The sequence below is a fragment of the Zalophus californianus genome, chromosome 12 (assembly GCF_009762305.2).
Source record: "Zalophus californianus isolate mZalCal1 chromosome 12, mZalCal1.pri.v2, whole genome shotgun sequence".
NCBI lineage: Eukaryota > Metazoa > Chordata > Mammalia > Carnivora > Otariidae > Zalophus > Zalophus californianus.
This window is the reverse complement of record NC_045606.1, coordinates 73,230,394-73,302,482: the sequence shown is the minus strand read 5'-3', so window position 1 is coordinate 73,302,482 and position 72,089 is coordinate 73,230,394. Positions and strand designations below refer to the sequence as shown.

At 39.3% G+C, this 72,089-nt stretch overlaps 1 protein-coding gene across 2 annotated transcripts; it reads right to left on the bottom strand.

Moving 5' to 3' along the window:
- Window positions 1-27,634: 27,634 nt before the first annotated feature.
- Window positions 27,635-64,228, bottom strand: CAV1 (caveolin 1). Of its 2 annotated transcripts, none has more exons than XM_027574529.2 (3): window positions 63,610-64,228; window positions 62,027-62,191; window positions 27,635-29,847 (listed from the first exon to the last, which is right to left on the bottom strand). In XM_027574529.2, exons 1-3 carry the CDS (start codon window positions 63,637-63,639, stop codon window positions 29,506-29,508), a joined length of 537 nt encoding a protein of 178 aa, XP_027430330.2. In that variant the 5' UTR covers window positions 63,640-64,228; the 3' UTR covers window positions 27,635-29,505. The 2 variants fall into 2 exon arrangements, with proteins under 2 accessions (XP_027430330.2, XP_027430329.1); XM_027574528.2 differs by lacking the exon at window positions 63,610-64,228 and adding an exon at window positions 62,897-63,063.
- Between the last annotated feature and the right edge of the window lie 7,861 nt (window positions 64,229-72,089).

Sequence of the window (72,089 nt, the reverse complement as noted above, 5' to 3'; positions counted from 1 at the left end):
AGGCTGTCAGGTACCAGGCATCTTGTGGGACATGCTTGAGGCAACCCTGATGTTTCTAAGGAGCCCATAAACCAGAGAATAGGAGCATGAACCACATGATCTGCCACAAAATTTACCAAACCAAACCGACTTTATCACTGATTGTGGAATCCTTTTCTTCTCACATGCTAAAGTGAGGTCATATGCACAAATTTTGGGGTGAATATTTTCTTTCGAATTTCTCTTATGCTCTGAACTCTGATTTCTTTAATCTCACACTTCTCATTTTCCCCAGAATTGTGGTGGGTTCACTTTCCTTCCGAGGTCTTCTAATTCTATCACTTCTTTCCTCCACATTGTCCCCTGGTTTCCCCTGTATCAAGTTCTCATCTTCAGAGGGAGGAGCAGAGTCATGGCTGGCTAGATTGTAGGCCTTATCTCTGCCCACACTCCTTCCTGTTCCCTTCTCTTGCCAAACTTCCCTCTTTACTCTGCCCTTCACTCCTCGAGCTGGCTTTGGACTCAGAGCCTTTTCTGCCACATGCCCCTCATGTTAGAACCCACCTCCTAATCTGCACTGCCATGAACTCTCCCCTTCCTCTGCTGAGATCCTTCCCTTAGGTCCCCAGTCTTCAACCTGCTATACTGTCTTCTGTCAGATGGGATTAACTCTCTGTTTCTTGCCTTACATTTGTGTCTTTTTCTTAAATTATCTGAAGCAGACTTTTACATTTGCACTGGAGCTACGTTACCTTTTAGGTATTAAGCACATATCATAAGATGAAATATAATGCCATTTTAAGTCTCTTTATAGTTAAGCATTGAATATTCTGGTTTCTTCTCAAATGCAGAGAATAACAATTAAAAATGTACTTGAATAATTAACAAAAAGCATTTTAGACTTATGAAAGGTAAGTATTATTCTCTTCTTAGAACAAAGATCAGAAGTAGGGACTGACTGACTATATTGCTCCAATCTGTAGGGACAACCAAATCAAGCAAAGCTATTTTATCATGCTATAGAATTCTGTAATGAATTTGGGAAGATAGATAATTTTTGATCAAATGCATAAAAATTCTGTTCATCAGGTTTAACTTTTCAAATTTGATGATCTGACACCTAGTGTTAATTTTGAGTACTGCTAAATATTTCACAAGTATATTCAGTTTCTTTATGTACCTTTTAAGATTTATTCATGTTACCATACAGTTGCAGGGTAGATAAAGTTTACTCTTTGGTATTCAAATTGTAAAATAAGGACTTGAAGTCATGAAGCTGGGTTCTAGTCTTGGAGCTGACTAGCTCCTGTGACCTTGTGCAAGTAATTTTCCTCTTTGAGTCTGTCTGAGTGCCCTTATTGGTACAATGAGAGTGATAGAGTATCTTATTTATCTCTAGCTTCTTTCTAACTCTAGCACCTTATGAGATATCTTTTTAAAGCAATGGATATGAATGCCAACTCTTTTTTTGAAGCTTAGAATATGTTCACTCAGTAAACTAGCAAATAAAACAGTTGTTAATTGGAGGAGTATAGTTATTCTTTTGCTAAAAAAAATCTTATAACAAAGAACTAAAATAGGATTTTAATGATTTATAGTACCACTATGTAGGGGAGCTTCTGTGATGATGGAAATGTTCTATATCTACACGGTCCAATACTGTGGCACTTGAAATGTAGCTAGTAAGACTAAGGAACTAAATTTTATTTATTTATTTATTTATTTGTTTTTTTGTTTGTTTATTTATTTTTAAAAGATTTTATTTATTTATTAGAGAAAGAGAGAGAGAGAGCACAAGCAGGGCAGGGGGAGAGGGAGAAACAGAGTTCCCACTGAGCAGGGAGCCCACTGCAGGGCTCGATCCCAGGACCCCAGGACCCCAAGATCATGATCTGAGCCAAAGGCAGAAGCTTAACTGACAAAGCCACCCAGGCTCCTCTAAGGACATAAATTTTAATTTTATTTGACGTAATATTGATTTAAATTTAAATAGCCACATGTGACCTGTGACTACCATCTTGAACAATACAGATTTATGGAGTATGGAAACATGGGGATTTCTTGGTGAATTTGGGGTTGTGCTCACCAATATACTTAGATTGCTTTCTATGCTGATTGGCTCTATATTACTCTTACTATTCCACATTCACGAGAATTTACCACACAAGTGCTTTAGGATTTATTTCATAATTGTGTTTTCTCTCTTGGTTTCATCTATGTAGCTCTGGTTTAATTGAGTTTAGGTAAAACAAAGATTTTTTTCTGGTTTATGAAGCATTAAAACATACAAGAACATGGAGAAACACTTTGTAATGCTTAGTGAGGGTAAGTTTCAAAGCCTAACCCTACAGTTATTTTTCTAGCTAATTACCTGCGTTTGAAATTCAGGTTAAAAAAAAAAAAGCTAGCAGTATCTTGAGATATCAAAATATATTATTTTCTATTATTCTATTTATTATTTTCTACTTATTATATCTCTAAAATTAGATAAATACTTAGACAGTTTTAAAAATTTTTATTTAACTTAAATTTTACCTTTTGAAAAAATCTAGACTTTCTTAAAATCTACCCTGCAAACACTCAAGGATTTTGAATAGAAACTTTATCCCATTTTTACTCATTGCAAATTATTTATCATTAGGTTATACTTTCATTCGTGCTCTTGCAGTTAAAATTGAACCTACTCTTCTAACCATTTCATTAGCATATACAGTTGACCCTTGAGCAACATGGGTTTGAACTATGTGCGTCCACTTATACGCGGATTGTTTTTGATAAATATAGTACAGTACTGTAAATGTATTTTCCTTTCCTTATGATTTTCTTAATAACATTTTCTTTTCTCTAACTTACTTTATTATAAGAATACAGTATTTATTACATACGAAAAATATTTGTGAATTGACTATGTTGTTGGTACGGTTTCCTGTCAACAGCAGGCTATTAGTAGTTAAGTTTTGGGGGAATTAAAAATTATATGTGGATTCTCAACTGTGCAGGGAGTTGGTGCCCCCTAAGTGCCTGTGTCATGCAAGGTTCAACTGTCATAGGTCTTGATTTCTGTTATTAGCATCAGAGAAGACAAACTTTAACCCCTATTGCCAGATAAACAACTCCTCCAACAACAGTATACACAAACGCGTACACATAGACATAAATTACACATACATATTCACACACACACAGACATACATCTTTTCAGATTTATAGTGACTGGGAGCAATTTATTATAGTGTTGTTGAAAGAGCCTTGCTAACAAGGTGCATATGTGTGGGAAGTGTGGACTAAAATTAATAGAAAAATGACATGTGACTTATAAGGATTGGTTGTAATATCTATAATGATTTTTGTCTTTTCCACACCTAAGCTTTCCCTGCCCCAAATTTTTGCCTTATAATAAACTTACTATGAAAAAATTCTTACAATTCCCATATATATGTCAAATATTCCAAACTAGTTATTTGTACATTTTAAAATGCAAAACCCATGTATTTTTTTTTGCCATCCAGTCAAAGGATAGCATTTATCTACCCAAAGTAACAACAGGTCAAAGCTCAACTAAGTATATTTTTTACAATATTATACCAAAATAATTGATGTTTTTCAATAATGACCACAAGGCACTACAAAACCCCGAACTGCCTTCTGAAATGAAGATTGAACTTTATGAGGTCAGCATTGTGAATGTGATCTAGTTCAATTCCTTAAAAATTGGTCTACTTTAAACGTACATAATTGTACATGCACTCGTGTATTTTCAGAATGTGTGATTAGACAGAATGTCCTATGCTGCAATAATTTTAGAAAAAAGGGAATTTCCACATACGTACTTTTACTCTACCACATGAAGCATAGTATGAGTTACCTCTGCTCTGTGGCCATTTCAGGGAACCATAATTTGAAAATCATTTTATTATCATGAATGCAGTGATTCTGTGTTCACCAGAGGGGCAAACAAACATTACAATGTAGGTAGAAATGAAAATTCCTTGGTAATCAATATTTCCACACAGAATATTGCTGTGACTGCATATTCTACTTACTTATTCCATGTAGCAATCCAGATACTTACCTTGCTTATAAGAATTAACATTTGTAAGGTACTTTTCTTCTCCAGATCCTGCTTCATTTATTTAAATGCATTTGGTTCTAGAGCAGCTTAACTAATCTTAAATATCATAAGTGTCCAATAGATGGCAGTCTGTGCACTTGGATTCACAGACCATTGTCTGAAACTCCAAGACCAGGGTTTTTTTTTTTTTTAAACCTGCATTTTGGAAGCTGAAGTTTCACACATGAGGTTGAAAGTCAGTTTCAAGCTATATCTTCATTTTTAGCTTTAAAGGCTATAAATAGAGCATATATTTGCTGTTTGTTTCATTTTGCTTGAAAAAAATTTGGCATAATAAAACAAATTATTCATTAATTTATATCTATAAGCACTGGAATAATGAAGTCAATAAACTAATTTTCAGTAAGTTCTCTTAATTTTTTAAAGAGGAACGGACTCAGGGATGTGATTCTTGGCCAAGATGCTGCCCTATAAATGTGACTGGCAACATATCCCGTGATGCCTTGTTCTTATACAAAGTTTCCTCTATCTGTTGAAAGATGCAAATTATGGGTAATTGTAGAAATTTTTATTAATGTTAAATACTGCAAAGTGGCTGTTATACAGGCTGCCAGTCTGATTTTTCAAAGGGGAAATTTTGGGAGGGATAAAAAAGAGATAGAAAATGATAATGGAAAGTTCTCCCCTAAGGGACAGGAGTTTCCAAGGGGACCTTTGCCCCAGTGGTTGCTCTTGTCTACCTCAAAAGACTTGGGTAGGATAAAGAACTTATCCCACTCCACTGGAGAGCAGAGAGGAAAAATAATTGTTTCCAGGAGTCAGTGCATTCAGAGCAGTCATTGTGAGTTTGTCAGGAATAGGCAAGTGTGAGGCTGCTGGAGGTGGGGAGGTGGCTGGGGCTGGTGGTGAGGCTGTCAAGGTCAGAGGAAGGTCAAGGAGAGACCTTTCCTGGTCAGAGGATCAGGAGTGTGCCAGGTAAGGTCACTGACTGTTTGAAGCCAAGGGACGTGTGGCCTAATGTGGAAGGAGGAGCATATAGTAAGAAAATCAGGCAAGGCGAGAGGAGATGAACTAAGCATAAGCCTTTACATGTGCCATTTGCTTGATTCTGAAGCAAATTTCAGAATTTGCTTTTCACCAGGCCGTCATTTTCTCATTCTTCACATCTTAGCCTCATATAGATATTTCTTCAGTAAATGAGTGGAAGTAAATATTCTAAGCCTAAGAGATGGAAGGTACTAAAGAGGCGGCAACTACCGCCGTGCTAGTAGTGGCAGGTGGCTGGGGAGACCCCTTCTGGGGGAAGGGTAGCAAGTTCTTGCCACCCTGAGAAAAGCCATGGAATCTCTGTGTCCACTGTAAGGAGATATGAAGGTCAAGATGAGAGCTTAAGAAGAGCTTAAGACAGTTCTACTTCTGGGTATTTATCCAAAAGAATCGAAAGCAGGTTGTAAAGAGAGATTTGTACACTTATGTTCATAGCAGCATTATTCATAATAGCCAAAAAGTAGAAGTAATCCAAATGTGCATTGATGCATGAACAGATAAACAACATGTGTTATACACAAACAATAGACTATTAGCCTTAGAAAGGAAGGAAATTCTGACACATGCTGCAACATGGATGAACCTTGAGGACATTGTGTAAGTGAAATGTGCCAGGTGCAAAAAGACACTGTATGATTCCACTTCCAGAATTCATGTCTTATAAAAGTTATCCTGACTTTCGGGAAAAAAAAGGACCCTCCTCATTTCTCATCCAAGGCCACGATTTTTGCCTGGGGAAAGGGATAGAACCAGGAGATAGATTTTGAGATTTCACTTGGTATCATAAGAGTTTACCATTTCTATGGGACAAATGTATTCAGTTATACATGCCTGAATGAGTTATTTATAAGCCTGCATACCATTAAAAGGTAGGTGCTTCTTTTTGTTATTTTTCTTCCTCCCCCGTCCTTTTGTTATTTTTCTAGAGAACCTCAACCAGGTACTATGAAATCAGAAATGTTCACAGTTTGGGTGGATATCCATTAATATTGGTGCTTAGACATGAACCAATTGAATCTACCGGGCCCCTAGCCTCATAAACACTACTCACACAGCTCTGGGTGTTCGTAAGTTCTGAACACCAAATCTTGTATAATGGTCCCAGAACATGGTTAATATATAATCACAAAAGCCAGGTCTTCCAAAAGCCCAACCTCAGATGAGTTGGCTAAGAGACCGATTCCTATTGGTGGATGCAAGTGTTTCCAGAAACTTCATTTTCCCTTCAGGTTCAGACCTAAAAGAATATGCAGTCATTTTCAGATTTCCCATAACTTTCTGTCTCCTACAAAGTTAGAATTTGAGTTGATAATCCCACAGGGCTGACAGAAACATAGGGATAGATTCACCCTCCCTTGCTTGGTCTTCCTTGGTCCAGAGAGGGTTTTTGAAACAGCCTGCTGTGGTGGGGGTGGGGGGACATCTCTGGCCATAGGACAGGGTGAAGCCGTGGGTCGTGGTTGAGGGCCTGATCTCATTAACACTGGCTCTGACTACTAAGTCAAGGATCAGTATACTATGGCCACAGGACAAATTCAGCCTGGCTCCTATTTTTGTCTGGTGAAATGGAGTTTTATGGAACACAGCCAAAGTGTGGAATGGCAAAGTTGACAAGTTGTGTCAAAGATCATATGTCTTGCAAAGCTTAAAAATACTTACTACCTGGTCCAGAAAAATTTTGCAGTAAGTTATTCACAGATTTAGAGGATAATTGGTTGAAAATATTCACTTTGTCTCTAACCTCTTTTAGGGGTCAAGACCAAACCAAAACAGGCCACCACTTGGCTTAAATATGGTACTTCTGCAGTTTGGAGTCAGCCCTGCAAGGCTGGTCTATAGTTGGTGCTGACAGTTTTTCATTTTGCAAACACTCATTATAAAAAGAGGCTTGTGTTTTTCAGAACTCATTGGAAATTATAAACTAGTATTTGGTGCAATTTGGATTTGTGCTCTAACAACAACAACAAAAAAGCTTTTTGGAGGCTGCTTGGAAAAGTTTTCCAGGACCATCATTTTTTATTCAGCCTACAAGAATGCTTGACTGTTTCTTTTATTATTATTATTATTTTTTGGAACTGTCTTGTCCCCTTGGGTCTTATTGTTCTCATATTTTTTATACTCATGAGTCAGAACCCTGCTACAATGAGAAAAATTTCTGGTCTCACAGGCCTTTGCTAGCGTGAGAGATGGCAATGAGGTGCAAAGATGTCACTGAACGAACTAAATATAGGCTCAGCAAGACACTCTCAGGCCAAGCCATTTCGCTGTAGACGGAGGCCTGCTACATGTCATAAGCGTCCTCCCCCTTTCTCTGCCCTGTGTCTTTTGCACCTCTCTGAGGAATCTTTCTCCTCAGGGTAGGGCTGATGAAACGTTCCTAAATTCCCTGAGGATACCCGAAACTTCAGGGACCTGCATGAACTCTTTCCTGGAGGAAGCAAGCTGGTTATGGTGACCAGGCATAGGGTCGGGAGCCTTAGGATACCCTGTTGGAACATGTTTTCTTCCCGGTTCTTAAGCTAATTTGCTAAGCATTTGAGGGGCAGCGCTTAGCTAAGTGTGGATTTCAATTTGCTTCTTTGTACAAATGAATTGGACAGTGTGGTTTACAGATTAAACAATGGGAATGTGCGTTTTTAACGAAATGAAAATAGTAATGGGATAGAGAGTCACTTGGGAGAGGGAGTGAACAGTACTATATTTACACCAAAAAGGAATTGTCCAGCTGATTTTAAACTTCCTCACTTGTCTGAGGCTGGCTGGCTTAAATCTTCTTAATGGTCTATGTCAGAAGGTAGGATCCTGATTTCATGACCCGTCTTGTGATTGATTCCCCACGTTCCTGGGCACAGAACCTAAACCCCATCCTGCAGGAGGAGAGATACCCCAGCAGAGGGAGAACATGAGTCCTTGCTTGGCCTCTGACTCAGTGAGTGACCATGGAAAATTCTGATTACAAAACATGGAAAAGCAAAGTTTTCCCTTGAGAAACATCTCCTTGACAGTGTCTGCTCACCATCCACACACCCTGTATGTCTAACTCTGCCTCCTTGAGGAGCAAAGAAAGCTGGGACCTCCACAACTGAGGGAAAGGGGAACAGGCTGCAGACAGCTGCGGTAACCACCTTGGCTGTGAGCCTAGCCTTTGTCATGGGTGTCTGTTTGTTAATCTGGGTACAGCTGCTGTAACAGATAAACCCTGAAATCTCAGAAGTTCAGCTTTTACTCATGTAAGAACCCATTAGTGCTGGAAAGAGGAGTGGGGTGGGGGATGGCATTTTCCTCTACGTAGCCTTTGGAGGACCTAAGAGAAGAGATGTTCTGCCATTTCAACACATGGTTTTCATAGATGCCCTTGATCTAGACATCCAGCCAACAGATGGAGGGACACGTGGGAGGTTTTTATGGCTCAGGCCTAGAAACAGAGCACATAATTTCTGCCCCAAATCCAGTGCCAGATCCGGGTCACATGGCCATGCAAAAAGGTCTGGGAAATGTAGTTTAGCTTTCTGCCCAGGAAAAAAGGTAAAACAGTTTTGTGCACAACTAACCAGTGTCTGTCACAGAGGTCAAATTCTCCTTCCCAGCACGGCTGGTATTGATGCTAGGGTCTTGAAGTCAGATGATAACTTGTACTTGAATCTAAGAGAATCTGCTTAGTATGAAGAGGCCAGTGGCAGAGATATGGAGAATTTGGTTTAGTCCCCTTGGGGATGGGAAGAGAAGGCTTGGAAGAAGCAAGCAGGATTGCAGGGTGAAAGATCATAGCCAAATGACCTGGGCCTAAACAGGCTTCAATTCTGGGAGAAGTCAGAATGATCTCCAGGAAACCCTAGATGGAAACTTAGTCATGATTCCTTGGCCAATGCAACAATATAGGAGAAGTTGTAGCTCTGGGTGGGTGCTCAGGGTCTGAGACAAATGTACTGAGCATGATATGGAAAGTAAAATTCTAGGCCATGCCACCTGGTCGAGAGGGGTCTCTAGAGCTCCGCCAGACTCAAAAGAATGAACCCTGGAGGTGAGTAAGGTAAAGGTCTTGTGTTTCTTCAGTTGGTTGGGGTTGAGGAATGTAGTTACACACACGCTTTCTCTCTTTCTTTTTTAAAAAATTTTTTATTGTTATGTTAATCACCATACATTACATCATTAGTTTTTGATGTAGTGTTCCATGATTCATTGTTTGTGTGTAACACCCAGTGCTCCATGCAGAACGTGCCCTCTTTAATACCCATCACCAGGCTAACCCATCCTCCCACCCCCCACCCCTCTAGAACCCTCAGTTTGTTTTTCAGAGTCCATCGTCTCTCATGGTTCGTCTCCCCCTCCGATTTCCCCCCCTTCACTCTTCCCCTCCTGCTATCTTCTTTTTTTTTTAACATATATTGCATTATTTGTTTCAGATTTACAGATCTGTGATTCAGTCTTGCACAATTCACAGTGCTCACCATAGCACACACCCTCCCCAATGTCTATCACCTAGCCACCCCAGCCCTCCCACCCACCCCCACTCCAGCAACCCTCAGTTTGTTTCCTGAGATTAAGAATTCCTCATATTATAGCAGCAATGTCCACAATAGCCAAACTGGGGAAAGACCCAAGATGTCCATCTACAGATGAATGGATAAAGATGTGGTATATATATACAATGGAATATTATGCAGCCATCAAAAGGAATGAGATCTTGCCATTTGCAACAATGTGGATGGAACTGGAGGGTGTTGTGCTGAGCGAAATAAGTCAATCAGAGAAAGACATGTATCATATGATCTCTCTCTTTGAATCTAGTGGAAATTGTGGTTGAGGCTCCAAGATCTATTTCACTATGGCTCTAAACTCATCTTGGTTATTTCATTCATTTTCCTGGCCAGGTAGCTTGGCAGAGCCAAGAACCTGCATGGGAATCTGCAGTTGTATAATTGATGAGAAAGTATGAAATTACCAGTCCCTTTGATAGCCCTCTGGACCCACTCTGCACCTATGAGTAATACCTCTCTCAGTTGGGGCATTTCCCAACACAGGAGGATATGGAGATGCCTTGGATCTGTCCATTTTAGCTCAGTGAATCCGAGTGACTATGGAATTTTAGCGAATCCCTCTCCCACTCATGGTGCCAGGGGCCCAGGGAGAACTGTTACAAGTAGGGTGCCAGTCCTAAGGCAAAATGTAGGAGGGAGGGGCTAAGAGTCTGAGGACTGTAGTTGCCTACCACCCTCCCATCAGGTGGCTGGAGACACAGGCCAGAAGAGTGGACTGCTTCAGAAACCATGGAGGAGTTCATGGCCCAGAATTTCAGACTGCATACTAATTTTTGGAGGGATGGATTTGCAGCAGGCAAAGTTGCAGTATGTCGCTAATGGTTGAGAGCCATGGAAGCTAGCATGAGTGGCTTAAAATCTGCTAGAACTAGGGCTTTCCTTTTAGGTCTCTGCATGCTTTGTTTTCATCACAAAAGTGGTAGAAATTTTAGGACAACCAAAAAGGTTTTACTTACACTTCATTTGCTAACAGACACTAGAGCCAAAACAATACTTGACGTTACTTAGGCTGCTTTCCACCCTCAGTAACACCAGGGTGGTCAGCTCAGGACTGGCTTTGCCCCCAAGTGGGTGTAGTAGACAAGATGGAGAGGATGCTATAGCCTTTCAGGTGAGTCTCTGTAGGATCAGGCCCCCTGAGCAGATGTTGTTAGCAGCACTCTACCCATAATCCTTGGACCTTTCAGGATCTGCATCTCAGGGTCCAAGGGCTTTTTTGGAGGGCAGGGAAGGGAAACTTCTTTGCCTCACTATGCCTAGGAGTAGGGCAGGCTAGAAGTACCAGGGAATTGACACCAGCCACCTCCACCCTGAGCCCTGGCAGCAGGTTTCAGTCCACTTGGGAATTGGATATAAATGCCTTCTCTCTTGGCCCTTGGGTGGGATAATTGTGAGGCATGTGTTGTGCATTGTTTCTCTGAGTTTTCTGTGCACAAAGCTAACCACAGTAGCTAGCTCTTATAGCTGCCTTTCCTTCCCTATATCACTTTCCTAGCTCCCAACTGGTCTTTCCTGTTCTTTTCAAATAAATTATTTGCATGTGAATCTTTGTCTCCGGGTCTGCTTTTGGGAGAATGCAGAAACTCTACGTTTCCAGAAAATAGCCTGGGCTGCATGGAGGGGTTATTCTGATACTTCAGTTTCCCCAGGCAGATACTTTGGGATTATGATGGAATTTAGTCCCAAACCTCCCCCTTAGGTAATCTTGATTGACACATGGTGATTCCCATTAGAATTTTCTTCTACTTTTTTGAGATCTAGAGAAAATTTATCTCTGCATAAATTACAGTAGTCGCCTAAACTTTTTTTGGTATTATCCTCAGTAAGAAATGTGCTCTGTATTGCAACTCACTGCACATATTCTCATAAAAGTAAAACAAGTCATATTTACATAAGTAAAACAAGTCTTACTAAATCTGTCCTGTTACCTTTGCTGTGATCTACTTTAATATTTCTGCCCTATTCTATCCTCACCCATCCCATCCCATCCCATTTTATTCTATTCTCATTAAAAAATGAAAGTTATTACCCACTAAATCAATTTTATAATTTTGTAATAGGTCAGTACTCACAGTTTGAGAAACACTAGCTGAGGGAGACATACATTTCAAAACAGAGACCAACAAAACAGTATTCTTAAAGGAAGAAAGTTCAAGAAGGGGATTTACACAGTATTATTCATTGTCCTTTATGGCAGCTATGTAGTCACCTTTGTTATTAGAACCCACAATTTATTAACATCCTCTATTCCTAGAAGAAAGAAAAAATTAATAAATTGTAGGCACTAGGCTGTTTGGCACAAGGTGGGAATTTTTTCAGATAACCCCAGTTCAGTGAGTTCCATGTTTCAAATGGAACAAATAGATATTTGGGAGGAAGTATCAATTGGATATTGGGAGGAAATTGGGACGCTCCTGAAGGTTTGGAACAGCACTACTGGGTTTGCACTTACTTTTAAGAATAGCTCTAGTATGTTGACTGGCTGGAATAACAAGCAGCTGGGCACACACAAGCTGTGTGCTCACTATGATCTTATACATGTGTGGTTATCTCTAACTAGCTCCATAGGGTTACCAGAGGCTTATTTGTATGGGGACTTAGAAGAAAGACAATGAGGAGAAACACTGAACTCCAGGGTTGAGTCCTCTGACTGAGAGAAGGAAGAGTTCAAACCTCTCAGCCATTCATGGGGACAACTCTGAAGGGAGAACAATACTGTTATATTCTCTGTAAATTATAATTCTTTAGCACGGACAGAAGTGTGTGTGTGTGTGTGTGTGTGTGTGTGGGTGTGGGTGTGGGTGTGTGGTGTGTGTATTTTTACCTTAGCAATGGATAGTTAACTTTTGAAATACCAGGCTGAGAAATTCATCCTCTGTGAATGCTCAGCTAGCACTTGAAGGAATATAACCAGTGATACTATTTAAACTTAATCTCCAATGAGCACAAGAAAGTTTGCTAGCTAGCATAGGGGATGCTAGAATATTTTTTCACTAGTGAAATGAGTGGTGATCAAGTTATGTGGATTAGCTGGAAATATTGTACAGGCACCACTGTCCTTGCATGAACAATAGGGAATAAGATTCTAGAGAGAGCCCCACTGTCTATACCCTTCACAGAGGTCTTCTTGGACCAGGGCTTTATCCAGGCTTTGCTTAACATCTCAACAGAGGATCCTGTGGCCTGACTTCTGACTACAAGTTCAGATGAGTTCTTCACCAGAGCATTGATACATGCTTGAGTGACCCTTTTATATCTGGTGTTGCTTAGGACTTCATTGTACTTATTGTCGTAGTTTATCTAGTTGTTTTGGGGCCTGCTTGTAATGAGTATTTGAACAGTGGCTTCTTTGGTTTGAAATGTGCTTTCAATAAAACACTTGGTAATGAGATTGTGGGGGGGAAGAATTATAATTCTCACTTGTTTATAGTTACTGGAAGTGACTGATATCTGCCAGAATAATCTTAAACTCATGAGCAACCAAATTAGTTTAAGTCAGTTCCCTGGATACACTCATTTGATCTAAGAAGCTTGTTTGAGGGTTAGAGAAAAACACTGGTTTTTGAACACAGCCTGGTAAGTGTCACTGGATTTGTCTCCAGCTCAGCCTTCATAGTTCTATGGATATAGGGCTGTGACAAAGGATGAATCCAAAAGCCACCTCACTATGATCCCTATAAAAAATGTGGAATAGAAGGCAGCCCTGCTTCTTTGAGGCATAGTCATAAAGTGGGTAGCAGTATGATTTTTCTTCAAAACACAGGATGTGAGTAATATTACATTTCTTTCCTTCCTCTAAATAAATTTTAATGTGCTCCAGTCCCCCATTTGGCCTGACTGGTGGAAAGGCCAAGCTCTGCCATGATGGAATGCTTCTTGGTATCATGTGAATGCCCAAAAGGTCTCTTGTATTTGGTCTCCAAAGATCATAGTTGATGTAGTAGTGTTCAGAGAAATACTATTCCTCAAGGATGGGGGCTCTCCTGGGGCACTGGGGTCATTGCCAAGGCTAGGAGACCAGTACCCAGGATACAGCCTCCTTAGGAACCCTAAGTAGCCATTCCCTTCTGAGGTCTTCTCACATTTTGGGCCACTGCATGGAGTCAGGGTGGAGGTTTCTAGCGCTTGTGGAGCCCACACATCTCTGTGCTGTCTCTCCAGTCTTGAAGGACACTCCCCAAATCACCTTTTGGTCTAACTCCTTCCATTCCTTTTATTTCTGAGAGGATCCCATGTAGTTACTTTTCAAGGGACCTTTAGAAACACAGTGTGAAATCTCCTTCTTGGAAGAATGGCTGGGAAACAGTATGCCAGTATAGGGTTTTTCCTACAAACACAGATCCTACAATGTAACCCTATTGTGCTCACTGCCACATCCAATAATGTTGAGAGATGGGTGAGAGGTGTAACTGCAGAATTGTCACTCGAAGCAGCCCAGCAAGCAGGATGTAACCTTATAAGATATGAAACAGCAGAGAAAAAATAGAAACAAAAGTGGAAGAAAGCAATTTTTTACTTTTTTGGGGGGGGCACATGTATATCTCTACTGTGCAAGGAAATGTATATTTAATTACTTGCTAATAACACAAGCATCATAACTATGACAGTAATTATTTAAAAGTATTACTTAATTCAAGATGAATAACATGTTTTAATAATAATCTACATTTGCTTAGCATTATATATTTTCATGTGTGTGATCTCATTTGCTGTTGACTACATCCTGGGAGGGAGACACAACAGATAGGAATTCCCCCTTTTGCGGCTAAGAAAAGTCAAGTGGTTTCCATGGTACTTGAGTCCAAAGTCAGTCAGCCCGGTAGATAGTTGAGTGGGACTAGAACATAGGTAGATTGCTTTTCTACTTAAGCACTCTGCCCTAAGCTATAAGACTGGGAGTAAAAATATGGTTTATAGATGACTTATTCATGGCTGAGTAATATTCCATTGTATTTGTATATACATCTTCTTTATCCATTCATCTAAAAATGGACCCTTGGGTTGCTTCCATATTTTGGCTATTATAAAAAATGCTACAATAAAAATAGAGGTGCATGTATCTTTTTGAATTAGTGTTTTCATATTCTTTGGGTAAATACCCAGTAGTGGAATTATTGATCATATGGTAATTATATTTTTATTTTTTTGAGGAAACTCCATCCTGTTTTCCACAGTGACTGCAACAGTTTGCATTCCTACCAACAGTGCATGAGAATTCCTTTTTCTCTACATCCTTGCCAAGGATTGTTGTTTCTTGTGTTTTTTATTTTCGCCATTCTGACAGGTATGAAGTGATATCTCACGTGGTTTTGATTTGCGTTTCTCTGGTGATGAGTGATGTCAAGCATCTATTCATGTGTCTCTTGGCCATCTGTATGTCTTCTTTGGAGAAATGTCTATTCATGTCTAATGCCCATTTTTAAATTGGATTATTTGTTTTTTTGGGGTTGAGTTGTATAAGTTCTTTATATATTTTGGATATTAACCCTTTATCAGATATATCATTTGCAAATATCTTCTCCCATTCAGTAGGTTGCCTTTTTGTTTTGTTGTTTCCTTTGCTGTTAAGCTTTTAATTTTGATGTAATACTAATAGTTATTTTTGCTTTTGTTTCCCTTGCCTCAGGAGTTATATCTAGAAAAAATTTTGCTATGGCTGATGTCAGAGAAATTACTGCCTGTGCTCTCTTCTAGGATTTTTTTTTTTTTATGGTTTCAGGTCCCACATTTAGGTCTTTAATCCATTTTGAGTTTATTTTTGTGTATGGTGTAAGAAAGTGGTCCAGTTTTTTTTTTTTTTTTGCATGTAACTGTCCAATTTTTCCAACATCATTTGTTGAAGAGACTGTCTTTTCCCATTGCATATTCTTGCCTCCTTTGTCAAAGATTAATTGACCATGTAATTTGGGTTTATTTCTTGGCTCTCTCTTCTACTCTACCGATTTACATGTTTGTTTTTGTGCTAGTACTATACAGTTTGATTACTACAGCTTTGTAGTATATCTTGAAATCAGGGATTGTGATACCTCCAGTTTTGTTCTTTTTCAAGATTGATTTGGCTATTTGAGGTCTTTTGTGGTTCCAAACAAATTTAGGATTATTTGTTCTAGTTCTTTAAAAAATGCTGTTGGTATTTTGATAGGGATTGCATTAAATCTGTAGATTGCTTTGGGAAGTATTGTGTGAATCAGTGACTATGAAGAACATGTTTTGAATTAACCACAAAAGGCTTTCCTCACAATATCCAGTGAATGGTTAAATTCTCTCTTCCTTTACACCACATATTTAACTCCAACTGAGCCAAGAAAATGAGTAGGTATTGAATGCTCCTGTAATTCTGAAGATGAGAGCTTTTGGAGGAATGTAGGTTTATGGAAGGTTTAGGTAGGTGTGTTTCATTCAGAAATATTTAAATAGTAGCTACTATGTGCTACTAGACTCCAGTGCTGCTCTGTCCGGTACAGTAGCCATGAACCACAAGTGGTGCTTTAAATTGAAATTAAATGTAATTAAAAATTTTTGATCCTGGTCACACTAGCCACATTTCAAAGTAGCCACATATGGCTGGTGGCTACTATTGGACAGTGCAGATACAGTTTCTTAAAGGAATAACATTCCTTTAAGAGCTTTCCATTCATTATAATAGAAATAGAGCATTTCTGTAATCACAGAAATCTCTATTGGACAACACTGCTTCATAGTTACAAAGATATAAAGGGATCAGACTTGGCCCCTCTATTTTAAGAACTTATAATTATTATATGCCTATAGCAGAACTTAGAATATATCACAGCAAATTCTACAACAGAGTTATCAGTTCAGTTTAGCAGATATTTATTGTGCCAGTCACTATGCTAAACTCTGTGGACACAGTGGTGGCTAAAAATTGATCTCTGCCCCATAGTATTTTACAGTTCAATGAAAGATATGAATAAAATGCCTCAAGTCCTTGAGGACCAGAACAGCTTTCTCTTCCTGGGAAAGTTATGAGAGGAAAACACAGTTGTGCCCATTTCTTCTGTCTTCTCTTATCCATGTACATAAATAACACAGAAAATACTCTAGTAACTGTATTATATAATAAGCAAATATTATAAATTTGCATTGACATTCCAAAGCACTGAACTCCCTTTGCTCTATTTTACAAATGAGCCTGGACCATACGGTAGGAACCATGACAGCTCCCAAATTTGCTTGGCAACATTATTCATAATACAGGCAGTTAGACCTCATGCCAATGATAGTTCTCCTTGCCCTTTCCTACTTAAAGCAGAGAGAGCCTCCCTCCTGTCCTCTCCCTACCACCATGGGTCAGGTGCAATAGATATTTGTATTTAATAATAGTCTCACAGTTCTAAGTGGTCAACAGTGATCTTTTATCGAAACTTCTGGCAACAGCTGTTTTGTGTCTCTTCTCCCTTTATTATGTCTCATTTAAATTGCATAAATAATGAAATAGTTATGTCATTTACAGTAAGATAACTCCTCATTTAATTTGTGGGCAGTAGTTGAATATTAATTGTATTTTCCAAGACTCATATGAAAGAGGCACTATTCATTGGCTGAATTCTGGAGGGGGGTGAAGGGGAGTTCTTCATTGCCATCTAGGACTGGTGCCAAGGATTTAACCCTCAGGTTTTTTTCTCACTGGCATTAATGTTACTTTATAGAGAGGAAGTTGCCAAGGGAGTGGAAGCACGTTGCTGTGAAGACAGAAGTCTATTTCAAGCTGCTTTATTTCCTTATTTTAGTGACCTTGGGTAATTACTTCTTTTATTTTTTTAAGATTTTATTTATTTATTTGACAGAGAGAGACACAGCGAGAGAGGGAACACAAGCAGGGAGAGTGGGAGAGGGAGAAGCAGGCTTCCCGTGGAGCAGAGAGCCCGATGCGGGGCTCGATCCCAGGACCCTGGGATCATGACCTGAGCCGAAGGCAGACGCTTAACGACTGAGCCACCCAGGCACCCTGTAATTACTTCTTTTTATCTGTGCCTGTGTTTCTGCCTCTACAATTGATAGTGATACAGCTTCTGTTGTACTTGCTGTTTGTTTTGAAATCTTTGCAATCTTAATTGCTAAAGAGAGACCTGGCAGCCTGAACTTTCAGAAAATCTGGATTTATTTCTTGCTCCACCAGTCACTCACTAAGTGACCCTAGGTAAGTCATTTATCCTTGGTGTTTTATTCTTTTCATATATAAAATGTGGTTATGGTACACTTCTCTTCCTATTTCATGGGAATACAGGAGGACAGAGATGTGAAAGAGTTTGGAAGATTAGAGTTTTATGGAGATTGAGATTGTAATGGACATGTTTGCTAGTTTGCCAGTCACATCCCTATTGCTAATTGGCTTCTCCTTCCTTCCACAATTCCTTGAATGGGCATCCTTTGAAACCAAGCTACCCGTGACTGGACCAGAGTAGACATCAAGTGTAGGAGGAGCCAGTGTATTATCTAGTCTGAGCCAATCAGTTGCCCCTCTTGAGTGTTAATATGGAGACGCAGAAATGGAAGTCAGATGATGATGGATCCTTGAAGTAAATGGTCAGGTAGATTTTGGGCATTTTGACTCAGTCCCTATTGATGAGCACAAGAAGAGATATGGTCTATGAAGACAGGCAAAAGAATGGCTTGAATGTGTTAGGAAAAGCAGGTAAGTGACCCTGAGGCACTAGAAAGAATGAAATTGGGTGATGGAATGAGGGGCTGTCTGAAACTTTCTAATTTCCATCAGATCTGGCTCTGTTTTAGGCATTTTCACAGTTTTATTTGCACCACAATCTGATGAAGTAGGAATCAATATGGCTTCCAGCTCAAGAGAGCTTAGTCAGTTATAAGACTTATCCATGCTCACAGCTGGTTCTGAGGTTGGTTGAGGATTTGATTATAGGTTCCTGCTTCTAAGTTCAAAGTTTTTTCTGGGCTGGACCGGCAGGAATGGCTTATTATTTGCATTCATTATTGTTTAAGGTTGAAACAAGGAGATCTAAAGAAATTGTTCTAGTCCAGTGTAGATACTGAAGACTGATATTTTATTTATAAATTGCCTGGACAATATTTGACATCACCTTGGATATGTGTCCTGATGGCAAAAACCTCACTGTTAAATTTATTTCCTCCTCCGGAATATAGATGACACTACTGCTTTTTTCCTAGTCATCCCACTCAAATCATTACTCATTTCTGTTAGAACCAGAGTGTGAGAGTTTGCAAGGCGATCATATATTTTAATTGGTATGTACTCATGGTTTTGATAGATATTTTGTGACTTTGGTCATCTCCTCAGTTGAGCTTGCATCTTCAAAAAACATTATTAGAACATATTTAGTGATAATCACAAAAGCAAGCATCAACATTTCATTTAAGATCTAAGTTTGTATAAAAGAATATATTATTTCATCAACAAGTCATTCAATGGTTTTCAAATTTTCTTAGTGATGGGATTATTTAATTAAACAAAATATCATGCTGAAAACTGATATGAAAAGAAATGACAATGGAGCTTGTCTGTCTGAAGGCAGTGGTGGATGTTATTCCTCTCATCTCTACCCCTAACCTTTGTCATCCTAGGGAACCTAGTCAATACTTCTAGATTCTATAGAGCACAGTTTCAAAGCCATCATATTAAACCATTAAATTTATTGTCAATAGTTTTTATTTTACAAAAAGCTATTTTCTTAGTAGAAAAACGGCAAAATATTAATTCCATCTTGGAGTTGCCTTCATTGATGCTTTTACTGAGCTTCCTTGAAGACAAAGGCCTTCATCTCACCCATCTTTGTCTTATATTTCTATTCCCTGCTTCACCAAATAGTTGCTCCATAAATGCCTATTGAAGGAACAAAGTGAACTATTATGTGAACAGAACCTTGGACTAGGGAACACATTATCTGCCTGACTTTTAACCATTTAGTGTTCTTTTCTTTCTTTCCCCTTAATAACACACAATGCTATTGTAATACTGCCAAATGGTACTACACTTTAGGAATTTCTCCCAAGAATAGAGTGAATTTCTCTATAAAGAAGAGTTTTGGAACTAATATCATGGGTGTTAAACTTGCTGGGTAACCTTGAGTAAATTATTTAACTCCCATGAGCTTCTATTTTCTGATCTCAAAGACAGAGCAATGGTATCCTCTTGACCTATGGTAGTAGTAAATAGTAGATAGTAGCACATAAGCCATATGGCTATTGTAGGAGTACTATTTGTGAAATGCTTAGCACATTGCTTGGCATATGTTATATGTTCAATATATGGAAGCTATTTTTATTTTGAGGGCAATATAAGAAACAATGAAGCAAAGAACAAAATCACTGGGAAAACGTAAAGTCAGCGTCAAGCCAAATTACATCTATCAATGTGAGTGTTGTGCTGTACATTTCACAGTACTTACTTGTGTTAGAGAGTTGACAGAACTTTCTGTTCAGAGTTGGCAGGTAACTAAATCTCACCTTTTCTAGGAGATTATGCAATGTGATGAAGGGTTTAAGAAATACCTTCTCAAAAAGGACTTTGACTAATGCCTGGAATAGTTATTATTTCAATAATAGTTGGCATCATATTAATAAAAATGAAGAAGAGTAGGTTTTGCTCCAAAACGGGTTTGCCCATTCATAGAGTGGCTCAGGCGGGCAGCTGTTGTCTTTTTTATTGCCTTCTTCCTGTTGCAAGCACCCCATACTTTATGCTAGTTTTCATATGTTTTTCAGTTCTATTAAAGTACTAGTTAGGTATACAGTAAATGATTCAACATTCTGTAGCATTAGATCCCTCATTCCACTTAATCTTATTTGCTTCCCCATGTCTCACTCTCCCCACTGCCCTCTCATCACACACACACAAAAAAAATCCCTTTTCCTCACTTGTAGCTTTCTAGCTCTGTGGAATTTTGTGTGACTCATCACACAGTGGAATTGATGAAGTCAACAACTGCTGGAAAGTCAACTTTTTCCTTAGTAACTGTATCAACATGTGTTTGCTATTATTCAATTAAGAAAAATACATATATCAAATACCCATGGTAGTTTTTGCTAAAATTTTCATTGGTGAAATTCATATTTTGACATATCAAAATGTATAAATGGGTACAGTAGAGAAAGTTTTGAGTGAACAAAATCATGGAGAAATAAAGTAAAGTGGAAGAGAAGAACAAGTGACACATATGTTGTTGATAATGCTGTAATTTATATCAGAATGTGTTCAGTGACTTTCTTCTTGACACTATGTTTTTAAAAGATTTTATTTATTTATTTTGAGAAAGAGAGAAAGAGCACAAGCAGGGAAGAGGGGCAGAGGGAGAAGCAGACTCCCCACTGAGCAGGACCCTGATGCGGGACTCAATCCCAGGACCCTGGGATCATGACCTCAGCCGAAGGCAGACACTTAACTGACTGAGCCACCCAGGCACCCCTTTCATGACACTATTAATGGTAAGGCAGAAACTTGGCACCTCATGCCCTCTGTAGTCTCCAGGAGGTCTGACTGTCCATGCATCCATTTATGCATCTAACAAATAATTGAGTGTCTATTATAGTGAAATCTCTGCTTCATGGAGTTTACATCCTAAGAGGGATAAAGAATAAAAAATTGTAAACAGAAAAATAAAAATAAAATGATTACTCAATGTGATGTGGGCTGTGAGGGAAAAGGCAAGAGGTTAAGATGGAGATTAATAGGGAGAACTTGCTTCAGGTAGGGAAGACATGGAAGACGTCTCTCTTAGGAGTCACTGAGACTGAGAGCCAAAGGATAAGAAGGAGGCAGCAGGGCGCCTGGGTGGCTCAGTTGGTTAAGCAACTGCCTTCGGCTCAGGTCATGATCCCAGGGTCCTGGGATCGAGTCCCATATCAGGCTCCCTGCTCAGCAGGGAGTCTGCTTCTCCCTCTGACCCTCTTCCCTCTCATGCTCTCTATCTCTCATTCTCTCTCTCTCAAATAAATAAATAAAATCTTTAAATCTTTAAAAAAAAAAAAAAAAGAGGAGGGTGTACGAGCATTTGGTCAGAGGGAACAGCTGTGCAAAGTCCTGTGACCTGATAGGGCTTAACATGTTCTTGGAACTGAATGACCAGTGTGTCAGGAGCACAGATAGTGAGGAGGTGGTGGTATGAGATAAGGTGAGAGAGAGAGGTAGGGATGGGTCATGTAAGACTTTGTAGGCCTTGATAAAGGGACTAAATTTTATACTGAATACAGTGAGAAGTCACTGGAGGGTTTTAGCTGTGTGTGCATGTATATGTATGTGTGTGTATGTGTATGTGTTGCCATATAGCAAAATGGCCAAATGAGTTAGATGGGGAACAAGAGTGGAAACAGAAAGACTAGCTAGGGTAGACCAGGATTTAAATGATGATTGCTCACACTGAGGTAATGACAGTGGAGATGAGGCAAGAGTTCAAAAGAAAGATATATAGTCAAGATGGAACTGAGAAAATTCTATGAAACGATGATGCAAGAGAAACCATCCTAAGAAAAAAATTGCTACATGACATGGGAGGTCATTTCATAGAGGTGGAAAGCCACATGACCAATAAATGTATGGAGATGCTCAACCTCATTGGTAGTCAGAGAGTTATAAATAAAGACTAAAATAAGGTACCATTTTATACCCATTTAGTTAGAAAAATTTAAGAAGTATGCCAGTTCCAAATGCTGGTTTGAATGTGCATTGTTCTCTGATAATAATGATTGAAAGACCACTTGTCATTATGTAGAAAAATTGGGGATATGTTAAATGTCAGGATTGAACAATTCAGTCTTAATGATAACCCCTAGAGGAACTTATGTCCATGAGCCCCCTCAAGAGAAATGTACAAGTATGTTTATAGCAGCACCATTGGCATCCCAAGGGCCCATCAGGAGGCAACTGGATAAATAGTGGAATGTTCACACCCTGAGCTAATATATAGCAGTGAAAATGAATGAACTAGAATTATATTCAATAATATGGATGATTCTTAAAATAAAGTAAAATGAAAAAAAATCAAGTGTCAGAATATTCCATTCCACATGATACTCTTTTTTTTTTTTTTAAGAAAAAACATAAAAATAGCTAAAGCTAAGTAATTTTCTGCTTGGGAGATTGTTTATGGATAAAACTTTTTTATTTAAGGCAATGGAATGATAAGTACAAAATTTAGGAGAATGATTACTTCATATGGATGGAAGGGGACAGGTGAATGGGAAAGAGAAGAAACAAATGTGTGGTTGTGAGGTTTTTTTGTTTTTATTTTTTACTCTCCTTGTTCTTTTTTTTTTAAGATTTTATTTATTTATTTATTTGAGAGAGAGATCAAGAGAGCAGAGACAGCATGAGCAGGGGGAGCACGAGTAGGGGGAGCGGGGGGAGGCGCAGAGAGAGAAGCAGACTCCCTGCTGAGTGGGAGCCCTTCCTGGGGCTCGATCCTAGGACCCTGAAGTCATGACCTGAGTGGAAGGCAGATGCTTAACCAACTGAGCCATCCAGGCGGTCTTGTCCTTTGATTAAGTGATGAATTCACAGATGGTAATTAATGATGACTAAATAACAAAATAAATAAAATCAAATAAAGAGAGCCACCCAACACCAATGATGACATTGGCTTATGGTTATGCCTATGATACATCTGGGTACCTGAAGTAACAAATTATTTTAAAAACCTATTTGGCTTAAAAATACAGTTATAGTTAGGATAATTTGATAATGTTTGATATCTACAGATATTCTTTTGATAAGTTTGGCTGTAAAAGAAAAATTGTTGATGATTGGAGGAGGATCTGATTTCAAGGGATGGAGTTTTGTTTGTTTTGTTTTAGTGAGAAAGGTATAGGTTATGCTTGTAGGCTGATGGAAACAATCCAGAATACAGAAAGGAAGAAATTGATGGTAAAGGGATGGAGCTGATAATCAAGGAGCAAAGGTCTTGGGAAAATAAGAAGGAATGAAATTCAGGACACATGTGGAAGGAATGGCTTTTTGTCATTTCTCCATTTTAACAGAAGGAAAAGAAAAGAAAATGGGAGCAAATATAAGTATATTTGTTGTCCATTGTGGGAAGAGGAGTGAATTTGCTTTGATAGTTCTAGTAAGTTGGGTGATCAATAACACCTAGAGAAACTCATTATTGCTCAAGCAAATTCATTATTGCTCATCTGAGAATGCACATGAAAGTCAAGTAAATGAAAGGATTCCTAGAGACAAAAAAGTAGAACTGTTTTAAATCTTAATGGTAAAATCATTCTGTCAGTTATTTATATCCAATCAGATTCCAGTATGTTATTGAATTTTCTGAATAAATATAAATATTATGATTCATTTCAGAAAGTTTGTATGTTTCTTTCCATCGTTGAAATCTCTGTCCTGGCGTCTGTACATTAATTTGTCACTAGTCGTCTTATGGTCTTGAAAGTCACTAAACTATAAGGTCATAAAATATACACTATTACAAAACATTTTTTATGTTGTAAAAACTTATACTTAAGTTTTATAATCAAAGATTTGGCAAATCTGTGAGTAATTTTAATTTTATATTTTAGATGTAAAATGTTTTAATTACATTTTAATTGCCATTCATATTGTTGACCATTGTTTGTTCTCAGTAGAGGCACAACTTGCTTTTCTGGGTTTTTGCATTATCATTAATTCTATGGTTTGGTGCCATGGTTCAGGTTCCAGACTCTGGAGCCAGACTCTGTGTCACTTACTGGCTTTGTGACGTCGAGCAAGTTACTTGACTCCTCTGTGCTTAAATTTCCTAATCTGTAAAATTGAGATAGTAATGATAGTACATACCACATAGGGTTATTGGGGGGATTAAGTGAACTAATATATTTAAAGTGTGTAGAGCAATGTTTGACATGCAGAGATTATTATAAGGCTTAACTACTATACTTAACTATTGCTAAAGTTTACTCTGACTCTGCTCAATATTACTTATTATGTATTTAAGGGTGTATGAAATCTTTCTGCCGGCCAGTAGGAACAGGAAACTTCATGAAGAAGAGGGTTAGGGCTCAGAAACCATGCAGCACAGATAGAGGAGTGGAAGGAGCAGGGTTTTGTTTGGCAGACACACCTGGATTAAACAAGATGCTTATTAGTTATGTGAATTGGTGATTCACTAAAATGAAATCTTTTGCAAAATGAGGGCATCAATACATTTTGAAATCTTGTATAAATGACATAATGCCTGTAAAGCACTTGGAAATGATGCAATTATTTGAATCCTCCTCTCCATTTTTTAAAGCGAGAAAAAAGTAGTATATCTTACATATAATTTTTAACTTTACTTTTTAAATTAACATTATATCATGAACATATTTCCATGTCATTAAATATTTGATTACATAAGAATATTTAAAAGCTATTAATAGCTTATTAAGTGTATATACCATAATTTATTCAACCAATTCCCTATTTCTTAATATTTATGTTGTTTCCAATATTCTCTACTATTGACAATCAAATAATGAACGTTTATGGTGATGAAACTTGGCATATCTGTTACTTTTTTTTAAAGATTTTATTTTTTGAGAAAGCAATTGAGAGAGAGAGAGAGAGAGCACAAGCAGTTGGGGGGGGTAGGAAGGGGCAGAAGGAGAGGGAGAAGCAGACTCCCTGCTGAGCAGGGAGCCCACCGCTGGGCAGGGTTTGATCTCAGGATCCTGGGATCATGACCTGGGCTAAAAGCAGATGCTTAATCAACTGAGCCACCCAGGTGCCCGTTATTTTTATTAAATAAGTGACATTTTTGGATCAGTCATATGTATATTTAATTGTCCTCCAAAAGGTTCCTATCAATTACATTTGCGAAGCAATGGATGAGTATGCTTGGATATTATTATTATTTTTTTATCACTGCAAACTCAGGCAAAATAGTATCTCATTGGTTTGATTCTTATTATATCATTACTAATGAGTATAAGTGTTTTCGTATGATTGTTGTGCACTTCTTTTTGTGAATTATCTTTTCATATCTTTGCTTATTTTTCTACTACTGTGTTCATCTTTTTCTTGATTTATGAGAGTTCTCTATAATTTCAGTGTACTATAATGCTTTGCAATATACATATATATGCACATATATAGATACACATACTTTCTTTTAGCACTCTTGATCATTGTTTTAGATTTGTTTCTACTGTTCTTCATATATAGAAGTTTAACATTTTTATGTATTCATAGCCGTGATGTTTTCTTCTATGATTTTACCCTTCATGTTATGTTACAGATATCTTTCTCTACCTCTCCCCTTTCCTCCCAGTTTTATAAATAAGGCTTTTAATTTATAACTGGAACATATAAATATCAGTGCCTACATCAGAGAAGGTATGAGTCAACTATTCAGACAGAGCTCTACTCTATTAGGTTAGTGTGTATTATTATTTAGCTAACACTTACTGAAAGTATGAAGTATGAAGCTGCTTATTCCCAATATGGAATAAAAGTTGTCTGAAGCCATGTAGTTATTTGTGTGTCCAGAAATGGAACTGTTTCATGTGTGTGGCTGAACTAAAATATATATAAGTAAAGTCTTGATTTTGTTAATATGCATTCATTTAGAAATTCAAATAATAAAACTAAAAGATCCCTCTTTAAAGTCACTTCATGAATTTTGCTTGAATTGGGTGCATAACTTTGGCCAGAATTTCACATGCTACCATGGTTAAAGACATGTTTCTACTTTATATACTAGAAATGGATTTATTGGGCAAATATAAATGCCAGACTGGGTTACTAAATACGTAGTCTCAGTACTTTCTTGAGAGCCCAACTAAGAGAGGGACTCTGTAAACTTCATGAAAGGAATTCCAGAGAGATTAGAGAGGATCCCCTTTGCAAAATTTTGTTTGGAAGCTTTGATAGTTAATATTATGTGCCCATTTGACTGGGCCACAAGGTGCCCAGATATTTTGTCAAACATTATTCTGGGTGGTTTTGTGAGGGTGTTTTTTGATGAATCTCACTTAAATTGGTAGACTAAGTAAAGCAGGTGGCACTCTCCAATGTAGCTGGGCCTTATCCAATCAGTTGAAGGGACTAAATAAACCAAAAGGCTGATCCTTCTCTGCATAAGAGAGAATTCCTCCTGTCTGACTGCCTTCAAACTGAGACACTAGTTTCTATACTGTCTTTGGACTTGAACTAAAACATCAGCTTTTTCTGGGTCTTGAGCTTGCCAGCTTTCAGACAGGAATTATACCTTGGTTTTCTTGGGTCTCCAGCTTGTCAACTCACCCTACATGTCTTGAGAATTGTTAGATTCCATAAATCTTGTGAACCAATTTCTTAAAATAAATCTCTTTATCTATGTGTATATGTCTTTGTATAGCTTTGTATATTATTCTTTATATATACCAATATATTTGTGAATATGAAGAATCAATATATTTCTTATTGGTTCTGCTTCTCTGCAGAACCCTGAATAATACAAAAGCTCTGAATGTAAACTTAGCCAAGGCCAAAAATAAATTGTGACTGAAATATGCCTCTTAAAAAAAATCCCGGTTAAGACATGGCAAATTTCAAAGCATCAGCCTCCTGGATGTGTCCTTTACCAAATGAGAATATTAATATCCATCACACAAAGTTGTTGGGGGCTGAAATTAGATGACACATAGGGTGGATGGGGAGATGGGTTACATAGGTGATGGAGATTAAGGAGTGCATTTGTGATGAGCACTGGGTGTTGTATGGAAGTGTTGAATCACTGTATCATACACCTGAAACTAATACTACACTGTATATTAACTAACTGGCATTTAAATAAAAACTTAAAGCATTGGGTAAACTGCTAAATAAATTGTTATTAATTATAATTTTTATCTGAGGTAAGTCATGCATGGTGATGGCCTTAGAACAAAGATCTCACCTAATCCCACTTTGCAGTAATTGACAAGTGGAAGACCATTACCTCCCACAAACATACTACAAGTAATATACACACACTATGTACATGCTCACCACACAGACACTGACATACATACCTGTTTTGGGGAAAAATAGTGAAGCTGACTGTTGAACTGTTAAACATTTTTATTGTGCAGGCTTTTAACCTTTACAGGACATGCAAGATAAAAAAGTGTAAAATATATCAGTAAGCATATAAAATTTCAGCAGTCTTTTGGACCAGCAATTGATTTGCATAACGGACTAGAACAGACATGTCTTGGGATACACAGTTTACAGATTGAATCACAAAGCAATTTCCCAAGTGATTTTCCTCATATAAAGATAAAAATATCTTTACACTTAAAAAGTATGCAATATACTACATTTTCAGTTATGTACACAGTTTAAAAGTAAAACTATGTCCATGCCAGTGTCTGTTTTAAATGCAAAACTTAAACGTAGGTAACAGGTTGATAAAGTGTCAGGAAAACTAGAAGAGATGAAAAATAAAATCAAGCAGAGTTCCAATAGGTATATGAAAATAAAAATAAAAGCATATAACTGAAGGTTAAAAATAATGTCCCCAAGGTCAGACTCTTAATATGAGCAGGAGGAATAAAAAGCTTTTAAATGTACCAGTCAACTTTCTGTATGACTCAGGTTTACAGGTGAAATTCCTCAGTTTGAGTTCAGAAGAATTTGAATTTATTCCAGCAAAATTACCTCAATCTTTCATTACTGCCTCCTTCCCCATCTTCTTTCTGAGCAAAGTGATGCTTGGATTAGGTCCAAAGCTCCTGGCGGGGGGAGGGGCTGTGTGTCACAGCGTAACAGACGGTTACAAGTGCTTTACTTTGAAGGGGGTCACATTTGCAACAACTCTGACAGTCTCACACAATGGCTTCCATTTTACGAGCCCTTCCCCAGAGGCCCACTGATCAGCTGAAAAGGGAACACAATGTTCAGCCACTAAACCACCCCAGTGATGGATTAGTTTGGAGTCAGGAAAGCGTGATTATTCTTGAAAATAAACGAAGCTGAATAGACATGCTGACCTCATTCAGTTGATGAGAGGCAGGGAAAGTTGGCTTCCACTCCTGCCAGCCCAGAGAGGGCTCAGTCCCATTCATCCACCTTAATTCGTTTCATGGGGTTGATGTAGACCATACTTGATATGGATAAAGATGCTGCGTGATCAAATGCAGACATGAACTTTATCCAACTTTCTGAGAGTCGGAAACAATCGTGGAGAATGGATTTTCTAATTTTGGTCTTCAGGAAGACTGCTGACCTAATGAAAGTTAATGAGTTGGACCCTATTTGAAAAGGAAAATGCGAAGAACAGGAAGGCACTTAGGTCTCATTATCTGTATAACAAATATTCAGGCACAGAAAGAATCACAGGTTAAAATTACAAGAAGTGTAAGGCATTAGTTGGAACATGTGAATGCAGATTATGTTTTCTAACTTGATAAAGATCACTAGATCCAACTGGATCATTAAAGTGAATAGCAACAATCTACTAACACTTCAGATGGTGGGGGAAGAGTTTGCTTAAAACCTGCACACATACCTGTACACTTCATGGCCATAGCCAGGAATTCTTCCCTTACCATAAAATGATCAACAGTTTAGAATAGGCACTTGATGTTGTTTGTTCTTTTTTTTTCCTCCTCAGTTCTTCATATTTCTCTCAAATTACCTCTCAACAATAGGTCCATATCTCAGCCAATAAAACAATGGTCCACATGTAAATAAGAATGTAAGGAAAAATTTTTAAACGGGTTTAAAAAATTGAGACCACCAAAAAAAAATAGATGAAATAGCTCAGAAGAGACAAATAATGATTACGAAAACTGAGTGATTTCTTTGTTCTGAACCAAGAAAATTCATTCATATACTGTTGCTGTGCCAGCAACTTGAAACTTGAAATTGGCACCAAGAAAATTAAAAGGAAAAAAAAAGAATCAGGTATACTTCTATCCTTAAAATGTCATTTATATTTCTTTCTGCATGTTGATGCGAATATTGCTGAATATTTTGCCAACAGCCTCAAAGAACGGGTCACAGAAGGTGTGGACGTAGATGGAATACACACGGCTGATGCACTGAATCTCAATCAGGAAACTCTTAATGCACGGTACAACTGCCCAGATGTGCAGGAAAGAAAGAATGGCAAAGTAAATGCCCCAGATGAGGGCCATTGGGATGCCAAAGAGGGCAGACAGCAAGCGATAAAACCAGTATTTTGTCACAGTGAAGGTGGTGAAGCTTGCCTTCCAGATGCCATCAAAACTGTGTGTTCCTTCTGGTTCTGCGATCACATCTTCAAAATCAATCTAAAAGGAAGAAGTGAGAATATGAGCTTACAATAGAAAAAAGAGGAAAAAACACTACTGACTATCCATAAATACATATTATCTTTAATGTACAGGTTCTATGTGAGATGCTTGAGGGTACCCAGCAGCATCAGCATTACTCTGAACTTGTTGGAAACAGGTATTTGGGCCCCACCTGGACCTTATTGCATCTCTGGGGGTGGAATCCAGGAGAATTTCTAACATGTTCTCCAGATGTTTCTTTAAACTTCCTGCCTTTAAGTAAAACCTGGCAACATGGATAAGTATATAAGGTGCTCAGTGAAATGTAAATGACATGACCTAAGCTAATTGTACTCCAACACAACTACACATACAGTTTTGAGGGGTAGTTAGTGCATAGTTGATTGTTGACTCTTTGAACACTCCATGGGTAGAATTTCTTCAGCAAATTAGATCACTGTGAGCTGTGAGGACTCAAGAAGTCTTCATGGGGTGGTGAGACTTCGGCAGGGCTTGGAAAATGGAGTATGATTTGGAGAAGAAGGAAGGAGGGACCTTGGAAATGGTGTGAGCAAGATCCCAGGAACAAGAAAGGGTGATACAGTGAGTGTCTAACTGTGTGGGCACAGTTAGAAAGAAAAGTTGAGGTCAGTCTCAATTTTATTTTACATACAGTGGAGGGTCTATTGAAGATAGTGGAGTGGGGGAATGCAATGTGGTTATTTATCAAGATGAATTTGACAACAGTGTACAGGCTGGAGAAAAGAGACTCAAGGCAAAGAGACTGTTGTTGTATCCCAGGTTTGAGATGGTAAGGCCCAAATTAGAATTGTGGCCAGGAAAAAGAAAATAAAAGAATGAATTTCAGGGATGTTAAAGGAAGACCCCACAGGATTTGGTTACTTCAAGGTTAGGGAGAGAGAAAAGCCTAAGATGAGTTTTGAGCTTTGAGATTCTGATTTGCCAGCTAAGGAAAACTGAGGTGACATTAACAGCAAGAAGAAAGTTAGAAAGGAATCACTTTTGAATTAAACAGAGTAAAGTTTTGAATAAGACAGATGCAAATATCAGTGGTCCACACCAGTGAATCCTATAGTAGTCGTTTTTGCTGGCCACAAGGAAGTAATCAAATGAGTTTGCAGTACATAGCACTTAACAGTAACCAAGTGCTTCTACATGCATCATCTCTATGTGATCTGGGGTTTCATACCAATCTGAGAAGGTGGGTTATTATCCTTTACAAAAGAAGATATAGAAGTTTAGAGAGGTGAAGGTGACTTGCTAACGTGAAGCAAATAGCAATGGTGGGACCAGAATGCAAACTTGACACCTTTCCTAATAGCATTCTCTCCCACAGTACCTCTTGCCTAAACAGTGAATTCCCAGGAGCTTTTATCTCACTGGAAGGATTTATATAAACTCAATTGAAGCATAGGAATAAAAAAATTACCAATAGAACAGTAGGACAGAGCCAGCTCAATTGCTTGGCAAAGGCAGCTATATGAAGGGATCTAATGTAGTTTGAAATCCAAACAAGTTGATGACTGCCAGCATCATCAGGAATCCAGGCAAGCTCAGGATTAGGGAATGAGGTCTTGGGTGACTCCATGGAGCTTCTCAGTGCCAAGATGCCACCTTTGATTCAACACAATAAAACTTCTTTTGGAAAAAGTACATGATGCTTACCAATAATTAAAGTTTATTTTCTAGAACATTCTGTTTTATGATCTATTGTCCAATGCCTTAATAATGTAATATGTAAAAATGGTATGTCTGCAATTATGTAAATGAAGTCAAACAGATTTATTGTCATTCCAATTTTTTCTTTGCCTCTTTATATCTAGACTCAGAGGTAAACATTTACTTGTGTGTTTTAAAAGGTTGCATGAAATATGTGGCAAGTCAGATCAATCCTTTAATGACATTTCTGTGCACTTTACTTAATTGTCCACTATGGGGGTTTTGTTCTGACACTGTATTTTCCCAAAGCTATTAAGAATAAAAACCTGTGGTTTTTCTTCATCCAATTGCAAGATACCCAATAGTTTTATTTTTTTTTAAATATGACCTTATTTTGTAAAAAGATTTGGTGAAGTCAAAAGTAATACACCAGAACAGACAAAAGATGAGCAATCATGGTCCATGAATGCCCTGAAATGGGAACATACATTTTGAGTGTACAATGGGAGAGGGTACCTCACTTTTATTAAAAAGTAAAGATAGTCTACTATCAAAGGAGGGCAGGGAGCACTTTATCGGAGTAGGGTACTCCCACCTCTTTACAGAGCAGAACTTGAAGCATGCCTGCCTTGAATTCTTTTCCTAGGAAAGGGATAGTTAACTAACGTTTGTTGACTTGCTATTATGATCAGACACTTCTCATTTAACTCACATCAACTCTTAATATATTATTCCCACTTTATAGGAAAAATGCAAGTTTCAGAAATGTTAATAAATTTTCCAGATAGATAAGAGGTGGATTTGAGTTCTGAATCTGGTCTGAAAGATACTGACTCTTTCTTCAATACCACATTGCTTTAGAAAAATGTTTTTCAAATTGTCTCCAAGGCAGTTTTACTATTTCATAGTTAAAAAGCACATTAACAAAAAAGAGTGCTGAATTTTACTTTTCTGGTAACTGTAAGAATTCTCAAAACATGGTCTCTGAGGACAATGTTGTGATGAGGTTATGTGCATCATATATATAATTGGTCCTTAGTGGAGATCTATGGACATATGAATGTGGGTAAGATTTCTTGATAACAACTTTGTTTTTCTAAGCATAACTATAAATGCATTTTTCGACAAACATATTAGAAATTCTTAACTGCCAGTGAGCATGATTTATCTTAAAGTGAATTTAGAGGAGGTCTCCAGGAGTGGACAGCAACATGACAAAAATAACATGATATATAAATATATTCAGTTAGTTAGTTGCTGTTTTAGTCCTGAAAATTTAAGATAGCTGAAGATTACTAAAATTATAGCCAATTAGATACAGCTGAGAAAAAGAAAGTGAGGCAGGTTAAAGAAACACATTGGAACCAGAAATAAAGCTTACTTTCTTTCTACTTCCATTTCTGCAACAGTAATAGTAATAGGTTTTTGTGAGGAGTACATGAGATAATTTATGTAAGGTGCTTACCATGGGTGTAGAGCATTATAATATAGTAAATGCTCAATAAATAGTAGCATTAAAAAATTCCTTGCTGTGGGTGATTAAGCTTTTTAATTGACAATTATAATAAAAACTATGAACCACAAAGCACCAGTGGCTCAAAAGAGCTAATTTCGATCTGTAACGATCTTCACCACAGTTCTCTGAGATGCAAGGCCATTATTTCCATTTTATAGATGAGGGTGGTGTAGGAGGTTAAAAAATTGCTCAAGGTCACACAAATGTTAAGTGGCAAAGCTGAAACTTGTTCAACTTCAAGTGTGAGCTCTTTTTGCTTTTATATACCTGGGGTTACAAGCTCCTATAATAGTCTTACTTGCTTAATTTTGACCCACATAGATATGCTTCCTAAAACATTCGCATTTTGATTATTAAAGGAATTACTGTTGATTGTGTTTCCATTTTAAGTTAGGACATCTAGTAACTAGGATGTTTTGCATTTCTGGTACTGATTGTATTTTCTTGGCCCCACACAGTATGTTCTCACAATCCTGGGCATCCAGCCAAGAACTCTCACTCTAATTGGCAGATAAGGAAACTGAGGCACAGAAGGATTAAAATGGGCCATTCTCAAGGTCCCAAGTGAATCAGTGGAAAAGCTGAAATTAGAACTTTAACTTCCTGATCCCCAGGCCTAGGTTTAGCCCTGTGCTCAATACTATATCCCTAGGAACTTACATCTTTCTCAACATATCCCTTGTCCATCTACCCCGTTCATATCTCCAGGTCTCCTGTAAGTCTCTCATTACCTTCTAAGGCATTGACTTGAAAGCTATTTCTATGTGAAGTTAGAAGAAATGTCCTTTTTACAGCATGAACATGAACATTTCTGTATATCTACCTAGGGTGAAGAAAACAGGAGGGAATATTCTAAAAAATATCTTCATTGCACATTTTGATATGTATCAATAATGCACTGAACCCAGGAAAGTTCTGCTAGATAATCAGTCATTCCATATAGAGTTAGTTCAAAATTCCCCATCACCCAAAGCACAGTTTCCTCAGCATTTCCATAGATGTTTAAAGCTAAAGGAATCCTTAAAGAAATGGAGTCCCATTTGAGAAATTGATGGCCAAAGCTGTCAGATGACTAGATCAAGGATACCTTCCCACCTATGGCAGACACAGGATTGGAATTCAGGCTTAGGAACTCTCCTGGGCTCTTCTGCTACTGTCTGCTACACATCCCCTGTCAGTGTAGCTGCTACATTCTGTAGCCAGTGCAAAAGACAGCGAGGCTTGTGTTGGAACTTGAACATCATCTTCCTCTCAAGAAGTCCCATGGGTCTATTATTGAATGAGTGATGGTGCCTCTCTCTGACAATCCCCAATGTGTTCATTATTCACATCCATCATTGGTTGGTTTATCCCTCATTAGAACTATCACTCTGGAGTTCCATTTTTTCAGGGACTTATTCCTCTTATTCCTTAATGAGGATAGGTCTTGCCTAGACTGGAACTTCATCTGCTCACTTATATTTGGAGCAGAAGAGGAATTAGAGATTTGCTCTAAAACAAAAACAAAAACCGAGAGATGCAGGTGCCATTTATATTCTTAAAATGGGATGCCTCAGATGAGGTTGTCCTGCATTGCCAAGAACTGATTTTCTGTTCTGTAATCTATGGAACAAGTTGCCCTTCTGGCAAGAATCATTATGCAGACCTCAAGATCAAAAGCATAAATGTGTTTCAGTGATATTTCTATGTCTTAATAGATGCTTTATAAGGAATCAACAGTTTATATTACTAGAATTTTATAAATGACATTAAATTCCTTTGTGCAGCATTGACTTATGCTATAATTTTCGGAAACATAAGTCAACAAAAATCTAGAAGCAGATGTCAAGAAAAGCAATCTGTCTTGTGTTTTGATAATACTTTACTAATGTAATAAATCTAAGAAGGTTTCATCTTGTTAAAAGTATGTCACAGCCATATTTAAAACATTTTTTATATGTACACAGGATTAATAAAATACAGGGTCGTTTATTTGTCCTAAAATCTGGACATTTTATTTCTGAATAAGGAATTTTCAAGAGGGAAACTTTAAGTACCTTTAGGGTCTCATAAGCAATGAAGCTTGCATATTCTGTTTCTATGAGGAAATATCTTTTTAGACTGTTAGTAGAAATTGTGAATGTACTGGATATACAGAACACATAATTAACAATAAACAAGATGTTTTCTGAAGACTTGGGTGTTGTCTGCCCAACATCCACAGAATCCTGATTTATTCAGGTAATAGCAATAATCCTTTGATCTCACAGATAAGTTAGGTTGGTTTAGACTTACCAGGGTAGTGTTAGTCTCCTTGGTGAGAGATTGGTTTAAGGGAGACATGTGGCTCTGTTCTGCTGGGTGGGACTTCCAGGAAAGCTTTTTCTTCCTTATGAAAAGAGACGGAGGGGCTTGATATGGCCCTTTGCCCTTTTATCCTCCTTAGAATATGTATGATGTGTTGCCTTGATGTAGGGAAGTCATCTTGTGACAATGAGGTGACATGTATGTTTTAAAGTCCAAGAGTATAAAATATGCTGCTTTTGCCATTGTCAACCTATAAAAACAATGCCAGTAGCTGGCCAGTTCTAGACTTCTAAGGTAGTGTGTGTGTATATATATATATATATATATATATATATATATATATATATATACACACTTATTTTTAAGCCACAGCTATTCAGATTTTCAGTTACCTATAGCAGAGGCTCAGTTGGTTAAGTGACTGCCTTCGGCTCAGGTCATGATCCTGGAGTCCCAGGATAGAGCCCCACATCGGGCTCCCTGCTCAGCAGGGAGTCTGCTTCTCCCTCTGACCCTCCCCCCTCTCATGTGCTCTCTGTCTCTCTCTCATTCTCTCTCTCAAATAAATAAATAAAATCTTTAAAAAAAAAAAAGAAAACATTCCTAAGTGATACAGTAACTAATAGTCTTTTCTGTCGGTTGACATAGTAGTTGTATATTTCCACATTTAGAGATCTGAGTTCAATTTCTAACCTCAGTGTATCTTTTTAGCACTACTAGACTCTATTCCCAGAATACGCTCCTAAACTGTATCACAAAATGTTGGCTTTACATTAACATTTAGTTCTAGTAAAGCATAAATAAGATGATAAATTAACTATGAAAGAGACAAATTAACATATTTTGTGATAAATAGCATCTAAGATGCCTCCCAATGATTCCTTCTCCCCTACTTCCTGGTATTCATGCCCCATGTAATACCCTCCCCTTGAGTGTGGGCTGGAGTTAGAGATGTGGTTCTAGATAATAAAACATGGCAAGAGTGATGGGGTGTCACTTCCAAGATTAGGTTACAAAAGAGTGGCATCTGTCTTGCTTCCTTTCTTACTCTCTCGCTTGTCTGCCCTGCTAGAAGCCAGTGCTATGTTGTGAGCATATGGAGAGGTCTGTGTGTAAGGAACTGAGGGAGGACACTGGCCAACAATCATTGAGAAACTGAGGCCCATAGTCCAACAGCCTGGGAGGAACTGAATCTATCAACCATGTGAGTGAGCTTGGAAGTAGATCCTTTCCCTGTTGAGCCTTGAAGTGACTCCAGCCCTGATACTTTGGTTGCAGTCTTGAGAGGCCCTGAGCCAGAACTACTAAGCTAAGCCACGCTTGGAATCCTGACACTCTGAAGATAATAAATGTTTGTTGTTACAGGACACTGAATTTTGGGGTAATTTGTTATGCCACCAGGGATAATTAAAACAATTCCAAAGCAAACCACCTTTATTTTGATTGTCGTTTCTTATTTTTTTTCATTTCTTATGTTCTACTTTCTTTCTCTTCTCTATTAGATAATTCAGTTCTCATGCTTATAGAAAATTATATACAGTGAATAAATATCCTGGTCAAGCTCTATTACAAAGCTATAATCATCAAGAGAGTATGGCACAAAAACAGACACATAGATCAATGGAACAGAATAGAGAACCCAGAAATGAACCCTCAACTCTACGGTTAAATAATCTTTGACAAAGCAGGAAAGAATATCCAATGGAAAAAAGACAGTTTCTTCAACCAATGGTGTTGGGTAAATTGGACAGCCACACACAGAAGAATGAAACTGTACCATTTCCTTACACCATACACAAAAATAGACTCAAAATGGACGAAAGACCTAAATGTGATATAGGAATCCATCAAAATCCTAGAGGAGAACACAGGCAGCAACCTCTGTGACTTCGGCCACAGCAACTTCTTGCTGGACACGTCCCAAAGGCAAGGGAAACAAAGGCAAAAATGAACTCTTGGGACTTCATCAAGATAAAAAGCTTTTGCACAGCAAAGGAAACAGTTGACAAAACCAAAAGACAACCAAAAGCATGGAAGAAGATATTTCCAAATGTCTTATCAGATAAAGGGCTAGTATCCCAAATCTATAAAGAACTTATCAAACTCAACACCCAAAGAACAAATAATCCAATCAAGAAATGGGCAGAAGACATGAACAGACATTCCTGCAGAGAAGACATATAAATGGCCAACAGATGCATGAAAAAAATGCTCAGCATCACTCAGCATCAGGGAAATACAAATCAAAACCATAATGAGATACCACCTCACACCAGTCAGAATGTCTAAAATTAACAAGTCAAGAAACGACAGATGTTGGTAAGGATGTGGAGAAAGGGGAACCCTATTACACTGTTGGTAGGAATGCAGACTGGTGTAGCCACTCTGGAAAACAGGGGGGAGGTTCCTCAAAAAGTTGAAAATAGAACTACCCTACGACCCAGCAATTGCCTGACTGGGTATTTACCCCAAAGATACAAATGTAGTGATCCGAAGGGGCACGTGCAGCTCAATGTTTATAGCAGCAGTGTCCACAATAGCCAAACTGTGGAAAGAGCCCAGAATGTCCATCGACAGATGAATGAATAAAGAAGGTGTTGTATAGATACACAATGGAATATTACTCAGCCATCAAAAAGAATGAAATCTTGCCATTTGCAATGACGTGGATGGAACTAGAGGGTATTATGCTAAGTGAAATAAATCGATCAGAGAAAGACAATTATCATATGATCTCACTTATATGTGGAATTTAAGAAACAAAAGGATCATAGGGGAAGGGACGGAAAAATAAAACAAGATGAAATTGGAGAGGGAGACAAACTATAAGAGACTCTTAATCATAGGAAACAAAGTGAGGGTTGCTGGAGGGGAGGGGTGGAGGGATGGGGTAACTGGGTGATGGACATTAAGGAGAGCATGTGATATAATGAGCACTGGGTATTATATAAGACTGACGAATCACTGATCTCTATCTCTGAAACCAATAATATATTAGATGTTAATTGAATTGAGATCAACAACAACAACAACAAAATAAATATCCTGGAATTCGGTCTTGGGGCAAAATTCAGAAATATATGAAAAGGAAAGAGCATTTTCAACTTCCTTCAGTTCACGTCAAACAGAATGTTAGAAAAGTTTTAGGCTATTTATGGTGCAATCATTCATTTACTTAAAGTGGCTTGGATTTATGACCAGATATGTACCAAAGACTAAGAGCCAGCTCCATATAGAAGGCCCATCACCAAATCTGGACTCTTATACTTAATACTTGTGAGTGAACTAGCACAGGGGTCCCCAATTCCTCAGCAGGGACCATGTGGCAAGGGAATCAACTAGGGGAGGGTGCTTGTTAAAATGCAAATATTCAGGGTGCCTGGGTGGCTCAGTTGGTTAAGCTACTGCCTTTGGCTCAGGCCATGATCCTGGAGTCCCAGGATCGAGTCCCATATCGGGCTCCCTGCTCAGCGGGGAGTCTGCTTCTCCCTCTGACCCTCTTCCCTCTCGTGCTCTCTATCTCTCATTCTCTCTCAAATAAATAAATAAAATCTTTTAAAAAAATGCAAATATTCAGGCCCCATTTCATTCTCAAATCAGATTCTCTGGGGCAGGACCTGAGGAATCTGTATTTTTAACAAGATTTCTCTTCTTTTCTCATGTAAAAGACTAAACCAGAGTTATGCCTGTCCCTTTGGATCTAGTAACAGCTCCTTTTTGTCCTTGCTACTCTTTCTTTTCCTTCCATGCCTTGAAGCCCTAGTTTGCTTCCTGCTTCTCTCTGGAAGCTCCTCATATGCTGGATGGCATCTGGAAGTTGGTAGATAATGAATGGAAATTCCCTTTGAAAAGCTTTTCCTAATTTAAACCTATAAATATGTATTACTGGACAAGGATGAATGACTTATTTATTATGAAAAACACACTAACTGGCAATAGAAATACTGATTTATTTTCATGATTCTAAACCCAGTATAAACAAAAGTATATTTAAAAATACCAAATATGTACTTCTAAAATTCGAACGTATGTACCAAACCCAATCATGCAGAAAGAAGGTTTAGACTAATTGCAAGCTCCCTTCACTGTTCTCGCACATATTTCCAACATGCTGAACAGCCTTTGAAGTCAACAAAATAAATATGCACGAATGTATGGGTGTAGAGAGGGTTGAGAACTAGCACAATTAAATGTTACCAGAATACAGGAACTTTGCCCTAATGCCCATGTGTTTTCTCCGGGGCAAGGCAAATACCCACGTGTTTACTGGGCTACTGAGGGAAAAAGCTGCAGTGTTCTTGCAGCACCAACTAAAAACAGGAGGCCTGGATTGTGTTAATGCCTGCAATTACTTGGATTCCCAGGGGATCCCTATGCGGCCCTAAAAAAATGTAAACCTGGGGTGGGAACACTGATGTGATTTGGGCTGCCTTGGGGTGGCAGGTACTAGGCAACTTCACCTTGCACAAGAACACAGGGTTGCCTCCTGGGGAGGAGGGGAGATGTCTGCATTACTAATCAGGGTTTCAAGCTGGAAGAGGGTAAAATGGGGGTATTTATCTACCTCTCTGAGTGAGAGGAGAGGGTTGGGGTACAAGAAGAGGAATTCAGAGGAGATCTGCAGTCCTTGACCTGGGCCTCCAGCTGGGACCCTTGAGTCTCTTCCTTTGGACTGACCTTCCTCTTGTTGTTTTCCAGACATTACAGAAGCCTCAGAATAATGATACTTCACATTTATAGTGCCCTGCTTCACTCATCTGCTTCTCTTCACAAACTTGTGAAATTCTAGGTTATCTTCATAATAAGAATGGAAAACCATCCTTTATTTTCCCACTAAGAAGAGGTCACTTTACCAATAAATGACTGGCCCAAACCAGGACTTAAGGGAGGTCTGGGTCTGCTGCACCCATCTTGGTATCTTCCATGATACCTAGTAGTACTATGCACACATTAATTAGAAAATAAATATTTCTTCAATATGTATACTTTTTTAAAGGAGCTATAAATGTCCATCAGAAGGATATAGGCATATATATAACATTTCACTAACCACCATATTATCTCCTATTAATTCTTTGCCTGCTATCACAGTGCACTTTTATTTATCTATTTTTTTGGTATCTCATTTTATTCAAAATGATGTTCTTATTTACCATAGCCCTATGATGCAATGAACATTCTGATCAAAATTAAGTGGAGGTTTGGTTATCATTTAGGTGACTTGGGCACCATGGAAAGGGGCAATTCAAGCTCAGAAGTCTTCACCTTTAAGGAAAGATGATTTAGAAAATAATTGATTAAAGGATGTTTTTGCTTGGTTGGGTTTTGCCCCCAGTGATCTGAATACAATTGTGTGAACCTAATAGCCTAAAAGCAGGGGGCATGCAATGGAGTATGGTGAGGTGGGGTCTTGGAAAGGAAGCAGGGGATCAGCAGAACACCCCAGTGGGAATGGATAGGGTGAGGGAGTAAACTTGTTTTTTCTCCCCATGTTTTCCTGTGTGTGTGTGTGTGTGTGTGTGTGTGTGTGTGTGTGTGTGTTCCCAGTGCAGGAAAGGAGGCCTACAGGTAATTTGTACTTTACAGTGAATATGGGTGACTGTGTTTGCTTTCCTGGCAGGAGTATAAGAAGAGGTACAGAGAGAGGCAGAGCATTAGGGTGGTAGATACAGTTGACCCTTGAGCATGGGTTTGAACTGTGTGGGTCCAGTTATACACAGATTTTTTTTTTTTTTTGATAAATACAATACAGTACTGTAAATGTGTTTTCTCTTCCTTATGATTTTCTTAAGAACATTGTCTTTTCTCTAGCTTACTTTATTTTAAGAATATAGTACATAATACATATAACAACTAAAATATGTTTTAATTGACTATTCATGTTATCAGTAAAGCTTCTGGTCAAGAGTAGGCTCTTAGTAGTTAAGTTTTGGGGGAGTCAAAAGTTATACATGGATTTTTGACTGCACAGAGGGCTGGTGCCATTAGTTCAAGGGTCAACTGTTTATTCAGAGGCAGCAGACTTTTACAGAGGCCTTGGGATGCAATAACTTACGGATGGTATGGAGCACTATGTGCCTCACTGGGTTCACATCACATCCTGTATGTATGTGAGGAGCTGCAAGGCAGGAGTTATCTTCCCTATTTTACAGACTAGAAGACTGAGCCTCAGGGAGGTTGTAATCAGTGACTGGACCAAATACAGGACTTACATCTCTCAGATCCTCGTTCACTTCTCCCTCTATCATACCATTCTCTTTAACCCCACACCAAAATTCTTGTTCTGTTTATGCAACCCTGCTCATTCAAATGGAATCACATAGGAATTTCTGAATCCACATGCTCTGGTTGCTCTTTCTTGCCTGCATCCATGCTTCCCATCTGTCATTCCCCAAACTAATAGAACATGCCTCCCTGACTCAGCAAATAATGATGGTCACCAGGACAGAGCAAGTGATCCAAGGCAGAGGATGTGGCTGTCCTCAGGCTGTCAAACCTCCATGCTCAGCATTATCCTCACTCCCCAGCAACCAAGCTCCTCTATAGCCAGGATCCCTGGGTCATTTGACTGACCATGTTACTAGGGTCCCCATTGCCTTGTCATCTTTCTCTGGCTTTTCCAGATTTACCACACCATTATAATTTATTCCATTCCTATAGGGCCAGTGATTATCCAACATTAGTACACTCAAGAAGTTTCTGGGGATGTTTGTTAAAATGTAGATTCCTGGGCCTTGGGATTCTGAATCAGTGGTTCTAAGGTATCTGTACCCCCTCCCTCCATTTTGAGGCAAGTGGTCTGGGGAGAACACTTTGAGAAACAAACTGCCTTAGGATTCATTCTGTGCTAGGTGAGAGGCTCTGAAAAATCTGACACTCATTTCTGAGTGGGCATGACGGTAGGTTAGTTACTTTTGAGAGGCAGTATTGTTCCCTGGTTGATAGCACCAGGGCTGGGTTTGAATCTCAACTCTGCTCTGTTATCTCACATAAGCTACTAAGCCTCTCTGTCTTAGTTTCTCACCTGTAAACTGGTGGTAAAATAGTACTCCATAGCATTGTTCTATATGCAAAATGACTTAACTTATGCAAAATGTTTGGGACAGTGCCTGGGCAATGGCCGGTGCTACATCAGGAGCTTCTGGCCCAGGCACTCCAACCAGGAGAAGAGGGGAAGTGTCAGGGATTTCAGTAACAGTGTTGGGAGAAATGGAGGAGATATTTGGGAAAGGAGAACCTCTTGGCATTTTGAAATCATTTCAGGCAGGTGAATGCTTATTTTGCATTCTGCCATTATGCAAACAAGAAGGATTAGGTTATCTCTATCAAGTGCATCAACCTTCTGGAGTTTATTATAAACATGAGGCACATGGCAACCAAATATGCCCTGGGGAAGATGATGCCCCAGCTGACTGAGCTCCTGGATTTTTTTTTTTTTTTTAAGATTTTATTTATTTATTTGACAGAGAGAGACACAGCGAGAGAGGGAATACAAGCAGTGGGAGTGGGAGAGGGTTCAGAAGCAGGCTTCCCACCGAGCAGGGAGCCCGATGCGGGGCTCGATCCCAGGACCTGGAATCATGACCTGAGCCGAAGGCAGACGCTTAACAACTGAGCCACCCAGGCACCCCTGAGCTCCTGGATTTGTCAGAAAATAGTAACAACATGAAGTAATGGGACTCTCTTTGCTTTAGATTAATTCCTTTTTGCCTTCTTTTTCTTTTTCATTCATTTGAAAGTAGCCAACAGGTTTCTCCATCTTTTGCTCTTCTTAAGAGAGAGTATGAATTATCCTAGGGTTTGTATTACAGTTGGAAAATTTAAGTTAAATTTCCCTGTTTTGATAACAAAGATATATATTCCTAGTTTACATCCTGTTATGCATTGAATTGTGTCCCCCTCAAAAAGATATGTTGAAATCCTAATCCCCAGTACTTCAGAATATGACCATATTTGGAGACAGGTCTTGCAGATGTAGTTAGGATGAGGTCATACTGGACTAAGGTGGGCCCTTCATCCAATATGGCTGGCATCCTTATAAGAAGATGGTAATGAGAGAAGAAGAAGATAGCAGGAGGGGAAGAATGAAGGGGAGTAAGTCGGAGGGGGAGACGAACCATTAGAGACGATGGACTCTGAAAAACAAACTGAGGGTTCTAGAGGGGAGGGGGGTGGGGGGATGGGTTACCCTGGTGATGGGTATTAAAGAGGGCACATTCTGCGTGGAGCACTGGGTGTTATGCACAAACAATGAATCATGGAACACTACATCAAAAACTAATGATGTAATGTATGGTGATTAACATAACAATAAAAAATTATTAAAATAAAAGAAGATGGTAATGAGAAAACACACAGGGAGAAGGCCATGTGATTGGGGTTATGCAGCTGCAATCCAAGGAATGCCAAAGATTGCCAGCAAACCACCAGAAACTAAGAAGAGACAAAGAAGGATTCCCATACAGGTTTCAGAGGGAGCATGGCCCTGCTGACATCTTGATTTTGGGCATCTGGCCTCCAGAACTATGAGCCACCAGTTTGTGATACTTGTTAAGGTAGCCCCAGGAAATGATTATACATCCCTTTCAAAAACTACTAAAAACTATCCTCCATGATGAGATGATTTCCGGGTTTCAGAGCATTTTCATACTTCCTCGAGTAGGCTCTCCACCCTTTTTTTCTGGGATCCTAGGTAGAAACCTAAAACCACATTCAGTGTGCCTGCAACCAGCTGGTTCTGAGCCTTCTTCAGGAACCCAGAAATATCTCTTCAGTCCACATAGCCTCACATTTTTATGGTCACAAAAAGTGCCTAGTTGTAGATGGCTCAGTACAAAGCAGGCTGCATATCTTTTGATTCCTTATTTAAATCTTCAGACTTCTGGTATCGATTTGGTGGCACTTGTTGAGTGTCACCAAATGAATGACATGGAACAGTGAATAGTGTAAAAATAGGCCATGCAAGGGCTAGTGATAGGAGCCTTGAGACTGAAGCATTGAACTTGAATAGGAAGGAGTGATACCTTGGGGGCACTTGTGTGTGCCATCCTTGAGGAGAAATAACTTCAGCCCTTAGAAGTGTTGGAAGTTCTCTTTCTTAATAGAAAAGTCTTGCATTGGTTAATGCATGGAAATCTTATTCTATCCAAACAGGCAATTATAAGGATTCATTCACTTTAGTGAGCACGCCTTACTTGCTCACTCAATTCTGTGTTTACACTTGGGAGTTTGTTACTCTTTTAAACTTCTGGGTGTGTCATGGGAAAAATATGAATGATTACCACACTAAAGAAAATAAAAGCTCTTTCCATTCTAACAAAGACATAAGAAACAGAAACGTCTTCACCATTTTCAAACTACCTATTGGTTCACATAGACATTTGTTTGAACCAGAGCTTTTTAAACAGTCTTAACTACTTTTCAGTTTCTACAATTCACTTCCTGATGGCAGGGGTTGTTTCCTACCATCCAGTCAAATCAAACTAGGGTTACTAATAGCTTTCATCTTACCTCACTGCTGGAATATTTTTCCCTCCAGTGCTTGGAGTCTTGTTTATTAAACAAATAGAAAATGGATGAAATAAATCTCTGCAGGTTTCAACATTGCTAGGCAAGTGAGGAAGAGGATCTAAACTAGAGTTCTTGTCAGATGTAAGCAAGGATAATCATAGCCCATATGTGACTCCCAAGACACAGCCCCCAACCTCTACGATGGGGTTTCTCTGAGCACTGTTGGCATTTCGGAATGGATAATCCTTTGTTGTTGGGGTGAATGTAGACATGCTGTTCTGTGCACTGTAGAGTGATTATCAGTATCCCTGTCCTCTACCTATTAGAAGCCAGTAGTACCCCCTAAACTGTAACAACTGAAAATAACTGCAAACATTGCCAAATGTCCCCTAGGAGGGGGTGCAAAATTATCCTTGATTGAAATCCACTGCTCTAGAAAATCAGAATTTGATGTGATGAGATAGGACTTGAACTTTAGAGATATTTATAGCCTAGAATGCTTGTATATTTATTGCAGGAATTTTTGGTTTATAGTACTGTGGCCTTGTGAGTTCATTCATTCATTCATTCATTCAATATTTATGAAGCACCTACTTTTTGAGGATGGAATAAATCAAACGAGGAAACAGAGTCAGAATAGGGTTGATGAGCTCGTTATAGGTCATTGGAAAGGGAGTAGTGCAAATGAAATAGATGGCCTCTGGCTGCTCAAGCTCACTCAGGAATCATTACCAAGGAGAGGTGATGTCCTTCTGTTGTGCACTACCTTAACTGTTGAGGAAGAGGAATTCATTTTCTTGCTTTCCTCCAAATCAGTAATCATGTGAGTGTACACTGGAATTTTGAGTAATTTCTTTCAGGCAGTGGTCCAGGCCCTTCCCTGCTTTAGGGCCTTCCTACCTGGCCATTGGTTTTGCTTGGAACATTCCTTCCATCACTCTTCACCTGGCTAACTCTAAGTTATTGGTCATGTGTTAACCTAAATGTTCTTTCTTCAAAGACTTCTTTCTGGTGCCCACCCCTTTTCTCACCTGGATTTTTTTTATTATTATGTTAATCACCATACATTACATCATTAGTTTTTGATGTAGTGTTCCATGATTCATTGTTTGCGTGTAACACCCAGTGCTCCATTCAGTACGTGCCCTCTTTAATACCCATCACCAGGGTAACCCATCCCCCCCCCCACCCTCCCCTCTAGAACCCTTAGTTTGTTTCTCAGGTCCATAGTCTCTCATGGTTTGTCTCCCACTCCAATTTCCCCCCCTTCATTTTTCCCTTCCTGCTATCTTCTTTTTTATTTTTTTTAACATATAATGTATTATTTGTTTCAGAGGTACAGGTCTGTGATTCAACAGTCTTACACAATTCACAGCACTCACCATAGCACATACCCTCCCCAATGTCTATCACCCAGCCACCCCATCTCTCCCTGCCAACTCCAGCAACCCTCAGTTTGTTTCCTGAGATTAAGAATTCCTCATATCAGTGAGGTCATATGATACATGTCTTTCTCTGATTGACTTATTTTGCTCAGCATAACACCCTCCAGTTCTATCCACGTCGTTGCAAATGGCAAGATTTCATTCCTTTTGATGGCTGCATAATATTCCATTGTATATATATATACCACATCTTCTTTATCCATTCATCTGTCGATGGACATCTTGGCTCTTTCCATAGTTTGGCTATTGTGGACATTGCTGCTATAAACATCAGGGTGTACGTACCCCTTCAGATCCCTACATTTGTATCTCTGGGGTAAATACCTAGTAGTGCAATTGCTGGGTTGTATTCACCTGAATGTTTTTATCATCCAGCGTATCTGACATTTATTTAATGGTTTGAGTGAGTGAGTGAGTGAGTGTGTGTGTGTGTGTGTGTGTGTGTGTGTGTGTGTGTGTATGTGTCAGAGAGAGAGGGAGAGAGAGATTATTTCTGCTACTAGACTATAAGCTCCCTGGAATATTATACGTACTAAGTTAATATTTGCTGAATTAATGAATGAATTAGTGAATGCTGCCATTTTGCTACATTATATTTCTCTCTTTCTTCTATTTACAAGAGTAATAACCTGATAAAAATCTCCTTTAGGAAAGAAGTTCTGAATGTCTTATTATCCTGTCCAAGGGTAATTGCATTTATTGATTGCATTAATTTATTCTAACCCAGTCACAGTAATTTTGGTAAAAGAGTGATCAAAGGTGACTAATGACAGTGAAGTCAGATTAATTCAGTTTTTGCTTCTCATGAAATTTGGGTTCAAACCTACAGATGTACACATAGCTTTGCTTAGGGAGCTGATGAGTTCCTGAAGAATGTTCAGTTGGTCTGGAATTCAAACAACTTCATGTTTACCTGCAGAATCATATGGCTTGGGTGCTAAGTGATGGGATTAAAATCAGACAGGGCCCTAAATTTGAAACTTTTTATGGATCAGAGAGAAATAAACTATAGCTGGCTAATGGGAAAATCTGACTCAAAGCAATAGTGCTTCTGCTCTGTAGTTCTTAGTCATCTGATCCAATTGCTCACAGATGGGCTGTTAAAAGAACTTCAGAAATGTGGCCACATGAACTCAATGAATTTGACAACTGTCAGCACTCGGAAAGTCTGAGTATTTCTTATTGTGCTAGACCTTTTTAAGACCATTGCTCTAACTAAATTTGCAGGTAATGATGCACTGTGTTATGTGAACTAAGAGGAGTTAACTGGTTACAAAAAAAGATTCCTGAAAGTTTGTAACCGACTTTGGAACTGATTTTCTTATCTATCTTGGAACACAAAAAGCCCAATTTTGAGGCAAGGGCAATAAAAGGGACCACACAGTTCTGAGCACAGATGAGAAGGGGAAATGAACTCCAGCTCTTGATCTTTTTAGTCCCAAATATTTATTTGTGGTATATTTGCACTCAGCATGCTATCTGTTGATAGCTCAGTATTTCAAAAATGACTAGCTAAATCCCACAGCCTGAATATTAAGAATGAGAATGACCATTGGTAAAATCTAGGAAGAAGGTAATAAACGTAGTATAGGTGAGGGGTCTTCCACCATTCTCTCTAATGGACTTCATGCACCTTTACAGGCTTCCACTCTTTTATGAATACTGGTCAAACAGATCACAGAATTTTAGAAATGAAAGCAACTTAGGGACCATCTAGTCTCTTCTTGATTGCTATAGGTGAAGAAACTGCTGTCCAAGGGTCCAAGTGACTTTTCCAAGGCCCAAGGTACCACTTGAGGTCAGTGACCGAGAGGGCTAGAATTCAGATTTCTTCTGAGGCTCAGTTTCCCCATCTGCTGTGAAGAGTGATTGGCATCAGTAAAGCACTTCTTAGTGACTTGAGGTCTCTTCTCTGCGCCAGGCACTGGAGAAATGAAGGAGACCTGCCTGTCCCTAGGTCCACTGAAGCTTCCTGTAGCCTCTGCAACCATTAGGAGAAAAACTAGTGCATGTCGTTAGCTCCACTTTAGTATGCCTGAGCCATGAACCCAGGTAGAAAAAGGGGGAAAAGGGATGACACTCTAACCAGATGATCTTCCTCTTGGGGAGAATAGAAAGAACAAGCAAAGAAAGGGGAAACAATAGGGCTGGATTACATAAGTGACATGAGATTTATCCCACATACAAAGTCTGTCTTTTGCAGTTGCTACAGTAGAGTCCCAGAAAGTATTTTTTGTAATTGGAATTTGAGAGACAATACCATATTCCAATAAAAATGCTAAAGACTCCCCAAGATGAGGACCTAAAGAAGTAATAATTTCCCCACTGTGGCCCTTATGGTCCTGAAAGTTTTATCATAGCACATGTTTTTATTATTAAGAAATTCTAACTGAGAGTCTAAACCAGATTCAATTCCAGCTCTTACATTAGCATCACCTGGGGAGCTTTCAAAAACAAAACAAAACACAGTACGTAGGCCTGGGCCCCATCATAGTTCAGTTCAGTTAGAATTTCTAGGGAATGGATAGACACAAAAGTATTTCAAAATGTTCCCCAGATGATCTACAGCTTGGGTAAAGAACCTCTGGTCGAAAGTCACAAAAACAGCCACCCTTTGCAGAAGCCATATTCTCTCATGGGTTTACATCACAATAAGGGTTTATTCAAGCTGAGAAATTGTATGAATATACAATGTGTAGGAGGGAGTGGATGGGCAGGCTTGCCATAAAGATAATGTTTCATACTGACCTTTTGGTACATACAATGCATGCATTTTGCAGTGTTCTACTTTTAGATGTTTACCACTTGCATTCTCAACCACTGTTTAAAACAATGCCATACTAACACCTCTTTGCCCCAAAACAAACCAGGTATCCTGATGGAATAGAGGGAAGTGTTTGTATGTATGCCGGTGCTTAATTATGATACTGTATGTCAATGTTGTTATACACCTAATTGTAATTGTAGAGGTAGAGGGATTTGAGAAGTTACATAGACAAGGAATTTAACACACAATCATTTTAAAACAACTGTGACACATTCCTGGGATTAACCATTATTATTACTTGGAATTTCTTCTCCCAGGTAACCTAATACTTTTTTTTTTTTAAACTAAGTGTACAACCCTTCCTCCTTTTTCCTTGTCCCGAATGGTGATTGTGTCAGAGCAGTATTTTTCTTGTAAGTCTCTTAATAACCTGGCATACCTAAAGGCAACTGTCATGCCACGTTCCCTTCCAGCTCTTCTAACGGATTGTTCAGACAAAGCAGTCCCTCCTCAGCCATACCTGAGAGTTTCTCTTCATCCCTATCTCCTTCCTTTTGTTATTCCTTAGGATCTTTCTAGCATCTCTACTTCCCTCATAAGATCAAAATAGGTACCCATTCTTAATAAATCTGACAAATAGCAAATGAAGTAGACAATCTTGTAGGTGACATTTCTTCTCATTACATTGTCCTTTTGATTCCATCCATTATACTTCCTTTTTTTTTTTTTTTAAGATTTCATTTATTTATTTGAGAGAGAGAGAGCTTGAGAGAGAGAGGGCATAAGCGGGGGGGGGGGGGTAGAAGGAGAAGCAAACTCCCCGCTGAGCAGGGAGCCTGATGTGGGACTCCACCCCAGGACCCGCATGACCTGAGCCAAAGGCAGATGCTTAACTGACTTAGCCACCTAGGCACCCCCATTATACTTCCTTTAAACTATCATTAAATTATTGAGATGTTTAGTGTTTATGAACAACTGGTAGACTTAGTTTGCATCCTCTATTGCCCAAGGGGAATGGAGCATGCTGGATTCATTTAAGGGTACATTTACAATAGTGATTATCACCTTGGAGATCTTGATCCCTTGGGGACTGTGGAATTATGAGCATATCCATTATACTCACCAAGCGTCTTGGTTTTCCACATCATAAGCTCCCACAGAAATGACAGCCCTTTCCTGGTATTTTCTTATTTTTCATAAATTTACCCATTTGTTTCCTACTTAATATCTATGTTTGTTATTTCTAGTCATTTAACATTATCTCACTTTGTATCTCACTTTTATCTTATTTTTATGGGTTTTTGGTATTTGTCAAAGTCACTTTGATGTTATTTTTATCACAGATGTTAACAAGGTCATTGTAATTGGTGTCATTTTTAAGTTGGGAGTCCCCTTAACCTGTTCATTCCAGTCACTGATAAAATATTAAACGTGCTAGGACTGTGGTCCTGGCTGTATGTTAGGTACCAGTCACACCTAAAATTCTCATTACACATCATCACCCTTTTTTGATGGTTACTTCCTAGTCCTGTCTATTCTTAGCTGAAGAATGATCCTGATTTCCTACACTTAGCTTGTTGATAGGGAAGCTATTTGGAGTCAAATGGAGAAGTCTTACTTTTATACATGTTATAGTAAATCCACCTCCTCTCACAGGAGGTGAGAGAAAGAAGCACATCTGGAAAAGGAGCTGACATTCGTTTCACTTGGCACAGACATCAACAGTGAAATGAATGATGTCTGATCCTCCCTAGAGACTTCTATGTTTTGCCTATTCTTTTTTCTGAGGAGAAGGGATCTGAGATCTATGAAAGACCACCTCTGAGGTACAAAGAAATTCTTTGCTGTTGGAATAGTGGATATTAATGGTCACCACCTCCCAGCTAGTGAAATCTCAGATCTCTGTGTACTTAACATGTAGAAATAAGAAAGCCAAAGAGAAGGAAAAAGAGGCTTGGGTTTCTCAAAGCTGTTGTCTCCTTTAGGTGTGGAAGGTTTGGATTTTTCTTCAGGGCTGCCTCCTGACCTAGTCATTCCTCTGATGTTTGCCACTGTCCGAGGCATATGGGTGGTCTGACAGGGGGTCCTTCCACCCCTCTCTTTGAAAGGAATTTCTCATGTGGCCTGAGATCCACTTGTCAGTCTTCACATTTCTGCCCCAGTGGGCAATGCAAAGCAGCAGTGATGATATCTCTTGGTGTTCTGGGAATTTGCTTGTTCTGCCTGACAGATACTTAGGAGTTTAGCCTAATCCTCCAGGCCCCAGGAGACCATCCAGGTGCCACCGCCTGCTTACTGAAGGCTCAGGAGAGATGCATCTGTGTCCTCCTCAAACAGGAGATAAAAATACAACTCTTAATAAATATATACATAGAACATGTTTTTTCTTTGGTAAATAGAAGAATGTTCCTGGATTTCCTTAATTATTTGGATATGCTTTTTCTTAGAAGGTTTAAAATGTGGCTGCCATTGGGAAAAGGGGCAAAGAAAGACATTCAGTAATGTAATCCTATTGTCTTTTCACTCACAGGAGACATTCAGTTACTTAAAGAAGAATTTCAGATTTCCTCAGCAGATTCAATTTGACATCCATTTTCTGACGGCTGACTCAGTGTGGAGCCCTGAGATAGGTATTGGGCAGTCACAGCCCTGGGGCCACCAGGGTGCCACTGTCCTACCCTGAAGGACTCAGGCATGCAATGGGAAGGAAGCGGGGGGGAGAGGCATAGGGAAAGAGAAGCAGAATACTCAGAGGGCTTTGATATATGCCAAAATAAAGATAAAAATAAAATGTGGTGGAAGCAAAGTGAAGAGATGACCAGTTCCTATGAGCATGGTCAGCAAAGGCTAACAGAAGCCCCCATGTCTCATGGTAAGCCCTGGCAGATGGCTGCAATTCTGTCAGGCAGGCTCTGGTGCAGTAGGACTCATGACATGCTCTGTGCCTGGTGTGGAGCAGGTGCTTCCTAAGTATTTGTTGAATGGCCTTCCTAAGGGAGCATAATATCTGAGAATGATTCTTTTTTTTAATTTTTTTTTAAAGATTTTATTTATTTGACAGAGAGAGACACAGCGAGAGAGGGAACACAAGCAGGGGGAGCGGGAGAGGGAGAAGCAGGCTTCCTGCGGAGCAGGGAGCCCGACATGGGGCTCGATCCCAGGACCCCAGGATCACGATCCGAGCCAAAGGCAGACGCTCAACGACTGAGCCACCCAGGCGCCCTCTGAGAATGATTCTCATTCTCACCTCTATAACTAGAGTGGTAGAGGGGTTTACTCAAAACAGTTTGGTGAATTGGTGGTTATTAACTATTTTAGACAAAAAATTTCTCTCCCTACTAAAAAGATGATGCTCAGGATCAAGTGAGGAAGAGATCTGTTGACCTAACCAAAATAATTGGTGGTGAAATCCAATGAATGCCATTCTATTTCCATGACATATTTTGGTATACCCATTTCCAGCCATATATTAGTACTGCTAATCATCTAGAAAAGGTCAACAGTGAGCCATGATTTCAGTTGTTCTTCTGAGAGATTAATGGTGTCTTGTAAAATGCCCTATTAAGTCTATTCCTTACTTCTGGCATTTGTTTTTGAGAACAAATACATAATTACTAGGGAGGAAGTCTCAGAGAAACTACTTTCGGGATTAAAGAGGCATTTCTCCCACCAGCATACAACTCAGGTTTTTCTCAATTGTTTTCTGTTTCACAATGTATTACTGTAATGGCACAAATGTCTGGAAATCAAACAGGCAAATTGAGGACCCTAAATGAAGCTGTTACATTCAAAGTGCCTGTTAGGACCTGCTTTATTCTCTCACACTTGCTCCTCCCCATGTATCCAGGCAGGATCAGCCACACCCCGGGCTCTTCCTGGGTAGTCAGGGTGCTTTAAAGACTCAGGCGATTCAGCACAAGCCAGCATTGCAGCTTGTCTGGTTCTGGGCATGTGTTGTACTTCTAATCACTGAGACCACACCCCCACTTTATACCCCAGTTCTGGTCTTTGAGACTTGATCCTCCCTGGTTTGTTGGGAACTCACCCAGCATCCAGATTGCTGGAGGTCTGAGATTTTACATTAGTCTTCACATTGGTCCTTCCCCCTCCTGCCCCAGCCTACCTGCCAGGATCTAGAGTCAGACCTTAGAGCTACAAGCCTGTCACTCCCAACTCAGAGGACTTCTGGAATCCCCCTTGCCAAATGCTGCCCACCCACTCTAAGAACACAGCCATCTCTTTCTGCACTATGGTGATACTGCAGGCTGCTTGGATTATGATCTTTGCTGGAGAGAGAGAGAGGCACTGGAGTGCTGTGGTTAAGAACCTGGGCTCTAGGGTCTCACTGTCTAGGTTCAAACTCTGACAAAGCTACTTCTTTCTTACCTCTGTAATTCTGAGTAAGTGGCTAAGCCTGAGTTTCCTTATCTGCAAAGTGAATGTGATGGTGAGAATAATAGTCCCTACCTCAAACGTGATGGTGATAAAAATAGTCTTCCATAGTCATTGGAGGAGGAATCTGTGCCACCAAACTAGCCTGTAGGAATGTTGGAGGAAGCATTCCATCGCCTGTTTCACTCTCCCTGCACATCCAGCACTCTTTGGCCCCATTGCTTGAAGTTAGCCCTTTCTATTAGTGAAGGCCATAACTCATGAGTTGGCTTCCTGGCCTAATAATGCCCTGTGTGATGCTGTGGCCTATAAAGGGACAAATGCCTTGGCTGGGCACAGGAGGCCCTGCTGATCTGGGTACTGCTTGTGTCCCTTGCTCTGGCTACACTGTGTCATCAGACATGGCAGCATTGTGCAAAGAGATGGATGTGGGGATCCTGGAGTTGGCATGTGCAAAGCACAGTCCAGCACAGAGTGGGTGTCAGGACAGGGAGAAGGGGCCTGTGGTTCTCTTTGTCTCTGTTTCTACCAATCTTCCACTTTCTCACTACTTGGGTCCAGATATCAGCATCTTTTTCAGTTACTCATTTAAGTGAGAAAATGTAATTGTGTTTGATACCTGCAACAAATAGGAGATGATGCAGTGCAATCTCTAGACACAATTTATCTTTTTACATAGAGTCTATCAATGCCTGTTGGTACTATAATGTCTTTGCTAAGCTCAGGAATTGAAAATTGAATGCAGTTTTTAAAAACTTCACTTTTAAATTGCTATAAGATAGAGAATTAAGCACATACAAATAGCATCAAAATTTATTTAAGCCTCCTCCGAATTAAAAATGCCTGGCTCTTAATTACCTAAACAGCTGACAGTGACTAAAGGGGAAGCTTGGTCGTGCCTTTAGGAATATGTATTCCCCTACCATGAAATAATGACCAATAACAAGACATCTTCTTAAGGTTCAATAAAGGAAACAAGATGTATTTTATATCTGAAACATCAACATAGTTCCCATGAGAGGCAGGAAATAGGTATTCCCTGCAGGTGTAAATCTGTTCTACCAATTAATTCCCCTGGTAGTTGCACAGTACATGGATCATGCAGATTTCCTTTAAGACAAAATTAAAAACACTTCCCCTGTCCTAAACAATGGTTCATGTGAAAGCATGCCATTTTATGTTTCCTGGACTAACTGAAAAATAGTTAAAACTATTTTAAACATTTTAATCTTTGATGGAAGAGCTGACACAATATGTAATGGAAGGATGTCAGTTTCATTAACCCTATGTTGCAGGGGAAAGAAACTAAGGTTTGAGGGTGGAGTAGATTGGCACTTAAGAGCTCCTTCAAGTTATAGCGCAGCTTGATAGTTGTGACGAAGGGCAGGAGAGGGGTCATGTGGGACAGCAGAGAGGAAATGTGAAAATTTTGCCCATTCTGCTAAAAATTAGTGTGTGTAGGGATTTCTAATGTATTCCAGGTTATAGGAATCAGTTATAGGCCATTGCCAATCCATCTGTGACCATATAATTTTTCTTCCAAGGTAGGACACTTCTGAATATGGAAGGGGCACTATTAATAATTACTCAGGGTTGATCAGTATTAACTTGTCTGTATGCAGCAACCTAGAGCATATGGCTACCTCACTCCTAGGTCACCCTGCAATGCTAAGCTTATGGTTGGCCATAAGCCCAAGTGGCCTCAAGGGATGGAGAACCATTGAGCAAAGTTGATTGGGAGCCCTCAATGATGTTTCAAAACTCTCTGGCAGGATTTAAACTGGCCTGACCTTCAAATATTCTTCTGGCAGGGAGAATATCTAGAATTATGTAGTGTTACTGTATAGTCCTGTATTTTCTTAGGATAGAACCATCCAGAATGTATGTCTTTAAGCCACCTTTCTAAACCTAACTTCACAATGTAATTATATAGGGAACTTTGAAAAACACAGATCCTTAGGCTCCAGCCCTAGATATTCTAATTTAATAGACCTATAGTAAGCTCAAGCACCTGTGTTTTCAAAAATTTCTCTGGTGATTCTGATGCCTAGCCACATTTGAAAGCCCTCTTGGGTTTGTAAAGAGGCTATAGGGTTTTTAAAGAGCTGCAAATTTCAAATTTTCAATATGAATATTAGAACTTGAGAGCCAATACAAGAAGAGAATATATGAAAAAGGAACAGAAATATTTTCCATAATTTAATTATATTTTGTGTAGGACCAGAACAGAGGCAAATTGTTTAAAAATATATATATTCCTTATTTTGCTTATGCCTTGTTTACTGGCTCAGGAACAATTTACAGAAATATTATAGATGAGTCATTTTTTGAACTAAGCCCTGAAAGATATAAAGTTTTAACAGTAGAATTTGGTAAAGGAATTCCAGTAAAAATTTGCAAAGGAAACTATATAAACAGAGGCGAGGAAATAACTGTAAACTCTGTGTGAGTAGTGTTCATATCTAGTTCTAGATGGTAGCCACTGGCATAGTGCATAATAATTATTTATTGAAAGGTGGATGGCTTTTGGAGGGAATGCTATTATATGAGAATGACTCTCATTCTTTTCTTTATAGTTAGAGAAATTGAAGCATAGGAACAAAATAGCTTGCCCAAAATATTTTTAGGGCTGGTGTTTATTAGCTTTTATTAGCTAAATAAGTTCGATCCCTATTTATAAGCCTAATTCTCAGGGATTACTGAGGGAAAGAAATCTGTTGGCCCTGACATTCTTTACTCCTTCCTTGGTGTCCAGTCCTACACTAACGGGACTAGATGCTTTCTAGTTGAAAGAGATCATGAAAGCAATAGGCCGTTATGCTGAAACCTAAACTGATCTGATTACTATGTGCATGCCTTTCCTAGACTGTTAAAGAAGAAGAATTTTGTCTGTGCATATTTAAAAATGATTACATTCAAGTTTTAGAGAAGAAAGTTAAAGAAGTTGCAAACATATTTTTTCTTATCTTGGCACAATACTCTTTCCACTTTATCAGGGTGTATGTCAGGCATTTATCTAGGGGCTGAGGGTTTCTTTTTTTAGGAACTTCTTTTAAAAGAAGTATAGTGTGCAAATTTTTTCTCCATGGCCTTAGGGTACTATAAAGGAGCTAATATACAAGGTCCAGAGTGTGGAAGAAGAAAGGGCGTGTGGTTCTTGGTGTAAACCATCTTTGGGTGAAAACAGAAGCCTTGCCCTTTCCCCACACAAACCAAGCCAGGAGGATCGTGAAAGGGCCTAGAACCCCACAGGTCAGTGCACACAGCCCTATTCTGGTAGGGGCTAATTCTCTGTGGGCCTTTCATCATAGAGAACTTATGTTGAAAAGTAGGGCAAACTAAAAAGCAGTTTCATTCAAAATATGAAAATGTCTGTTATTTTATGGACTTGAGTGGGCAGGACACATAAGCAGGTGGTTTTTCAAATTACTGGACCTTCCAGATGCTGCTTACTATTGCAGCTGTTCTTACTTTAAGCCCTTTTAAAATGTAGCCAGCTCTGCTATTAATTGGAAGAATAAGCCACATCATGAACTTTTTCTTAATTCAAAGATATTTGGTGTATCTGGTCTTAAAGTTTAATAAATATTATGAAATTTTATTCAGCTAAAACTAAATTATTTTTTGACGATTGGAGATGGAGAAGAAAAAGAGACTTTCTTTTAATAATTATTTAAAATGTGTATCATTGTTGGCTGAACTTGAAAGTGTTTTCAGATGCTTAAGGATGAATAATATACCCCATTTAGTATCGTTCAGTGATGTGAGAATAAATCCCACCAAAAATGAACATAATGCTCTTTTACAAGCTGGAGATTCTGAATTCCATGACTGATCTTATATGTGGCAGAATATCAGTCACCATCGTGTGGAGCTATCTCCTAAACAAATAAATAAACAAAACCAATACCAATTCCAACAGAAGTGAATATTAATGGGGTGCTGAGTGCTTTGAGACAGTCTGATCTTTTAAATCTTATTCTTTGATTATATGTATATCAGATAAATATAGAATTTGAAATTTGAAATTATATTGAGATTAATCAAAAATCACTCTAGAATGTTTTCCAGTTGAAAGGGATTCAGGAGGCATTAAGACGTTATTTTGAAATCAAAACCAATCTGATTACCATGTTATGACTTTTTTTGATGGCTAAAGAAAATTTGTGTCTGAGCATATTTAAGAATTATTACATTCAAGTTTTAGGATAGAAAGTTACAAATGTATATTTTTATTTTCCAACAAGTCTTCTCTCAGATGTTCTGATATTTCTCAGGACTAATCTCAGAATCATCTCAAATCATTTCTCTCCTCATAGCAATCGTCTCTAAGAATCACATAATCTTGTCTATTCTTCCCTTATTTCAAAATATCTGTTTTGGACAGTAACCGTTTGATAACATGGATAAAGTTTTAAACTTCTATAGCCCTTAAATTTCTCCTAAGGAATTGGAAGTTAGACTGGTAACCATTATGTTCTCTTCCAATTCTCAGATTTTGTCATTTTATGCTTGTCTGATTTTATCCCCAGGGCCACTGCATACTGTCGTTCTCATTTCATGTCTAGACCACGGTGCAATTACATCTTAACTGTTCTCTGCTTAACCAGACTGACTACCTTTCATTACATCCTATAGCTTATCTTCAAGAAAGCCCACCCTCATCATGTCATATTTAAATGTGAACTCTTGTTGAGATGATAAAGTCCAAACTTATCATGAGTGCTGGATAAAGGACTCTGCCATCTGGCCATGATCAGTCTGTTCATTTTTATGACCTACCACTCTGCCACATGAATTCTCTAATTCCAGTCAAAATGGGCTACTAAACCTTCCATCATGCCCTGTATGAGACGTTCCCATCTCCATGCCTGGCTTATTTAGAATGCCCTCCTGTCCTTTTCTCAGCCATTTGCATTCTGTTTGTCCTTCCTGATCCAACTCAGATTGCACTCTTTCATGCCCTTCTCTATTAAACTATCTATAATCCATCTTCCTTCCCTCACCCTGTTGTCCTATCCACAGTAGGGTCTCCCTAACACTTAATATCAATACCATTCACTTTTTTAAAAACTTTATTGAAGAATAATTGACAAATATAATTGTATGTATTCAAAGTATACAATGTGATGATCTGATATACATCTACATTGTTTGATTACCAATATCAACATAATTAATGCCATTCACTTTTTAAAAACCTTTTTATTATTCAGTATTCAATATTGCTTATTTTTTATTATAGGATATATTTGATCTATTTCCAAAATGATAATGAGAAGGTTTACAGTAGAGACCACATAAAACAGCATGTCACTTAAAAAAGAAAGTGAAAATACAAAACCAAAAGTGGGAGAGAGGAGTAACATGTATTAATGAAACTTAAAATCTAGCTATAGGTTTCCTGGCAGTCAAAACAAAAAAGGACCCATTAGTTACCATTTGGCAGAGACTTACTATTGTGATATGGTGTGTGTATTTTTTAAAACTTTCTATCTATATGCACCTTGTCTCTCTAACTCTAATTCTTGTGATTTCTAGGACTTATTTTAGGAATTATCCTTTGTAGTATGTGGCACAGTGTGTAGTCTAACATATGATGAGTTTAATAAATTAGTTGATTGGTGGCTAATATATCAGAAGTCTAAATTTGAAGCTATTTTATTTATATAGAAATTTCAAATAAGTACATAGTTGACTTACAACTATAGTTGACATACAAATGAAAATGTGAACATAAAAAGAAGACATAGAAATCTCAGAGGAAAAATGAAGAGTCTGAAGTTGTGACCACTTTAATCAGATGAAATTTTAAAAAGCATTCATAGCCTACTATTTTGGGATAAATGTCTATACAGATGTAATATAGTACAGCCTTTAATAAGATAAGAAACCTATTTTATTGGAACTACATTGTGTAGACTAATTTACTGACTTTTCCTTCCCTCCCTAAGTAGCTGTTTTATGAGACTGAAAGGATACCGTACAGATATACCATGCTGTTCCTCACACTGTACATCAGGGTTTCATTTCTTCTCCATCTAAAGTTATTTTTCTAAACTTGGTAGAAGAGCCTTTTTAAAATGTAGGGAACTAGTCTGGCGCTGTCCAAAAGCAATTTCTGTGATGATGGAGATGTTCTATACCTGTGCTGTCCAATTCAGGAGCCAGTAACCTCATGTGTTGAGAGCTCAGAATGTGTCTAGTGTCGACTGAGGAACTGAATTTTAAATTATACTTAATGTTAATTACTTGAAATTTAAATGGAAAGAGTCATAAGTGGCTAGTGACTACAGAACTGGCAGGGGCAGCTTTTACAGAGCTGCTTGCCTCTAAATAGAACCTTCCATACCTGATTTGGTACCTTGACCACTGTTTCTTTATTATCACATGAAGTTTTAAGCTACCATGCATTAACAGTAAAACTTTGGATGTTTTTATTATTTTAAGAAGTCTGTGTTGTCAAAAGTAAAATTTAGGGAGATTTATTATTTACTGCCATGTAATGTAAACATGGAGAGGATCATCCCTGTTTCTGTCATTATGTTTGTTCTTGGACTCAAAGAAAAGCACTTCTAAAATAGGAGTCTCCATAGGGTCTAGGCCACTGTTCCTGGGCTACTGGAAGATGGCACTCTCCGGGCAGAATTTGCACTTGTAGCCTGGGTGTCTCTCTGTAGGGCATTCTCTGAAGTCCTCTCTCAACTGGGCATCTGAGTAAGTGGGCCTACCAAATTCTTCTCAAGGTGGATGTTTCTGATTGTCTTGTTTTGCTCATAGGAGCAAATGGGAGGTGTTTGCTTTCTCTAGGCCAGCAGGAGCTTGCTCTAACTCTTCCTTTTAATTTTTTTTAATGTGAGGATCCCCACACTTGCTCTTTGAAATGCTATTCTGTTAACTGCTATTTCCTCTAAGCCTGTTATGTCTTTTTTCCATCTGCGTTGAAGTCTCTTTTCCCAGTGGAGCCTTTCTTTCTCAGCTTAGTCATGCTATGTGTGGAGACCCACATCCACACTGCTGGCCTCTCTGACTCATCCTGGGAGGCTTGCTTGCTCCAGGAACCCCACTCACACTGCGGTGGAACAGCAGGGAGGCTCCAATGAAGCCAGCCCTTTCTGAAATCTGCCTCTTTTCCTGGCATCTCTTCTTCTTGTCTAAAGCTACATGAGGAGGGGAAAAAGCAAAAATGTCCTTACCCCCCTTTAAGGTAACAGTTTTAGTAAATAGTTTGTAGCAACTCCAATTTCCAGTTTATAAGCTACTTTTGTTATTGCTGCTGCTTTTAAATATTCCATAATCTGGCTAGTATAAAAACCCACTAATGCTCCAGTTTTCCTTTTTCCTCCACCAGCAAGCCAAGAGAGTCAATTCTGACAGTTACATTTTCCTTCCAGTTACAGGTTAAATTGTTTCCCTTTTTGAAATATTATTCATAAATGTGAACAGTTTCTGAACTATAGCTCCTCCCATCCACAGATAGGAGACTGGCTAGGTGGAAATTGCTCATCTGCCCCATTGGCTGTTCTGGAGTTGTTCAGAGTGGGTCTTCACACTGTAATCTTCCAGGCCAGGGTTTTCCTTGGCCCTCCCTACCCCTCAAAGAAAACCCTCTGCCAAGAATGGCTCAGGCCCATGATTTCCCAATCCAGATGGGTTCAGACAATAAATTTCTCTGACTTGATTTGCTAAAAGGATCAAAGCTGAATAATATAATGATAATCAAAAACTGATCACTGACTCAAATCTTAGTTTGGCCAATAACTCATTCAATTGACTTATTATTTTTTTAATCACTAAACACATTCTGAAAGTATAAAAAGGAACTCCAACCTGAGTGTCCCATTAACTCAGAGAAGCCTGATCCAGGCAGTCACTAAAGAAGCAACTTTATATACCTAACTAGAGGTGTCTATGGGAGAAATCTAAGAGGCACATATTATTTTTGGTTGTGTAAATTAGCTTGGTTTTGCACGAGTACCACTTTTTTCCATTAAAATTCTCTCTCTCTCTCCATATATACATATATAATATATATCATATGTATTCTTTGTCCTTAGTCTGAAGCATTTTACCGCCTTATTTTTAAGAAAACAACTTCAGGTTATCTTGATTTGAGCTGGGAGAACCTGCCTACCCGTTTGCATCTTGGCACAAGACCTTACACAATGACCTTACTGCTTTAATTCTATGTGCAGTGGGGCACCACCCTTCACTAGACTTTAAGCCTGGGAATAGACAGAGGGTGACCTGAAAGACAACTATGTTACTCTCCCAAGAGTGGGGGTCAATCTGTTGCAGAGATCTGGAGGTTCATTTGCCAGGAGAAAAGTGCAGTTAAGGAAAAGTGCAGTTATATGAAACTCAAGTTAGCTAAATTCCAGCTGAACTAACCAGCAGGAGGGGGGGAGGGGATATGTGACATTTTTGACAACTGTGGGAGCTTCCACATTATCAAGCCCTGAACACGGTGTGTGTGGCAAAGGTACAGAAGGATGCACAGACTGCTTGCCAGAGGAGAGCTGTCCCAACCCTGACAGCATCCCTGGGGCAGGGGGCATGGAGGGGGGGGGCGTCCTTTACACGCTGGCCGCCTCACCTTACCTTGACCACATCGTCGTTGAGATGCTTGGGGTCGCGGTTGACCAGGTCGATTTCTTTGGTGTGCGCGTCGTACACTTGCTTCTCGTTCATCTCTTCTGCCATGGCCTTGTTGTTGGGCTTGTAGATGTTGCCCTGTTCCCGAATGGGAACAGTGTAGAGATGTCCCTGCGCGGGGCAGACGGCCAGGAAGGGGAGGGTGGCCGGGGAGATGGGAAGAAAATTTCAAAAAGAAAAACAAGCGATCAGAAGTCAGCCTGGCGGCGGGGCAAACCTCGAGGCTCAAAATCGAACTAACCGCTTAGGCAGCGGTGGATCAGCGCACAGTAAACTCCTTGACGCCGCAAGCTTTTTAAGAGGATCGAGGAGAGGACACCACACCCCTCCGTACCAGGCAGGGAGCTCCGGTCTCCCCTGCCCGCCACCAGGGGTCAGGGCAAACCCCGCGGTGCGGTCCGCCCAGGCCCCAGCCCGGCGCACGCCCAGCCCACGATACCCTGCGGAGACCCCAGCAGGGGAGGGGACCCGATCTCCGACTTTTGTCCAGCCACTCTCTCCGACACGCCACCCTCGCCCCGAATGCTTCACCTGCTTTATTTTCCCGTCCCCCTGGCGCCCATTCCTTCTCTCAATAAGCTCTTCCAGCTTATCTTTCAGATCCAGTTTGAACCCCCGACCCATGGAGTCTCCCCATTTTTGTTGCTTTCTGGTCGCATCTCCCTCACCCTGTTCGCGTCCTCCACCCTCTGTGAGCCCTCTTTGTCCCTACATTGCTCTCCCCACCCCCGTGGTGGTCACAGTGCCGAAAGCCCCCATCTCTGGACCAAACCATGTGTCAACCCCCCTAAACTCCCTAGAACAACGATATCTCACCTGCACAGCTCCGTCAACCCACCCTCAGGTGACTCTTAGGCTCCTGCCGGCCGGTGGCTGAGCCACTGCCGCGTTTGGGAAAACGAAGTCTCCACACCCGGGCGGAGCCCGAGCGCAGGAGGGTGGTTGGAAGGGGTGGTGGTAGTTGGGGGGAGGAGAGGTCCATCCCTCTCCAAACACCCCCGCCGGGCGCCAAGATGCTGGAAGAGTTCTTGAGGTGGCCCAAGAGCTTTGGAAAGTGCAAACATGATGCTCTCCGCCCCGGCCAACCCGTCCAGGAGCCTGGCGGGGAGTTGCGGGGACTGTTCCCAGGATTGCGGGTAAATGACTTCCCACCCTGCGTTCCAGTTCGCCGCCTCTCAGCAGGCAGGGGCTGGACTGTGGGAGTCCCGCAATAAAGCAGCAAGCTGCACCCCCGACCCACCTAGAAGTTTGTCCTCAGTACTAATTTCAGGACCCCGGCCCCCTTTCCGCCTCCTTCTAGTTTAGGGGCGCCCGGCCCCCTTTCTAAATAGGAAAATAGAAAACATTCCTGCCTCCTCTTCACCTCCCCTCCCAGGCCCATTCCGCAGAGGTGCCAGCGCGAGAGGAGTGTTCCAAAGTCGAGAGAGGGCTGGGGCAGGGAAAGCAGTCGGAATTTTTGGAGTGGGAGATAGCAGAAGGAGGCACTCCTTGTACTCCCCAGGGCCCGGCGCGCACCCACCCAAGCCTACCTCGGAGTCTACGTATTTGCCCCCAGACATGCTGGCCGGTGGCTGGATGAAGGCTCTGAGATTTCCCTGGGTTGTTATTTAAGGGAACTGAGGAAGGAAGATCTTGTATTGTATGGGGGAGAAAAAGGCGCTGGCGGGGGGGGGGGGGGGCGGTGGCTGGGAGGGAGCCTCCTGGCCGCCTGCCAAGGGTTTGTTCTGCAGCGGTTGGCCAGGACTTGTGCTGCGCCGGGTCTAGGCACATCCCCAGGGTTCTGGCAGCAGAGGGCGGGGAGCGCCCGCAGGGAGCAAAGAGCAATGGGAAAGCGTTTCACGGGCGCTGGGTTGCTTGGGCAAATAATTCAAACCTGGGGCAAGATTTTCCCAGTTATGAACCACTCAGAGGCGTCCTGCGGAGAGCGAATGTTTTCGCAGTGCATCATGCTCACAGGGTGGGGAGCGCTCAAGCAGAGATGCCCAGTATGGGCACCCGAGCTTCAGAAAGAATTCAGCTCTGCTCTAAGCCGTTTGTTCTCATCGCCCACGTTCCATCTCAGCCCAAGACACAACTATCTCCCAGTTTCACAGAGGAAGGGATGAAAAATGACCCAGAACGTTTAGGTGCATTTCACATTTAAACACAAGGAAGGAATTTGTGTGGTTTCGTGTGTGTGGTGGACTTTTGGTGGCACTCCTTTACATCTAGTTGGTGGGGATGGAAACTGGGAGAAGCAGACATGCAGAATTTAACATTTCCCAACCAGTTCTGAAATTTTCCACAATGCTTTGAAATAAATGAAAATGTTAAACTTTACTGATTTTTTTGGAACAAAGGACATTCATGCCAACATGTTATGCCATATTTATAAAATGTGTAAATTATTTACAATTGTAGAAATATTTAATTGGAGCTTCAAGTTTATCAGAGTTTTTTTTCTAATGTACTTGCTTGTGAGTTAGAGGTCACCTGGTTTTTCTACTAATTGATTAGAAGTTTAGAAAGTTGTTAGCAATTAAAATATTTTATCTATTCCTGAATTTGGGGATGCTTTTTTTTTTACTATAAAGCAACACAAGATGAATTAAACAATAAGCAGTAGTTTTGTATTTGGGCTATAATAAGTCAAGAAATTCACTGTCCAGAAAGGACATTTTACCTAAGGTTCCATATGCAATCAAAAGTAAAATTATGACTTGAAATAAAAAAGCTGAGAATATACATGAAGGGGCATAGGTTACATTAAAAAATACTGGCAGTCTGACATGGGGGTGGGGGCACAAAAGGGGGAAGAGAAGATGGAATAGAGGATGGAAACTTGGAGTTGATTATCTAGTTAGAGAGAAGATATAAAAATATAAAAGAGAACTATAAAGGACAGACTTGTTTATAGTAAAAAAAGCAATACAATTTTAAAAAATCAGTTTCAATTATATGGCAGGGAAGATGTCGCAAATGTTGGCATTAATTATGCTGGCTAGTCATTATTAGAATACTAAAGATCTTCTAAAAATTGGGTTTTTAAATTTTTATTTCTGCCAAAATCCATTTCTAAATTTTTTTAACAAATTGTGTGTTAACAAACATGATATGCTAGGAAAGAGTGGTGTCAGGGTCAATGTGTTGTGTGGTGCCCAGTCTATCTCTAATGATTGCTGAAAGATTGCTGTTCATCTAATTCTTCCTTCATAAGTTGGTTGCAAAGCAGTTGTGGTTATGGTCTATGGAAAAATGTGGAAACCGGTTCCCATCTATTGTTATTCAGTCTTCAGCTGTGATGAGTAATCTTGACTGTGAAAAAAGTCAACAGGAACAGGGAGAGAGTGTGTCTTGCATTCCAGCAAGGAATGGACTTTCTGGGGAGGCCTGAGTGAATGCTTAACTAGCACTCAACTGAGGGAAGTCCATGGCACAAGCCAAATCAACAGCAGTGCACGGAATCATAATGATCAGTGAAGCGTTGTCACTGCCAAAATGAATTCCTAATGAGAGGAAAAACCACAAACTCTTCATTAACCTGCCTCAACAAGAAGCTGGAACCAAAAAGAAACAGATTGTATTCTGGTTATAATAGCTGAATTGAAGAATTGGCTCCAACTTCACAAGAAATAAAGACGAAGAATATTGTTAACATAGGTATAAGATTTGAAATGAACAGATGATGTAAAAAACAAAATATATTCTCTTTGATATCCCTCACAGATAACTTTAGGCTTGGAGGCAAGTTAATAAATTTCTCCAAATCATTTACTAAAAAATGAATAAATGGCGGGGCGCCTGGGTGGCTCAGTCGTTAAGCGTCTGCCTTCGGCTCAGGTCAATCCCAGGATCCTGGGATCGAGCCCCGCATCAGGCTCCCTGCTCGGCAGGAAGCCTGCTTCTCCCTCTCCCGCTCCCCCTGCTTGTGTTCCCTCTTTCACTGTATCTCTCTCTGTCAAATAAATAAACAAAATCTTAAAAATAAAATAAAATAAAATAAAATAAAAAATGAGTAAATGGCAACTTATTTGCCGCCTTTTTTTTTAAAGAAGCAGCCTTAAAGGTTAGCTCACGCATTATATGTTATTAAAAATATAGAGCTAAAAGGGACACTATTCATCCAAATCAGTAGCCTTAGAGATGTGGAAATTGAAGTCTAAATACATAAAAATGATTTGTTTTTAAGTAGTTTTGTGAGGTAATGAAACATTTTTTAAAGTTGATAAATAACTAGAGCACCTTTTAACAATTTCTGGGACATAGGATTCTTAAGTAGTCTGGTGAGGATCTACTCATGGTAAAATTGTGAAGTTAGTTGCCTTTTGTGTTCTCTTATCTTCTCAACAACCTCTCCACCCGCCCCCCACCCCACGCAGTCCCCACCACTGTAGATCTTCTTATGCTAAACTGGCTTCATCTGATTTACACTCTAGGATTAGGAGTCTAAGGTTTTGCTTACAACAGTATCAGTGGTTTTAAGAAGCAGGCAGGTTTCCAACATTTATCAACACTCAGAAGCCCAATCAGTGAGTTCAGAAAAGAGATTGCAGTTTGGATTATAATAGTGGTTATCACTAGGTGTGATATAAAAAGAATAATAACCAGCATGCAGAGCTACCCAGCAGTCATTCCTAACTTGGGTCACAGCTCTGGAGCTGTGCCTTGGAGTCCTGCTGGCTAGTTGCTGGCTCATTGGGGTGTTAGGGGCCTTTAGGAGAGGGTCAGAAGGGAAAGGGGGAACATTTCAGAGGGTGACTATTTACATGCATAAATATCAATATTTTTACAAGCTATATGTTCAGCTGAATATTTATCCTGTTTTTTGGTATCACCATCTCACACACCTTCCACTGAATTCCATTCAAGCCTTCCCATACCTGCTTTACCTTCTTCCGTACCTTCCATTTTATATATGGAAAGAAACAGCTTTCTAGATGAAGATCTGCCTCATCATCTGATCCCTTTCCGTCCCTCTTCTGGCTTGAAGGCCTCCACTGAACTCTTTATTGTTGTGGGCCTTTCCATTTTGAGTATTTTAAATGATTTTTTTCTCTATTTTCTTAAAAAAATAAACAACTATTTCTACATTCAAAAATCTTCCTGATCACAATGGATGAGAAAATATTCTTTTCACACTGTTTCTTTAAATTAACTTCACTCTGCTTATTTGTAAAATGGAAAACATATTGACATCTACCCAATAGTGGTGCCGTGAACATTTAATGAGGTGATTTAAAGCACAGAGGATACTGCCTAAATCATGACAGATGCTAGGGTTAGGGACGAATTTCAGCCTACAGATTCAGAATTGAAGTAAATGTATTTATTTTAAAGTATTTTTATTGTAAAATAGTTTAACCCTCTACAGTAAATGGTGTAATGAACTCTCACCATGAAGCTTGATCAAATAATATCATTTTGCCTTATTTGTTTCAGATTTTTTTAAAGTGGAAAACATGTATACTACTGAAGTCCCTTGTGAGGTGTAACTTTCTCTCTTTTGGTAACTGAGCTTAATTTCTTTCATAAACCCCTATTCCTTCAGGTAGCAGAAACTTCAGCTCAGTCCATTTCTAGCTTCTGCCATTTTGTTGGGATTGCATCTAAATTCCAGGGGCTTATGAATTGCCAAGGAATCTCGGGGTGGGTCTGTGGAAGAGTCTCTTCCTTAGCTCTGCATCTTGGATCTGAGAGGTACATCATCAACCTGTCTGTCCTCAATCATTGGTCCATTCAGGGCACTGCTACTCTGTCCTTCATGCTCATTCAATATACCCCTTAGGGCTAGAGACACTTTTTGCTACTTCTGTTTTTTTCTTGGGGCTCTAGTTACATCTAATGAATTTGGGTGGGCAGGCCTGATGAAGCAGCACAGAGCCACCTGTGGTGAAGGTGCTGTAGAGAAGCAAAGAATTGCCCTGCTGTGGTACAGAGAAACTCTAGGGGGTTGCAATCTCCACAGGCCCTGCTCAGAAACAGGAGGCACAGATATCTCAACTATTAGATTCTCTTAATTTATCTGGGCCTCGGCTAAAGACACACATATGTCAAAAATCATTTTGCTTATTTTCCCAATTTCCTCTCCCTTGCGCCAGAAGCCATGCTTGCACATCACCCAACAATTTTTCTGTGCCCTGAATTCCCTCAGGGCATTCACCAAGGCTTTTAGAGTCAAGAAAAGCCTTATCTCTGCTTTTCTGCTGTAATGATCCTTCTGTAGGCATGGGGGTGGATGGGGTAGGGGAGGGCTCCAGGGACATCTAGAAAAGAACATAAGTTAACATTTCAGAAGTGTTATCATTCAGTTTTCTTTTTTCCCTTCAACCAAATCCTGCCAAAACTTTGCCAGTAACATCTTTCTTAAGCTCTATCTGGTATTTCTGAATTATAACAAACCCTTAAATTCAAATTTTAAATATAGAAGAACTTCTGCCAATATTTATATTTCACTGATAGCCTTACATTAAGGCTTTTATCCTTCTAATTAATTCAAAATATTGACAGTGGAATAAAATATCTGGCCTTTAGCTATCGTGTCAGTTTACAATTTTCTTATCAAATATTTTGTTATTAAGACCAAACCAATCTGAATGGTTATTTAATATGATTGAAATAAGATTAATTCTTGAGAAAACTTTTAGATAGCAAATTCTGTGTAGAAAAGTACAATTCTTTTTGGTGTCCTAACTAAAATTGGTAAAGGTATAGTTGTACGTACTAAATCAGCATAGATGAGGCTTTATGGCTATGTCTGAGTGATATCTCAATAGCTAATTAAAAGTGAAAGAGGATGTGAACCAACACTTTTTTTGTAATCATCTATCCAATGCATATTTTAAAACTGAATTTTAGGGTGTATCAATTATTGCTAAAATAATTTGGCATAAATAAACTACTACAAAACTCAGTAGCTCAAGATCAACCATTTGTTCACACAGATCTTGGATTGGGTGGGCTGGAGCTTGGTTGATGTAGGCTGGGGTGGCTGGGGCAGCTCTGCTTTTCACTGCAAGTCTGTGGTGTCTCTGCTCCATGTCTGTGTCCTCCTTGGACCAGCAAGCTATTGAGGAAGATTTTTTTCATGATCCAAGAAATCGCAGCTACAAAAAAGGAAAAGGAAAAATATGTCACAGGCTCCTAGAAGCCTAGACCTGGAAATAACACACTGTTACTTCTGCCCCATTCTGTGGGCCAAGGCAAGTTACTCCACCTAGGCCAAAGTCAAGGATTGGGAAGTAAATTTTGTCAATGGTGAGACCATGGCAGGGTGTGAATATAAGAAGATATGAAGTTACCAAATCTACATTAAATGCATTAGTTGTTAGGGATTGGTTTTTGGTTTCAGTTTTCCATGTTTTAATCTAGTTTGTTAGATATACTCTTTTGCTATCTTTTATTTAATTCTCATAAAGCTTTATATAGTATATTTAAAATCTTCCCATTATATAGTTGGTAACAGAAAAAATCTCAATCTTGAATGCCAACTTCTGTATGAAGATTCTCACATATGATGCTTGACAGAGGACTTCAGCGAGAGGGGCCTAGATGGGTCATAAGATGCACTTTCTTGAGATGCCTGGATGGCTTAGTTGGTTAAGTGGTTAAGTGTCTGCCCTCAGCTCTGGTCATGATCCTAGGGTCCTGGGACTGAGTCCCACATTGGGATCATTGCTCAGCAGGGAGCCTGCTTCTCCCTCTGCTTATGCTCTCTATCCCTCTCTGACAAATAAATAAATATGCTCTATGTCCCTCTGCTTATGCTCTCTATCATATATATGATATAATGTAACATATCTGCAATATTTACCGTTTTATAATATACAAGTAGTGATTTTTTTTTTTTTACTAGTGGAGTGTTTTAACAGCATATTAGAAAATAAAATCAACCGGATATTAGAACATCACATCTTTCACTTTAACAAATAATTAATTTAAAAGTTCCATTTTGGGGCGCCTGGGTGGCTCAGTTGTTAAGCGTCTGCCTTTGGCTCAGGTCATGATCCTAGGGTCCTGGGATTGAGCCCCGCATCGGCTCCCTGCTCCGCGGGAAGCCTGCTTCTCCCTCTCCTTCTCTCCCTGCTTGTGTTCCCTCTCTTGCTGTGCCTCTCTGTGTCAAATAAATAAATAAAATCTTAAAAAAATAAAAATAAAAATTCCATTTTAACTATAATGAAATGATAAAGAATAAAATAATATTATCCCCTGAATACCAGCAAAAATTATAAGGAGATATAGACTTCCATATTTTTCTTAAGTTAATGTAAATATTTGGGAGGAGCCCTCCACAAAAGCCCTTTGTTTTGTAACCAACCCACCTGGCTTTAAGTCAGAGCTCCATTATATAACAAAGGAAACTCTCTTTCCTTTTGGCCCTTACCCTAGTAAATAAACTATTTACCAGGAGTTGCTTTTACCTGGGGGAAATTTATCTCTACAACCACTCCCTTTGAGGCAATGATGCTTAATCATAAAGCATTTCACTCTTCAAAAAGTATAAGTCCATATTGATCATTTTTTAAGTGGTTTGGTCTTTATAGAGAACTCTACTTTCTTATAATGATATGATGAGTTTGTTTTTTCACTAATTTCAGAGAAAATCTATGATTGCAACATCAGCTTTTGTACATACTAGAGGATGGGCTTAATTCTGCACTGCTGGTTTTTGCCTTCAATCAATTCAGCTTACTTCAGAGGAAATGTGAATGTTGTTTTAAAAGCAGGTGTGAGGGATTATAGTTATGAGACAGATTGTAGAATCCTTTCATAGGTCCAAGCAAATACCTCTGTCAGTTTTCTCTTTCTGCAGCTGCTTCATTGTCATCTCTCTCCATGTCTTACTCAAGCTTTGCTAGGGCCTTGTTACTCAAAGTGCGGTCCAGGGAGCTACAGCATCAACATCACTGGAGAGCTTGTTAGAATTCAGAATTTCAGGCCCAGTTCCTGATTTACTGAATCCAAATCTGCACTTTAACAAGATCTCCAGATTATTCGTATGCACATTACATTTCACTTCAAGAAGCTGTGATCTAGGCAAAACTTGAAAATGCACATTCTCTGAAAGCATTTTAAAAGGCAGGATTTATGCCAGCAAATACTACTTTCCAATGTAAGAACTATAAATGAGGAACCCCTCCCCCCCACACACAATTACATGCAAAAAAGCCTTTACATGATGGGAAGAGCAGTAGAACTGAAGCCTGGATGACTTAACAGGGAATCCCAACTCCAAAAGAGGAAGGAACAAACATACTATTAAAGAAATATTTGTAAACAAAGTGAAGGAACCATCATTTAAGGGGGAATCCTACAGGCTAAGTTGGCCAAGTTACTTACAGGGAACTGGCAGTTCTTTTTATTTCTATAAACTGAAGGCTTCTTGGAATGTGAAATCAAGAATTACAAACTGGGTAGCAGCCAAGATGATTTTTTTTTTTTTTTTGGTGGGAAAGGTCCTGAGCTATATTAAACTATCCCATTAGCCACACCCAAAAAAGTATTGTCCTGTAGCAAGATTTGAGGCACCACTGGCCCGTTAACTTTATAAGAAGACAGAGTGGTTTTTTTAGGGACCGCTTAAAGTAGCCCAAACCCATCTTGCACAATGAAGTGTTTCATGCTGGGCAGACTTCCCCGCAGATTTTAAGGCTGGGGAAATTTTCCTTTACAAATCTGAATATTTCTTCAACTCTAAGCATCATAAAATCATGAAAATCTTTAGATGAATCCCTAGTTCAATATGCAGCATAGAACCTGCCTGCATTTAATCTGTCCAGAGAGATTAATGCTTATCATTCCCAAAATTCTTCCAGGAAAAATATTTTATAATCTCCTTTTTGTCATTTCCCTTTGCTTGAATTTATTTATGATCACAGTCTTATTGCATGTATCTACTCTAATAAAATTTTCACATAAGAGAATTCCACTTAGGCTTTCTCTCAGAAAAAAAAATAGTTTTAATAAAATTGTTTCTTTGTACAAAATCTTTCATGTTTCATGTGGCCCTTCAATCACCTTTAGAATAAATAAT

Coding starts and splice junctions, on each gene's coding strand:
- CAV1 (XM_027574529.2), bottom strand. CDS start 63,639: ATGTCTGGGGGCAAATACGTAGACTCCGAG. Junction 62,192..63,609: donor GCAAATACGTAGACTCCGAG/GTAGGCTTGGGT, acceptor TGCCCCGCGCAG/GGACATCTCTACACTGTTCC. Junction 29,848..62,026: donor TCAACGACGATGTGGTCAAG/GTAAGGTGAGGC, acceptor TCTTCCTTTTAG/ATTGATTTTGAAGATGTGAT.